This window comes from Pongo pygmaeus, chromosome 6 (assembly GCF_028885625.2).
Source record: "Pongo pygmaeus isolate AG05252 chromosome 6, NHGRI_mPonPyg2-v2.0_pri, whole genome shotgun sequence".
Lineage (NCBI taxonomy): Eukaryota > Metazoa > Chordata > Mammalia > Primates > Hominidae > Pongo > Pongo pygmaeus.
This window is the reverse complement of record NC_072379.2, coordinates 103,830,578-103,889,683: the sequence shown is the minus strand read 5'-3', so window position 1 is coordinate 103,889,683 and position 59,106 is coordinate 103,830,578. Positions and strand designations below refer to the sequence as shown.

At 42.2% G+C, this 59,106-nt stretch overlaps 2 protein-coding genes and 1 pseudogene across 6 annotated transcripts; 2 read left to right on the top strand and 1 right to left on the bottom strand.

The window, feature by feature from the left end:
- Positions 1-7,601: 7,601 nt before the first annotated feature.
- LOC129040372 (Y-box-binding protein 1-like) lies at positions 7,602-8,948 on the top strand (annotated as a pseudogene).
- A 369-nt stretch (positions 8,949-9,317) lies between these two features.
- EFCAB10 (EF-hand calcium binding domain 10) lies at positions 9,318-23,578 on the top strand. 2 transcript variants are annotated; one of them, XM_054494823.2, is made up of 4 exons: positions 9,318-9,486; positions 21,446-21,610; positions 21,725-21,812; positions 23,513-23,578. In XM_054494823.2, exons 1-4 carry the CDS (start codon positions 9,381-9,383, stop codon positions 23,547-23,549), a joined length of 396 nt encoding a protein of 131 aa, XP_054350798.1. In that variant the 5' UTR covers positions 9,318-9,380; the 3' UTR covers positions 23,550-23,578. The 2 variants fall into 2 exon arrangements, with proteins under 2 accessions (XP_054350798.1, XP_054350799.1); XM_054494824.1 differs by lacking the exon at positions 21,446-21,610 and having other exon boundaries at positions 9,351-9,486.
- On the bottom strand, positions 23,326-58,551 carry RINT1 (RAD50 interactor 1). 4 transcript variants are annotated; one of them, XM_054494817.2, is made up of 15 exons: positions 58,361-58,551; positions 57,846-57,891; positions 53,966-54,150; positions 48,056-48,297; positions 43,632-43,805; positions 43,382-43,531; positions 42,002-42,158; positions 40,555-40,665; positions 40,234-40,459; positions 38,998-39,135; positions 35,641-35,840; positions 27,065-27,279; positions 25,533-25,713; positions 25,342-25,460; positions 23,326-23,863 (listed from the first exon to the last, which is right to left on the bottom strand). In XM_054494817.2, the coding sequence occupies exons 1-15, from the start codon at positions 58,400-58,402 to the stop codon at positions 23,671-23,673; spliced, it is 2,379 nt and encodes a 792-aa protein (XP_054350792.1). In that variant the 5' UTR covers positions 58,403-58,551; the 3' UTR covers positions 23,326-23,670. The 4 variants fall into 4 exon arrangements, with proteins under 4 accessions (XP_054350792.1, XP_054350794.1, XP_054350795.1 ...); XM_054494819.2 differs by lacking the exon at positions 58,361-58,551 and adding an exon at positions 58,280-58,341 and having other exon boundaries at positions 54,103-54,150; XM_054494820.2 differs by lacking the exons at positions 43,632-43,805; positions 48,056-48,297; positions 53,966-54,150; positions 57,846-57,891; positions 58,361-58,551 and having other exon boundaries at positions 42,002-42,163; positions 43,382-43,508.
- Positions 58,552-59,106: the final 555 nt, after the last annotated feature.

Genomic DNA, 59,106 nt, shown 5'->3' with positions numbered 1-59,106 from the left:
AGTCCAGGAATTTAAGACCAGCCTGGGCAACACAGTGAGACCTAGTCTCTACCAAAAAAAAAAAAAAATTAGCTGGGCATAGTGGCACACGCCTGTAGTCCCAGTTTCTTGGTAGGCTGAGCTGGGAGGATCACTTGAGTCCAGGAGGTCCAGGCTGCAGTGAGCCTTAATTACACCACTGCACTCCAGCCTGGATGACAGAGTGAGACTGTTAAAAAAAAAAAAAAAGTATCAACCATCCAGCCATTCCACTCCTAGGTATTTCCCAGAGATAAATGAAATTGTATATCCATGTATATGAATATTCATAGTGGCTTTAGTTGCAATAGTCCAAAACTGAAAACAACCCAAATGTGCATCAACAGGTAAGGGGGTAAACAAATTCACATATATACATTCAGTGGAATCCTTCTCAGGAATAAAAATGAATGAAATATTAATACATGTAGCAACATGGATGAATCTCAAAAAATTATGTTGAGTGAAAGAAGCCAGACCAAAAAAAAAAAAAAAAAAAAAAAAGACTACATACTATGGTTCCATTTGCGAACAAATCTCTAGTTATGGGTAGTAGGTCAGTGGTTGCCTGGGGATGGGGTTGGGGAATGAATGTTCACTATCTTGCTGTAGTGATGATTTCATGGCTGTATACAAACTTACCACATAGAACATTTTAAAAATGTGCACTTTATCAAATGTTAATTATACCTCAACAAAGCTGTTAAAGCAAAAATAGCAAAACCACCAATGTCCCGGCCCCATCCCAGGAGATTGTATTTCATGGCCTGAAATGGGCACAGATATCAGTACTTTTTAAAGGCCCCCAGGTGGTTCTAAGTTGTTGCCCAGAGTGAGAACCACGGCATGAATGCCCCCTACCCGGAGCCACCCTACAACCACTAAAAGAATTAGTCATAATATTAAGAGCGATGAGGAGGTGAAGGACAAGTTGTGGAAGGAGCAGCGCTATGAGGATGCTGAAGATGATTCATTAAGCCCAGTTTGGTTTATTAACAGATGGCACCAACAAAGAATAGCTAACTCCACTAGGTGGCATCCAGACACTTCTCTTCAGCATGATTTCCAGGGCAATGGGAGATGCAGGGCACCATCTGAGTTGTGCTGAGAGAGTGCTGAGCACACAGTGTTGTTCCTCTGATGGAGAAAGGACCCAGCCTTGTTGGAAAAGAAAACAACCAGAAACTTGGCAAGAGGTCAGCAGGGCCCGCTGTGTTCTCCTCAGCCTAACTTCATAGCCAGAGAAAATCAGATTATTGCAGTTTCAGTGTCATTTGAGGTTCCAGAGTACAAAGAGCAGAGCTATTCTGGGACCAAGTAACTCCTGAAGAGTAAGTAAATATGTTCTCAGCCAGGCGCAGTGGCTCCTACCTGCAATCCCAGCACTTGGGAGGCCTAGGTGGGAGGACTGATTGAGCCCAGGAGTTTGAGACTAGCCTGGGCAACATAGTGAAACCCCAACCCTTACAAGAAAGAAAAGAAAAATTAGCTGGGCATGGTGGTGCATGTCTGTAGTCACACCTATTCTAGAGGCTGAGGTAGGAAGATTGCTTGAGTTCAAGAGGTTGAGGCTGCAGTGAGTTGTGATCATACCACTGTACTCCAACCTGGGTGACAGAGCAAGACTCTGTCTCAATAGAAATAAAAAATAGGCCAGGTGTGGTGGCTCACACCTGTAATCCCAGCACTTTGGGAGGCCAAGGCGGGCAGATCACTTGAGCTTAGGAGTTTGAGACAAGTCTAGGCAATGGGGAGAAACCCCATCTCTACAAAAAAAATACAAAAATTAGCCGGGCTTGGTGGTGTATGCCTGTAGTCCCAGCTACTCGGGAGGCTGAGGCATGAGAATCATTTGAACCTGGAAGGCGGAGGTTGCAGTGAGCCGAGATGGTACCACTGCACTCCAGCCTGGGCGACAGAGCAAGACTGTCTCAGAAAAATCATATATGATGTTCTCAAGGAGAAGACCTAATGTCTTGTGCTTTATAGCACTGAGCAGAAACCACTGTATGCAGGGGACCAGGACTTTGTCTTCTCTCCCTTATTAAGGAATGTTCCTTACATTTTTTCCACTTTGTTTTGTTGAGGCCACACTGGCCTTGGGCAAGTCGAAGGATATCATGACAGCAGACGTAAAGCAGCCCCCTCTGTCTGCTGTTACTCACATCCTCCTCCCCAGGCCTGTGGTCTCCTGCTTCTCATAGTCACTGTCACCGCTGCAGGCTCCCCCTCCATTTCTCATCCCTGTTGTCATCGCCGGGCCTCTGCTGTACTGGCCGCTAAGCAGAGCCAGAGCCACTTTCCCAAGCGATCATACAGCTTTGGTCAACCCTGCAGGATCGAGCACTTAGCCAGAATTTGAAGGAGGGGTGCATAATTTGGGTCTTCCTGTTTATGCTTTACTCTCCCTTCTACCACTGAAAGTAAAGCAAGTCCCCAGAGGAGTGGATCAAAAACAAAACAAAACAAAACAAAATACAAAAACCACTGAAGAATAACATCCACATCAGTAGTTTTCAAACTCTCCCTGGAACCCATCGGGAACCAGGCTTCAGAGAGGGCCCTGGGATCCACAGGCACCAGAGCAATGCATCAACTTTGTCAGCTGAGTTCTGTCCCTGCGTCAGAGCTCCCCAGGCTCCAGTTAACTCTGTCACTATGATCACACAGGCAGCCAGCCATGCTTCTGTAAAAAAGATACAAAGCAAGGGAGCTTAGAAAATGTGATCTTGCCGCTGGGCGTGGCGGCTCATGCCTGTAATCCCAGCACTTAGGGAGGCTGAGGCTGGCAGATCACCTGAGGTCAGGAGTTCAAGACCAGCCTGGCCAATATGGTGAAACCCCATCTCTACAAAAATACAAAAATTAGCTGGGCATGATGGCAGGTGCCTGTAATCCCAGATACTTGGGAGGCTGAGGTGGGAAAATCACTTGAAACTGGGAGGAGGAGGTTGCAGCGAGCCAAGATGCACCATTGCACTCCAGCCTGGGTGACAGAGAGACTCAGTCTCAAAAAAAAAAAAAAAAAACCAGAAAATGTGACGTTATTCTATGTGAATTCCAGTGTAGTGCTCTTTTATCTGTTGTATATGTATTTGTGGACAGGGGTAATGGGAAGAGAGTCCACATATGATTTTTTTTTAAGTATTCTGCTATTAAAAAGTTTGTAGAACAGTCTCCAACATCCTTCTGAAAAACCCTTCTTACAAACCCAAGCCAGTGGTGCAGATTTGGGCACATAGTTTTGTTTGTTTGTTTTGTTTTCTTTTCTTTCTGAGACACAGTCTTGCTCTGTTGCCCAGCCTGGAGTACAGTGGCACAATCTCAGCTCACTGCAACCTCCACCTCCCAGGTTCAAGCGATTCTCATGACTCAGCTTCCCAAGTAGCTGGGGCTACAGGTGTGTACCACCACAGCTGGCTAATTTTTGTATTTTGTATTTTTTGTATTTTTTTGTATTTTTGTATTGTATTTTTAGATGGGGTTTTGTATGTTGGCTAAGTGATAGCAACAGGAGGCAGCCAAATGCTTGGGCAGATAGGGGTAAGTCAATTGTGAAACCCCACCTCCAAGCCAAAGACAGTTTAAATCCTGAAAGCCAAGCTACAGGTTGAATCCTCAGACCAGACTGATAACTTGTCTTCCCATTTGGCATGTTTCCTCTGATTGATCCTCACCCTTCCCCTATTATACATATACCTACCCTTTCCTAATTGGTTTTCTACATTCTCATGCCCACCTTTGAGTGGTGTCTTTACTTTAACCTTTTTTGCATACTCACACACCAACTAGCACACACTCCCCATTCTGAGTCCATAAAAGGCCCCAGACCCAGCAGCACAGGGAGAAACCACCTGACCGTTGGGGTCGGGGACCGACCTCCCCTCCATGGCCTCTGAGAGCTGTTATGTCACTCATTAAAACTCCCCGCCTTGCTCTCTCTTCTATTCTCAGCGCATCCTCATTCTTCTTGGGTTAGGGATAAGAACTCCAGGACTGGAGCACAGGCCAGACTCAGCCCAGGTAGGCCGAGTGGGCAGGCTGTCTCCAGCAGCAGGAGAGTGAGGCCTGGGTAGGGCATCACAGGCTAGAGGTCCCTGGCTTGCAAAGTGACCAAGAAGAAAATCCTGCATTACAGGCTAGTCTCAAACTCTTGGGCTCAAGCAGTCCTCCTGCTTCGGCCTCCCAAAGTGCTGAGATTATAGGCATAAGCCACCTCACCTTGCCCTGGGCACACAGCTTTCAAGTCTTTTCAGAGAGTAAGTCTTTTCCCTCCTCAGAACGCCTCCTCTAGACTTGAGGACAAGAGCATTATCCCTTCTCTCTGTTCAAAGTTGCGCCAAGGACCCAAACATTAGCCCTAAAATCTCCTCTAGTCCTCCCAGATGATCAGGGCTTTTCTGGCCTGCTAGATAGCTCAGCATTCTCAAGGTAGGCCTGCCCTGTGGAGACACGGTGATCACATGTCCCCAGTACCATGGCTACTTTCTGTTTCAGACTTGGTTCAGTCTCCTAGCATTCATTTTCTATCTCCTGTTTCCACTCTATTTTTTTTAACTTTTATATTGGGTTTGGGGGTACATGTGAAGGTTTGTTACGTAGGTAAACAGATATCAAGGGTATTTGTTGTACATATTATTTCATCACCTGGGTATTAAGCCCAGTATCCTGTAGTTATTTTTTCTGCTCCTCTCCCTCCTCCCACCCTCCCCCCTCAAGTAGACCCCAGTGTCTGTTGTTTCCTTCTTTATGTCAATGTGTTCTTATCATTTAGCTCCCACTTGTGAGAACATGTGGTATTTGGTTTTCTGTTCCTGTGTTAGTTTGCTAAGGATAATAGCCTTCAGCACCACACACTCTATTTTTCAACTGCTGAAAAATTATTTTTACTAAATGCTGAACAGATCAAAAAATTTTATAAAATACATATGTAAGGTATAAAGAATCATAATTAGATGAACACCTGTGAACCTACTCCTCAGTTAAAATCATATTAGAATGAATCCTGCAGTCCCTGGACTATTCCTCCCTAAACCCATTCCCTTTTCTCCCACCTCCAAGGCAAACACTGTGCTGAATTTTGCGTTTACCATTCTCTTGTGTTTCTTGATAGATTTCCTACATATGTTTGAATCTGTAAACAATATATTCAGTTTGGTATGTTTTTAAACTTTAAATTGAGTCCTATAGTATATATTCTCTTGAAACAATGTTTTTGAAATTCGCCTATATTGTTGCAAGTAGCTACAACTGATTGTTGAAATGGTTCATAGTATTCATGTGTAATATACCATAGTTTTTAAAATACATTTTACTCTTGGTATTTGGGCCATTGTCAGTGATTTCTATTATGAATGGTGCTGCTATAAACATTCTTGTACATGTCTCCTGGTGTACATTGACAAGAGCTGCTCTTGGAGTGGAATTTCTGGGTCAGAGTGTAGAAACATGTTTAAATTACCAAGATAATTCTAAACCATTTTCCAAAGTGGATGTTCCAATTTATGCTCCCATGATCACTGACCATCTCATTAATTGTGTGACATTTTTGCCAGCACTTGATATTGTTCAACTTCATAATCTTTATCAGTCTGGTAGATGTGAAATGGTATTTTCTTGTAGTTTTGTTTACTGGATTGTCAAAGAGGCTTAGAATATTTTCACATGTTCACTGACCACTTGTCATTCCCCTTCTTGAAGTGGGGCTTCTGGGCTAACTCTTGGGTGAAGCATGTGGGCACAGGCCCTCAAGGACAGATGGCCCAGCCCAGAGTTTTAGTTTCTCAGGTCTTCCCATGACTGAGTAGAGGCCCTCCTAGCTACTTGCATCCCACCTTACTCAGTGACCGTCTGTCAAAACAACTGTCAGGGCCAGGCACGGTGGCTCACGCCTGTAATCCCAGCACTTTGGGAGGCCGAGGTGGGTGGGATCACCTGAGGACAGGTATCAGGGGAACCCGCCCCCAATAATTCAATGTTATTTCACATAGGTTCTTTTCTATTTCCCTAAGTGTCAGCCAGTCTGAGAAATAAAGGGAAAGAGTACAGCAGAGAGAAATTTTAAAGCTGGATATCCGGGGGAGACATCACATGTCGGCAGGTTCCATGATGCCCCCCAAGCCGCAAAACCAGCAAGTTTTTATCAGTGATTTTCAAAGGGGAGGGAGTGTACGAATAGGGTGTGGGTCACAGAGATCACATGCTTCACAAGGTGATAAAATATCACAAGGCAAATGGAGGCAGGGCAAGATCACAGGACCACAGGACCGGGGTGAAATTAAAATTGCTAATGAAGTTTCAGTCATGCATTGCCATTGATAACATCTTATCAGGAGATAGAGTTTGAGAGCAGACAACCAGTCTGACTAAAAATTTACTAGGTGGGAATTTCCTCGTCCTGATAGGCCTGGGAGCGCTACAGGAGACCAGGGCTTATTTCATCCCTTATCTACAACCGTAAAAGACATTCCATTTTAGAGAGACAGGCCATTTTAGAGACCAACCCCTGGGAATGCATTCTCTTTCTCAGGTCTGTTCCTTGCTGAGAAAAGGAATTCAGCGATATTTCTATTTGCTTTTGAAAGAAAAGAAATATGGCTCTGTTCTGCCTGGCTCTCAGGCAGCCAGACCTAATGGTTATCTCCCTTGTTCCCTGAACATCGCTGTTATCCTGTTCTTTTTTCAAGGTGCCCAGATTTCATATTGTTTAAACATACATGCTTACAAACAATTTGTGCAGTTAACACAATCATCACAGGATCCTGAGGCGACATACATCCTCAGCTTACAAAGACAACAGGATTGAGAGATTAAAGTAAACACAGTCATGGGAAATCACAAGAGTATTGATTGGGAAAGTGATAAATGTCCATGAAATCTTCACAGTTTATGTTCAGAGATTGCAGTAAAGACAGGCGTAAAAAATTATAAAGGTATTAATTTGAGGAACTAATAAATGTCTATGAAATCTTCACAATTTATGTTCTGCCATGGCTTCAGCCAGTCTCTCCGTTTGGGGTCCCTGACTTCCCGCAACAGACAGGAGTTCCAGACTAGCCTGGCCAAGACGGTGAAACCCCATCTCTACTAAAAAAATACAAAAAAAATTAGGGTGTAGTGGTGCATGCCTGTAATCCCAGCTACTTGGGAGGCTGAGGCAGGAGAATCTCTTGAACTTGGGAGGTGGAGGTTGCAGTGAGCCGAGGTCACGCCATTGTACCCCAGCCTGGGCGACAAGAGCGAAAATCCGTCTCTAAATAAATAAATAAATAAATAAATCTGTCAGGTGGTCTCCGTCTCATAAAACCAGCTCCAGCAAACAGGGGTTGAAGCTCAGGATCCAGGCTGCTCTGTGGCCCACAACCCAGTCAAGCCAACAGGCCAAGACCTTCCTGACTGGTGGCCAGCGCCATGCCTGCAGGCCGCTCACACCGGAGATGCCACTTAGAACTCTCCACTGGGGAGTTCGATCGGTAGCAGGAGCGGAGAGCGGACCCCAGAGAGCCCTGAGCAGCCCTGCCGCTGCCGGCCTAGTTACCGTCATACCACCGGAGGAGCCGCAGCTGCCGCAGCAGGCCCCAGTCTCCATCACCGCAACCATGAGCAGCAAGGCCGAGACCCAGCAGCCGCCCCCGCCTTTCCCCCCGCCGCCCCCGCCCTCAGCGCCACCGACACCAAGCCCGGCACCACCAGCAGCTGCGCAGGGAGCGGTGGCCTGGGCGGCCTCACATCTGCGGCGCCTGCCAGCGGGGCCAAAAGGTCATCGCAACGAAGGTTTTGGGAACAGTAAAATGGTTCAATGTAAGGAATGGATATGGTTTCATCAACAGGAATGACACCAAGGAAGATGTATTTGTACACCAGACTGCCATAAAGAAGAATAACCCCAGGAAGTACCTTCGCAGTGTAGGAGATGGAGAGACTGTGGAGTTTGATGTTGTTGAAGGAGAAAAGGGTGCGGAGGCAGCAAATGTTACAGGTCCTGGTGGTGTTCCAGTTCAAGGCAGTAAATATGTAGCAGATCTTAACCATTATAGACGCTATCCACGTCGTAGGGGTCCTCCACGCAATTACCAGCAAAATTACCAGAATAGTGAGAGTGGGGAAAAGAACGAAGGATCGGAGAGTGCTCCCGACGGCCAGGCCCAACAATGCCGGCCCTAGGGCAGGCGAAGGTTCCCACCTTACTACATGCGGAGACCCTATGGGTGTCGACCACAGTATTCCAACCCTCCTGTGCAGGGAGAAGTGATGGAGGGTGCTGACAACCAGGGTGCAGGAGAACAAGGTAGACCAGTGAGGCAGAATATGTATCGGGGATATAGACCACGATTCCGCAGGGGCCCTCCTTGCCAAAGACAGCCTAGAGAGGACGGCAATGAAGAAGATAAAATCAAGGAGATGAGAGCCAAGGTCAGCAGCCACCTCAACGTCGGTACCGCCGCAACTTCAATTACCAACGCAGATGCCCAGAAAACCCTAAACCACAAGATGGCAAAGAGACAAAATCAGCCGATCCACCAGCTGAGAATTCGTCCGCTCCCGAGGCTGAGCAGGGCGGGGCTGAGTAAATGCCGGCTTACCATCTCTACCATCGTCCAGTTTAGTCATCCAACAAGAAGAAATATGAAATTCCAGCAATAAGAAACGAACAAAAGATTGGAGCTGAAGACCTTAAGTGCTTGCTTTTTGCCCGTTGATCAGATAAATAGAACTATCTGCATTATCTATGCAGCATGGGGTTTTTATTATTTTTACCTAAAGACGTCTCTTTTTGGTAATAACAAACGTGTTTTTTAAAAAAGCCTGGTTTTTCTCAATACACCTTTAAAGGTTTTTAAATTGTTTCATATCTGGTCAAGTTGAGATTTTTAAGAACTTCATTTTTAATTTGTAATAAAAGTTTACAACTTGATTTTTTCAAAAAAGTCAAGAAACTGCAAGCACCTGTTAATAAAGGTCTTAATAATAAGAAGAAGAAGAACTCTCCACTGGGCACCCTCAAAATTGTACAAGTTCCTTCTGTTATTAGTTCATGCTGAGTTGTGATGCCAGCACTTCAAGCCTTGTTAATCATTGGATCAACAAGTACAGAGCTAGGTGCTGGAGAGAGATGGAAAAAGGCATTTGGGCCCAGCCCTTAGCCTGGATCGCGGACAGTGACGCTGGTCCACACCTCACCTGCCCTCTCTGCCCTGCTACATGTCCCAGGCTTGCCCTGAACCGTGAGCTCTAGAAATTCCAGGTCCGGGTCGCAGCCACAGGGCAGTCAGGCGTGTCACGTGACCGCGCCTGGTAGAGGGAGACAGAGTCGCACGGCTGAGACGCCAGACAGTCGCCTAGCAACAGCGGGACGCGGAGCAATGGAGACCAGCAGCAGGGAGCTTCAAGCCTCGGAGTATTTGGAAAAGCATCAGATCAAGGAGCTGGTTAGCTACCTCACCAGCGCCCTCCTTTTCTTTCGGCCGGGTAAGGGCCCCCATGCCCCGGTACAGCTATCCCTCCATGTGGGGTTCGCTTCCCTCACGAAACCCGCCTCTTACACACTCGCTTTCCACTGCCTCCCAGCCACGTGAGCCCTTCTGCTGTTGATTAACTCTGTGGCCTTCAATAAAACAGTCCCTCAGGCTGCAGTACAATGGCGTGATCTCATTTCACTGCAACCTCCACCTCCCGGGTTCAAGCGATCCTCCTGCCTCAGCCTCCTGAGTGGCTGAGATTACAGGTGCCCGCCACCACGCACGGCTAATTTTTGTAATTTTAGTAGTGACAGGGTTTCATCATGTTGGTCAGGCTGGTCTCGAACTCCTGACCTCAGGTGATCTGCACGCCTCGGCGCCTCAAAGTGCTGGGATTGTAGGCGTGAGCCACCGCGCGCGGCCAAAGTTTTTAATCTGGCAACTAAACAATTGATAGGGTAGGATAGAAGATGTTCTAGAGGGGATCGCTTTTCCTGACAATTTTTTTACACATCTGAACCCCCTACAAAATTTGAATCGTTTTGTAATTTGGGAGTGGTGTCATTTAAAAGTTATATTAAGGTGAAAATGGTTTTATGTCCTCCCCAGGGTGCAGAATTGTAATTTGCCGACCTCCATATGGAGCGTCCAAAATGCCAAAATTGTGCATTTGCTTCTGTGTAAGGAAATGGAAATACCAAACATTCCAACTTGGCCAAAAAACACCCAACCAATATCATGTATAGGAGATAAAGTTCTTGCTAGTTGTTTTAAAGTATTAAAACAAAAAAAAAAAAAAAAAAAAAAAGGCCGGGCACGAGATGGCGCTACTGCACTCCAGCCTGGGCAACAGAGCGAGATTCCATCTTAAAAATAAAAATAAAAATAAAAAATAAAAAAATAGGCCAGGAGCAGTGGCTCAGGCCTGTAATCCCAGCACTTTGGGAGGCCGAAGCGGGTGGATCACTTGAGGTCAGGAGTTTGAGACCAGCCTGGCCAACATGGTGAAACCTCGTCTCTACTAAAAATACAAAAAATTAGCCGGGTGTGGTAGTCCATGCCTGTAATTCCAGCTACTCGTGAAGCTCCTTGGGGGCGGTGACTCACACCTATAATACCAACGCTCTGGGAGGCTGTGGTGGGCAGATCACTTGACTTCAGGAGTTCATAGGCCAGCCTGGGCAACATGGCAAAACCCCACCTCTACCAAAAATACAAAAACTTAGCTGCAGGTGGGGGTGTGTGCCTATAATCCCAGCTACTCAAGAGGCTGATGTGGGAGGATCACGTGAACCTGGGAGGCGGAGGTTGCATTGAGCGTAGATTGCTACTCAAGCCAGGTGACAGAGTAAGACACCATCTCAAAAAAAAAATTTAAAAATAAAGACAAATGTTAATTTTCTTCATCATAACAAGGGATATATTATGTTATATTCATTATATAAAATATTTGTCAACATTTATTTTTAAATTTCATTTTTATTGAAGTGGATGTATGGGGTTTAAAAATTGAAAACTACTCCAAAGCTTATAATAACAGCATTCCTGTTGTTATCCCCAGCTTCTGCACAGAATAATTTCAACTCTTCTGGCAATATTCTTTGCTATTTATCTTGAGATTTCTAAATAACAGGCCTATATTGCTGCTGCTTAATGTTTTTCCCTCTAGGTTAGATACTAGCTTTATGCTGTGGAAGATGAAAATGTGCCTTTCTTAAACACACACCTCATATACCTGTTCCCACTCACACCCATCTTCCAGATAAATTTAGATCACAATTTTGATATCCTCAGTATTCAGAATTTTTAATATTGTTAGGCAAGTATCTATAATCCTTATACTATGCTGATTATATTTCCCTTGTTGTTTTCTCTGGTTAATAATATATTTACATTTTTGGCTTAAATTTGTGTGATCATCATTAATTAATCCATACCCTCTTTTGCCACAGTACAGCTCTCCTCTCATTACATTTGCATTCATTGGGTAATTACCCCCACTGTCACCACCCAACCCCCATACCCCCAGCTCTGTGTCTTCCTGCTCCAGTCTGGACTGATAGCTACACAGTGGTTATTCACGGCTTCCCCTCACTCTGATCCTAAGACGACTCCTCGCCTCTCTAGTGTTCGGAGCCTGTTTTATGGCACAGCCAGCAATCCCTCATTCTTGCTTTACCGCTTTCTTCTGGTGGAGCATATCCTTTAGTGGCTTCCTGAGAGAGTGTGCTTTGAGGGGTAAAGATTTTGGGAACACACGTATATAAAAATGTGAGTTCCTACATTCAAAACTTTAATAGAGTGGAGGCTGTGCACAGAGGCTCACACCTCCCAACACTTTGAGAGGCCAAGGCGGGTGGATCACTTGAGGTCAGGAGTTCAAGACCAGCCTGACGAACATGGTGAAACCCCGTCTCTACTAAAAATACAAAAATTAGCCAGGCATGGTGGCATGTGCCTGTAGTCCCAGCTACTTGGGAGACTGTGGCAGGAGAATCACTTGAACCTGGGAAGTGGAGGTTACAGTGAGCTGAGATTTCACTATTGCACTCCAGCCTGGGCAACAGAGTGAGTGAGACTCTGTCTCATAAAATAAGAGTGGATACAATTTTAAGTTGGAACATATTGCCCTCAGAATTTTTAAGGCATTGCCCCATTGTCTTCTAATTTCTCATGTTGCTCTGAAGAATTCTGAAGTCACATGTCATCAGATTCTTGATCTGGCTATGAAGCAAGTTTATTCTTTCTGGAAACTTTTTAAGATTGTCTTTTTATCTTATCCCTGGTGTCCTAAATATATGCCTTGGAATGGTTTCGTTGTGGTTGCCGTTAATATATTGTGCTCTAGGTACTTGATGGTCTTATTAAATTTGGAGATATTTTTCTTTCAGGTCTAGGAAGTATTTTTCTTATTTTCCTTACCTGTATCTTTCTGGAATTATTATTGGATATTGGCCATCTTGGCTTGATTCTCTAATTTTCTTTACATCTTGGTATGTTATGTAATTTTTATCAGAAGAATGCAATTTATGAATCTGCAGATTCTCTTGAGAGTTTACCAAATTGTTATTTTGATGCTCCTCACTGACTTACACTTACATTTCCTGTCTTCATTAGTGGTTCTTTATGGGTAAGATGACTGTATGAGTTATCATCCAAACCAGGGATATTTTGAGTGAAAATAGGTACTATTAATAATTATGGCACGACAACATGGTAAACTAGGACTGTCCCAGGCCAACTGGAACCTTTGATTATCCTGAATATGGGTATCTTAAACATGATATGAACAACAAAATTTGAAAAGACAGGCTGGGGAAGGTGGCTCACGCCTATAATCCCAGCACTTTGGGAGGCCAAGGTGGGTAGATCACTTGAGGTCAGGAGTTTGAGATCAGCCTGGCCAACGTGGTGAAAAACTATCTCTACTAAAAATACAAAATCACCCAGATGTGGTGGCACAGTGAAATGCTGTCTCTACTAAAAATACAAAATCAGGTGTAGTGGCACATGCTTGTAATCAGTTATTCGGGAGGCTGAGGCAGGAGAATCGCTTGAACCTGGAAGCAGAGGGTGCAGTGAGCTGAGATTGCACCACTGCACTTCCAGCCTGGGTGACAGAACGAGACTCTGCCTCAAGAAAAAAAAAAAAAAAATTGAAAAGACAAAAGCACCATGGCAGCCAATGAGTCAACTGAATGAAAACTTAATTTTTCTGAGTCACAACATGAGCCCACTTACCTGATCTGCGTGAACTTCAGGATAGTCTCTGAGAATCTCGAACAGTTATAATACACACAAACAGAGGCTTCCATTTGGCCATCTCGGTCGCAACACAGAATCACACTCAAAGCAGCACAGTCATTCCAGCAATCAAGAGTAATTTGAAAGGAATCAAAAAGACTTTAATTCATAATCCACAGTAAAACCACTCAAAAGTCCTTCCTCCTTGTTCCCAGCTGTATTCTCCACAGCAGCTGCAGATCCTCTCAGGTTCCAAATTCATGACACTCAGCCCATCCAACTCTTCTGTCTCCTCCCTATCTTGCATGTTTTTCTCAGCTCTTTATTATGTCAACCAATTTAGCATCTTGAAGATTCTTTTTTTCCTCCAGCACAAAAAGCCTTGCACCCATCTGGCAAAACCAGAATTTTCCAGTAGAAGGCATTATGGGGGGAAAAGAACCTAAGCAGATAAAGACAAAACTCTCTTTGGTGGAAGGGAAGTCTGGGAATACTCATACATTAATTATATACCTATCACATAAATAGTGTAGCTGTTTTTTAAAATTGAGACATGGGTACCACTTTTTTTTTTTTTTTTTTTTTAAGACGGAGTTTTGCCCTGTCGCCCAGCCTGGGGTACAGTGGCACATCTTGACTCACTGCAACCTCCGCCTCTGGGGTTCAAGTGATTCTCATGCCTCAGTCTCCAGAGTAGCTGGGATTACAGGTGCAAACCACCATGCCCAGCTAATTTGTGTATTTTTACTAGAGACGGGATTTTGCCATGTTGCCCAGGCTGGTCTCGAACTCCTGACCTCAAGTGATCCTCTCTCCTCAACCTCCCAAAGTGCTTGGATTACAGGTGTAAGTCACTGCACCTGGCTGGGTACCATCTTCAATAATGAGAATCCGGCTAGATGCGGTGGCTCATGCCTGTAATCCCAGCACTTTGGGAGGCCAAGGCAGGCAGATCACGAGGTCGGGATATCGAGGCCATCCTGGCTAACACAGTGAAACTCCATCTCTACTAAAAATACAAAAAAATGAGCCAAGCGTGGTGGGGAGCACCTGTAGTCCCAGCTATTCAGGAGGCTGAGGCAGAAGAATGGTGTGAGCCTGGGAGGCGGAGCTTGCAGTGAGCTGAGATTGTGCCACTGCACTCCAGCCTGGGCAACAGAGTGAGAATTTGTCTCAATAATAATAATAATAATAATAATGAGAATTCCTTAAAATATCTTTATAAACACCAAAGCTGGGGAGAGGAAACCATAGGTACGGAAACACTGAGCCAGAATAAGAAGGTAATGAAGCCAAAGAAGGGGTGGGCTGGCATGCAGAGTATGTATGCAGTGCTGTTGAAGTTTCCTACCTGAGTCCTCCTAATGGCAGAGGAGAAAGGACTTGTCCATTCAGTGTCTGGGACCTTAGCCTGATGTGGCATAAGAAGTTTCTTTGAAGTCATTTGTTTTGTCTTAAAAATTCATGAGATCTGTTCTTTCATAGATATACCTATTTCTTAATATAAATGTTTTATATTACTCACCAAGGTATGATTGATGCTTAGAAAGACACACTAGCTTTATCCTGTGTCTTTGTGAAGCCCCTGGTATTTCTTTTTTTGTTGAAACTTGTTGAGGGCAACAAGTTTCGCTCTTGTTGCCCAGGCTGGAGTGCAGTAGCGCGATCTCAGCTCACTGCAAACTCTGCCTCCCAGGTTCAAGCGATTCTCCTGCCTCAGCCTCCCTAGTAGCTGGGATTATAGGCATGTGCCACCACGCCCAGCTAATTTTGTATTTTTAGTAGAGATGGGGTTTCTCCATGTTGGTCAGGCTGGTCTTGAACTCCCAACCACAGGCGATCCTCCTGCCTTGGCCTCCCAAAGTGCTGGGATTACAGGCACAAGCCACCACGCCCGGCTGAAGCCCCCGGTATTATGACATGTGTCCCAATTTGAAAACCTTGGAATTACAGAGGAGTTGCAGAAAATAAGACTAGACAGTTTAACTGGGGAATTACTATTGAGGAAACAGGTACGCAGTCCCCCATTCTCAATTCCAAAATTATGAAAGCTCTAAAAACCAACAGTTTTATAAGTTTAAATGTAACAGCAAGACCTGACCTGACCTGAAATAATTTGGTAGGAAAAACTTGCCTCAGCTAGGGTATATTGGGAAATATAATTGCTGGCTGTTACAAAAATTAGCTGGGCATGGTGGCGGACACTTGTAATCCCAGCTACTTGGGAGGCTGAGGCAAGAGAATCACTTGAACCTGGGAGGCAAAGGTTGCAGTAAGCCAAGATTGCACCACTGCACTCCAGCCTGGGTGACAAAGTGAGACTTAATCTCAAAAATATATATATGTATGTATATATATATATATATATATATGTATATGATATGGTTTGGCTGTATCCCTGCCCAAATCTCATCTTGAATTCCCACACATTGTGCAAGGGACCCGGTGGGAGGTAATTGAATCATGGGGCCGAGTCTTTCCCATGCTGTTCTTGTGATAGTGAATAAGTCTCAAGAGATCTGATGGCCACTTTTTTTTTTTGAGACAGAGTTTCACTCTTGCTGCCCAGGCTGGAGTGCAATGGCACGATCTTGGCTCACTGCAATCCCCACCTCCTGGGTTCAAGTGATTCTCCTGCCTCAGCCTCCTGAGTAGCTGGGATTACAGGCATGCACCACTATGCCTGGCTAATTTTTTGATTTTTTTTTTTAAGTAGAGATAGAGTTTCACCCTGTTGGCCAGGCTGGTCTTGAACTCCTGACCTCAGGTGATCCACCCTCCTTGGCCTCCCAAAGTGCTGAAGCTACAGGCATGAGCCACTGCACCTGACCTGATCCAATGGTTTTGAAAACAGGAGTTTCTGGCTGGGCACAGTGGCTCACGCTTGTAAACCCAGCACTTTGGGAGGCTGAGGCAGGCAGATCACCAGGTCAGGAGATCGAGACCATCCTGGCTAATCACCAGGTCAGGAGATCGAGACCATCCTGGCTAATCACCAGGTCAGGAGATCGAGACCATCCTGGCTAACACGGTGAAACCCCTCTATTAAAAATATACAAAAAATTAGCCAGGCATGGTGGCAGGCGCCTGTAATCCCAGCTACTTGGGAGGCTGAGGCAGGAGAATGGCATGAACCTGGGAGGTAGAGCTTGCAGTGAGCCAAGATCGCGCCTCTGCACTCCAGCCTGGGCGACAGAGCGAGACTCCGTCTCAAAAAAAAAAAAAAAAAAAAAAGAGCTTCCCTGCACAAGGTCTCTCTTTGTCTGCTGCCATCCATGTAAGACATGACTTGTTCCTCTGTGCCTTCTGCCATGACTGTGAGGCCTACCCAGCCATGTGGAACTGTAAGTCTATTAAACCCTTTTTCCTGTATAAATTATTCAGTCTCAGGTATGTCTTTATCAGCAGCATGAAAACATACTAATAGAGTACATATATTTGTTTATATATACTGTGTATATGTGTATATATATATACTGTGTATATGTGTGTATATATATATACTGTGTATATGTGTGTATATATATACTGTGTATATGTGTATATATATACTGTGTATATGTGTATATATATACTGTATATATGTGTGTACATATACGGGTGTGTGTGTATATATATACACGTGTGTGTGTATATATATACATATGGGTGTGTGTGTGTATATATGTATGTGTATACACACACAGTGTCTGTGTGTGTGTGTGCATATGGTTGCTGGCTATGCTGCCATTTCCCAGTGACAATTCTATGCTGTATAAGGAGGGGGGGGGTGTGTGTGTGTGTGTGTGTGTGTGTATGGTTGCTGGCTATGCTGCCATTTCCCAGTGACAATTCTATGCTGTATAAGGAGGGAATATGAATTTTTAGGGGATGGCTTTAATAAAATTAGACAATTATATTAATAGTAACCCAAATGAGAGCGATTGCTGTGGGAGTGGTAGAGTAAAATGAATTTGAAAGCTATTGAGAAAAAACTCAATAGAGACTATCATGACTGACTAGATTTCACCATTGAAGATGCTTCCCATATTTTAGTAGAGTGTGGTAAAGTTTGCAAGCTTTAGAAGCACATTGCCTGGATTCATACTGGCTGTGTGGCCTTGAGCAAGTGACTGTTGTGAGGAGTAAATGAAATGATCCATAGAAAATACTTCACACAGTACCAGGCATATAGTAAGGGCTCAGTTAGCTATTATGATTAAGATGTTGAACCTGAACATTGTATCCCTTGAAGAATTGTTTTTTATATCAGCTGACATTGTAACATAGGTGGTTAGTAACATTTGGCTCTTCCTTCCATGTTTTAAAAAGGTTCTGTCTTTATTATATATATTTATGTTGTGATCATTTTCAAAACATTTTTAAAAGCAGGTAGAGTATAAATTGTAGTCTCCAAACATAAACATTGTAACATCCCATGCAGCCTAAAGGATACACAATAAGCCTGGTTTGGATTTTCATCAAAGTGGTACACCAAGTTCCATTAGCATTATTTACTTATTCAAGCTTTAAAATGAAATGCAGTGAGTTGAAATTCAAACTTGGCCTTTTTCCACTTTCTGCATTTGATATATGGTCCAGGAAGAAGAAACAGAAGACTTCATACAAAATGTGACTGCTTTTAGTAGCCTATTTATTGCTAGAGCCTATTTGTACAAGTAAGGCACAATATTAGATTTAAAAGTCTACTTCTGGTTTCAACACATAAATTCCCAGGGATGAAAAAGATGGAGTGAAAACCTATAAATTAAAAGATTTAAAAACATAAACTGAGTGAAGAGACAACCTATGCAATGGGAGAATATATTTGCAAACTATATGTCTGATAAGGGGTTAATATCCAAAACATGTAAGACCTCAATAGTTAAAAAAAAAAAAAAATTTTTTTAATGGGCAAAGGACATAAATAGACATTTTTCCATAGAAGATATAGAAACGGCCAACAGGTATATGAAAAAATGCTCAATATCACTAATCGGGTGAATGCAAATTAAAACCACAATGAGATATCACCTCACACCTGTTAGAAAGGCTATTATCAAAAATCAAAAGAGAGCTGAGCACGATGGCACATGCCTGTAGCCCCAGCTACTCAGGAGGCCGAGGCAGGAGGATCACTTGGGTCCAGGAGTTCAAGACCAGCCTGAGCAACATAATGAGACCCCATCTCTAAAACACTAACAAAAGATGAAAGATTTCAACTGTTGGCAAGGATGTGGAGAAAAGGGAACCCTTGTACACTACTGGTGGTTTGTGAATTAGTACAACCATTATGGAAAACAATATGGTGGCTTCTCAAAAACTTAAATATAGAACTTATCTGGCATTCCCACCACTGGGTATATATCCACAGGAAATGAAATCAGTATGTTGAAGAAATACCTGCACTTGTATTCATCGCAGCACTATTCACAATAGCCACCATACAGAATCAGCCTAAGTGTCCATGGACGAATGGATAAAGAAAATGTGATATATACACAATGAAATACTATTCAGTCTTAAAAAAAAGACGGACATCCTGTCATTTGCAACAACATGGATGAACCTAGAAAACATTAAGTGAAGTAAATCAGGCATAGAAGAATACCTCATGATCTTAATTATAGGTGGAATCTGAAAAAGTCACACTCATAAAAAGAGTAAAATGATGCTCAAGAGCTGGAGGGTGGTGGGATTGGGGAGATGTTGGCCAAAGGATACAAAATTTCAGACAAAAGAGGAATAAGTTCAAGAGATCTACTGTATATCATGATGACTACAGTTAATAATATATTTTATATTTGAAAATTGCTGACAGAGTAGATTATAAGTGTTCTCACCAAGAAAAAGTATGTATAAGGGGACTTCAAAAAGTTCATGGAAAAATGGAATTAAAAGATTAAAAATTATTTCTCAACATAAGCTCTATCAAATTCAAGATACTTTTGTAAACAACGATACCAGCCATTTAGTCCATCCCTAAAGAACTCTGAGGGCCCTGGGAATTAAACCATGTCAATGCAGTCTTGTTTATATCATTAAAGAAAAATTAAAGATTTTTTTAAGATCAGGAAATGAAAAAGTCAAAAGGAGCTAAATCAGGACTGTAAGGTGGATGCTAATGATTTCCCATTGAAACTCTTGTAAAATTGCCCTGTTCCACGAGAGGAATGAGCAGGAGCATTGTGGTGGTAGAGAAGGACTTTGTGGTGAAATTTTCCTGGGCTTTAACATTCTCATAATAAGCAGATGCTATCATTCTTTGGGACTCCAAAAATTCAACAAGCAAAATGCCTTGAGCATCCCAAAAAAGTGTTGCCATGACCTTTGCTCTTGACCGGTCGACTTGTGCTTTGACTGGACCATGTCACCTCTTGGTAGCCATTGCTTTGATTGGGTTTGTCTTTAGGATGATACTGTAGAACTACGTTTCATCTCCTGTTAACAATTCTTTGAAGAATTGCTTCAGGATCTTGATCCCACGTTTAAAATTTTCCATTGAAAGCTGTGCTTTTTTGTCTGCAGCTGATCTGGTGCAATGGTTTTGGCACTGATTGAGTGGAAAGTTTGCTTAACCTTTTCAGTCAGAATTGCGTAAAATGAACCAACTGAGATGGTTTGGGCTATTGTTTATGCTGTTAATTGTCAGTCCTCTTCAATTAGGGCACAAACAAGATTAACTTTGTTCCTCACAAATTGATGTGGATAGGGCTGTAGTGAAATTGGCCACAAATTTTAACAGTTGAAGTTGGTGATGGGTTCATTTTACTTTTCTGTCTACTTTTATAAACATGAAATTCTCAGTGATGATGTAATTTAAAATTTTTTTTTTTTTGAGACGGAGTCTTGCTCCATCGCCCAGGCTGGAGTGCAGTGGCACAATCTCAGCTCACTGCAAGCTCTGCCTCCTGGGTTCACGCCATTCTCCTGCCTCAGCCTCCCGAGTAGCTGGGACTACAGGCGCCCATCACCACACTCGGCTAAGTTTTTGTATTTTTAGTAGAGATGGGGGTTTCACCGTGTTAGCCAGGATGGTCTCGATCTCCCGACCTCATGATCCGCCCGCCTCGGCATCCCAAAGTGCTGGGATTACAGGCGTGAGCCACCGTGCCCAGCCGTAACTTAAATTTTTTAAAGAAAATATGAGTTGGCCAAGCATGGTGGCTCATGCCTATAAATCCTAGCATTTTGGGAGGCCAAGGTGGGAGGACTGCTTGAGCCCAGGAGCTCAAGACTGGTCTGGGCAACATAGCAAGATCCTGTCTCCAACTTAAAAAAAAAAATGTAAGAGTAAAGCTTAAGATTGAAATGATAAAACGGTCAAGCAGCAGGAGTGGTATATACCATCCAAACTGCTCTATCACTATTCTTTTTGGCTTCCTTTCATCAGGATTGTTCTGCATTATTTCTGAAAAGTGAGTTGATCGTGATTTTTTATTTTTAAAATTGCTTAAACTACAGAATATCCAAATTGTTTTGTTAGAAATGAGTACATATGCTTCCTAGAGGACCATATTTATCAGTCTTTGTTTTTATTTTATATATATATTTATATATGTGTGTGTGTGTGTGTGTGTGTATATATATATTTTTTGAGACAGAGTCTTGCTCTGTTGCCCAGGCTGGAGTGCAGTGGCATGATTTTGGCTCACTGCAACCTCTCCCTCCCGGGTTCAAGCAATTCTCCTGCCTCAGCCTCCCGAGTAGCTGGGATTACAGGCATGCACCACCACGCCCGGCTAACTGTGTTTTTACCAGAGATGGGATTTCTCCATGTTGGTCAGGCTGGTCTCGAAATCCCAGCCTCAGGTGATCCGCCCTCCTTGGCCTCCCAAAGTGCTGAGATTACAGGCATGAGCCACCATGCCCGGCCTATTATTTATATCTTATCAATTATTTAGGTGGCCAACTTCTTCCCTGTATTATGCTGTTCCCTCTATCTTTTTGGTTTTCAACCCTGTCTGCAACTTATAGTCACTTGGGGAGTTTTTCTAAAACATGCCCAGGTCTAGTCTCTCTAGTTTTCTATTCAATCATCTGAGATAGGGCATTTGTATATGTAATTATTTAAGTGTTCAATGTCTTACCTTCTTGCTGGACTGTTTCATGAAAAGTAAGGCCTGTGTCCCCAGTGCCTAGTACAGTGCCTTTGCTATAGCTGTTTAATAACTGTTAAATGACTACTTCTATTTGCGACATATTTTAATTTTGTATCAGGAAGAGCTGGAACTATTCTTTTGCAGAAAAACCAAGAGAATATTTAATATCTCTATTGGAACGACTGAGAATCGCAAAAGTAACAGGCGTAGCATTTCCTTTCTTTATGGATAACTCTAACATTGTGGCCATGTTTGAGATGATGGACTCCTCAGGCAGAGGCACCATATCATTTGTGCAGTATAAAGAAGGTCAGTACATTCTACAAATTGAGGTAATAGTTTGTGGTCATTCCAGTTTCTTCTAGCAGAAAATACCTCTCACTTTGTAAAATTCTCACTTCATTTCTTCTCATTATTTTACAGCCCTAAAAACCCTGGGTCTGTGCACTGAAGATGAAGATTTACAAGATGATGGACATATAATAACTTTGGATAAATTCAAGGAGGAAGTGTAAGTTTATTTTTAAGTGACAAATATTTTAATAAGGTGGCATGATTTTGAAACACAATTAATACCTTTAAAATAGGTTCCTATCTTTTGAAAGAAATATTTTGTTCCCTTGAAACTTTCAGCTGACTGGAAAGCGAGGACAGGGAAGGCTGACAGTAAAGTCCCTAAGCTCAGGAATAGCAGGGGAAAATGCTGGGGTTAGAGAGGAAGTTCCAGAGGCAGCCCCATTCCTTTTTTTTTTTTTTTTTCCTGAGATGGAGTCTTGCTCTGTTGCCCAGGCTGGAGTGCAGTGGCAATATCTCGGCTCACTGCAACCTCCACCTCCCGGGTTCAAGCGATTCTCCTGCCTCAGCTTCCCCGTAGCTGGGCTTACAGATGCGCATCACCACACCTAGCTAATTTTTATATTTTTAGTAGAGTCAGGGTTTCATCATGTTGGCCAGGCTGGTCTCAAACTCCTGATCTCAAGTGATCCACTGCCTCGGCCTCCCAAAGTGCTGGGATTTACAGGCATGTAATGGGCTGTGCCCAGCCAGCTCCATTCTAAATAGGAAGCCCCAGCAATTCTCAAAGGATGAGGTGAAGAAGCAACCAATATGCTAGGACAACTAACAAACATTTTGAGCTCAACACACTAGCTGGAAACTCTCTATAAAATACATACTAATAGAATTTATCTCAAAATATTTCCTCAAAATTATCACAAAGTAAATGTTTATCAGTAGCATAGGCTGCATGTTAGTCTGATAATTTTAGATTTTGAGATATTACAGGATTAAAAGTACTAACCCACTAAGTCAGAAAAAAACCATTGGAATAAAATTTAATAGTTATAGAAAGTTTCCAGGGAATCTAGCTCAATTTTTTAAGAAGTTTTACTCTGAGATTTTATTAGTCAAGAAACTATTATTGAATACAGCCCAAGGTCAAGGAAAAGTTACAAGGAAAAATAAACTTTTGAGATTTTTGTCTCATCAGTTACATAAATAATAAAAATGTTTAATAACATTCCCTACCACATGGGAATGTTTGAGTCAGAGTGCCATGGCCTGAAATGTTTCATCCAGAAAGAAAGGGTTGCCCACTGTCACACAGAATGAAACTAGGAAGCATTTAAAATAGGAGGACATTTGTGAGAAATGAAGAACAATCCTATCTTATTCACCATCTCACAATGTGTTTTGTTTTTTTCTTTAGCGACAGGGTCTTGTTTGCTTGCCCAGGCTGCTGTGCAGTGTCACAATCACAGCTCACTGTAGTCTTGACCTCCTGGGCTCAAGCTAGCCTCCCACCTCAGCCTCCCAAGTAGCTAGAACTACAGGCATGCATCAGGCTCTTGACATGTTGGCCAGGATGGTTTCGCACTCCTGCCTCAAGCGATCCTCCTACCTCAGCCTCCCAAAGTGCTGGGATTACAGGCATGACACACTGTGCCCTGCCAGTTTTCTTAGGGAAATATAGTGAATTCCCAAACTAGATACAGGTGCCTCAATTACAAATATGCATTCAAAGGGAGTTTTAAAAAAATTTATTGGCTATGTTTGATTATCCACAACAGAATTTCCCTTAATTAGCACAGGAAATTGAAAGTTGGTTATAATTTAATATCTCTGCTCTTGTCTTCAACAGACATACTCAGCATTTATACTTGTAAATAGAATGAGTTTTCATTGTTTCGTTTTCTGTTTTTGTTTCCTTAGGAACAAGAGGATGAAGGAAATATGGTCAGCATTTTAATAACACCATAAATCCAAGATAATAAGTAATTCTATAAAGTTTTCCAGTTTCATTAATTCAGAATTTCATCATATAACTTGAAATCCAATTGGCTTCCAAAAAAACCTTTTTCTGAAAGACATTATTTTCCAGTATTAGGCCAATTTGTCCTCAAATTAAGTAGAATCTCAACATCTTGTTGAGCCAGTTTGTAAATTCCAACTTCATTTAATGCTGCTGTGGCAGGAAGCTGCCCTGAAGCTGACTGCAGTACATCTTTCAGGAGTAGTGCAGAACCGACGTTCAAATTCAAAACAATACAGGCTTCTTTTATACTGTTTAGGGAAAACAAAGGAGGGAAATGAGATCTCCATTATCTGCATCAATCATATTATAATTTTGAGAATCCTAAACAGCTTCTCTGCACTGCTGGTCCACATGTTCTCTATAAAAATATTTATGGATTTATTATTTGGTTCTTTTAACATGGTAAGACTACACAGGTGCAGAGTTGCTATTTCTTTAGATTACTAAGGTAATAGGATCCCTATTTCAATATGTATCCATTATTTCCCTAAATACAATACTTGATATTAACACTACATTAAATATAGCTATAACTTTAGGTAGATTAGAATATGGGAAAAGACAAAGATAAGGGATAAAATGAAAGCAGCAGAAAGAACATTAAAATAAATTTTAAAAACAGTCCTATGAAACATGTAAACATAAGCTTTCATTTTACAAGTTTAAAAGGAATGCTTTATAACCTCACAAAACCCAAACATAATTTAAATTTTACTTTTTTTTTTTGAGACATGGTCTTGCTCTGTCACCTAGGCTGGAGTGCAACTGCACGATCATAGCTCACTACAGCCTCAGCCTCTCAAGTAGCTAGGACTACAGGTCCACACCCCCACACCTGGCTTTTTTTTGTTTGTTCATTTTAATACTTTTTGTAGAGATGGAGTCTTGCTATGTTGCCCAGGCTGTCTCAAACACCTGGCCTCAAGCAATTCTCCCACCTCTGCCTCCCAAAATACTGGGATAACAGATGTGGACTACTATGCCTGGCCTATAAATTTTAGATCAACAAATTCTGAAACTATAATTATATTTAGAACCAAAATTAATGTCAAATGTTTAAGGAAACAAATTTCTTTCAGGCCTGGCCTATTAGGTATTAAACATATTTGTAATTTTTTTTTTTTTTTTTTTTTTTTTGAGACAGAGTCTCGGCTCACTGCAAGCTCCGCCTCCCAGGTTCACATCATTCTCCTGCCTCAGCCTCCCGAGTAGGTGGGACTACAGGTGCCCGCCACCATGCCTGGCTAATTTTTTTTTTTGTATTTTTAGTAGAGACGGGGTATCACCATGTTAGCCAGGATGGTCTCGATCTCCTGACCTTGTGATCTGCCCACCTCAGCCTCCCAAAGTGTTGGGATTACAGGCGTGAGCCACCATGCCCGGCCATGTAATTTCTTATATTTAGTGAATAGGGCACAACTGTACTTGTTTTCATTTTCTATTTATTCCTCCAGTAACTAAGCAACTAGAAGCATTAAACCAAATACTAGAAAACAAAACCCAACATATAATTTATATCTAGTTCTGACACTTGTTGAGGTCATGGGTCACATCTATCATTTTGGTTTCCCCATTGTGCTGTGTAAGCATACAGTAGGTAGACAATGTTTTAAAATTTCAACTGATCTTATCCCACCCAAACATCTCCAGAACCCTAAAGTTAAAAGGAGTTAGCCTCCTGTAACAATTTGATACATTAATATTAATTGTTAAATGTTGAGCTTACTGTTTAAAATAATTTTCTGGTCTCTTGCAATAGTGAGAAAACAAAGGGAAAAGATTCCGAGTCATATCAAACTGCAGCTGGGCTGCTCCTCCTTCATTGAAGTGATTAGCAAGAATTATCTGAAACAAAGAATAATTCATATAACAGTTGTCTTTATTATCACAGCCCAAAAACAGTCTATTCTTACTTACTTCTTGGTAGATGTATACATCCAGCTTCTCTACAAGCATTTGCCAGAAAATTTTAAATAAGGAGAAACAAAGCTGCTGCTCCAACTGAAGTAAATGGTCTCGTAAGGTCAGCAGCAACGGGCAAGCCGAACTAGACAGGGACATCACTGCCTGCTCTGACTGAGATGGCAAGGACAACCATCTGGAAAAAACACATTTTTACCAAAAAATTTTCATCAGTTTGTATTTTTCAAGTTTTTAAATCATTTTAAATTTGAGGAAGTGTTCTGTCCTAGGGCATTTTGAATAAGAAAAAATATACAGCCTAACATTAAAAGCTCTATCAGAAAATAAATGTACCTGTATTTATATTTTCACTCTCAAATACTCTTTAATATGGGGATATATCCAAAATATCCCCAAATTTTAATATGTGAATTACTGACAAAGCAATTACAATTTAAAATGTCACTTAATTTTTGCATTTTATTTATGTCGTTTTTTTTTTTTTTTTTTTTTTGAGACAGAGTCTCACTCTGTTGGCCAGGCTAGAGCCACAGGGTTCAAGCAATTCTCGTGTCAGCCTCCCACGTAGCTGGGATTACAGGTGCCCACCACCACGCCCAGCTAATCTTTGTATTTTTAGTAGAGACAGGGTTTCACCATGTTGGCCAGGCTAGTTTCGAATTCCTGCCCTCAAGTGATCTGCCGCCTTGGCCTCCCAAAGTGCTGGGATTACAGGTGTGAGCTACTGCACCCAGCCTGATTTTAGCATTTTAATTAAGGCATCAGCTAATATTATGCTCTAATTTTCAGTAAAAACAGGACTAATAAATGAATTTTAAGCGCACTGTGTGGCAGGGACTATGCTAGGACAAAAAGATACTGCTTGCTATTAAGGATGAAAGTAACACAGGTGTTCACAGTGAATGGTAGTGGGATAAACTATAACAAAAGTATGCAGAGTACCACAGGTGCACTTTACTTTGCAAAATGGGAGACAGGTTAGGCTATTCAACCCCAGATCACACACTATCCTATTGATACATTTACAAACAACTAAATTATTATCAGTTTATTCTGATTAAGAATGTCAGCCAGGTGTGGTGGCTCACACTTGTAATCCTAGCACTTTGGGAGGCCAAGGCAAGTGGATCGCCTGAGGTCAGGAGTTGGAGATCAGCCTGCCCAAAATGTGAAACCACGTCTCTACTAAAAATACAAAAATTAGCCAGGTGTGGTGGTGCATGCCTGTAGTCCTGGCTACTTGGGAGGCTGAGATGGGAAGATAACTTGAACCTCTAAGGCAGAGGTTGCAATGAGCCAAGATCGTGCAACTGCACTCCAGCCTGGGTGACAAGAGTAGGACTGTCTCAAAAAAAAAAAAAAATGTCCAAGAGAACATACTTCAGAAATATTTCCATCAACAATAAAGTTTAAAGTACATAAGGCCAAACCAGATTCTATCTAGACACCTTGGAAATCTGACCACATATACCATCTTTAACTTTTACCAAACTGGTGTTAAGAGCTGACTTACATAGAGGACATACCTTTCTTTTTTATACAATTTTGCAGCATCTTTAACTTCTCTAAAAACGTGATCTACTTGACGGGTCAACATATCATGCTTTAAACGCTCTAAGAGGTTAATCATGTCATCAAAGACAGAGCTCTCCATAGAGGCTAGCTGTCCCAGCTGCAATTTACTCAGAGTATTATTCTCCGCAAACACCTCCAGTGCAGCCTGTTGAAGTTGTAGAAAGAACTGAAAGCAAAAACATGTTAACACATTAACATACTTTTTTTTTTTAACAGTTTGAAATAGAATTCATGTTATCATACAATTCACCCATTTAAAGTATATAATTCGGCCGGGCGCGGTGGCTTACGCCTGTAATCTTTGGGAGGCTGAGGTGGGTGGATCACCTGAGGTCAGGAATTTGAAACCATCCTGGCCAACATGGTGAAACCCCATCTCTACTAAAAAGACAAAAATAAGCCGGGCGTGGTGGAATGTGCCTGTAATCCTAGCTTGAACCTGGAAGGTGGAAGTTGCAGTGAGCTGAGATCATGCCTCTGCACTCCAGCCTGAGCGACAGAGTGAGACTCCATCTCAAAACTAATAATAGTGTATAATTCAATGATTTTTTTTTATATATTCAGTTGTATATCCATCACAATTTTAGAACATTTTCATCACTCTCCAAGAAAAGCCCTCACTCTTAGCCGTTATCCTCCAATACCATCTCCCCACTCCCTCAACTCGTAGGCAACCACTACTCGACTTTCTGTCTCAATGGATTTGCCTATTCTGGACATTTCATATAAATGAAATCATACAACGTATGGTTGGTTGTGACTGTCTTTCAGTACATTTTCAAGGTCTATCCATATTGTAACATGTATCAGCACTTCATTTTTTTACATTGCCAGATAATATTCCATTATATAGACAGACCACATTTTATTTATCCATTCATCAGCTAGTGAACATTTGGGTAGTTTCTACTTTTTGTCTATTATGAATAAATGCTGCTGTGAACATTTTTGTACAAGTTTTTTTTTTGTTTGTCTTTTTGTTTTTTGTTTTGAGACGGAATCTCGCTCTGTCACCCAGGCTGGAGTGCAGTGGGGTGATCTTGGCTGACTGCAATCTCCACCTCCCGGGTTCAAGCGATTCGCCTGCCTCAGCCTCCTGAGTACCTGGGATTACAGGCGTGTGCCAGCACACCCGGCTAATTTTTTTTTTTTTGTAATTTTCGTAGAGATGGTGTTTCACCATGTTGGTCAGACTGGTCTCAAACTCCTGACCTCATGATCCGCCCGCCTCAGCCTCCCAAAGTGCTGGGATTACAGGCGTGAGTCACCAAGCCTGGCAGTACAAGTTTTTATGTGGACATATGTTTCATTTCTCTTGGTATGTACTGAAGAGTGGAATTGCTGGATCTTATGGTAAGTCTATGTTTTAACAGTCTGAAAGGCTGGGCATGGTAGCTCATGCCTATAGTGCCAGCACTTTAAAAGGCTGAGGCCAGAGAATCATTTTATAGTGAGACCTTATCTCTAGAAAAAAATTAAAAATTAGCTGAGTGTAGTGGCCACAGACCTGTAGTCCCAGATACTCAGGAGGCTGACATGGGAAGACTGCTGGAGCCCAGGAGGCAGAGGTTGCAGTGAGCTGAGATTGTGCCACTGCACTGCAGCCTGGGCGAAAGAACGAGATCTCATCTCAGAAAACAAAAAAACAGTTTGAGGAACTGCCATACTGTTTTCCACAGCAACTGTACCATGTTACATTCCCACTAGTCAATGTTAAACTATTCTGAAATGGAACAATCTCAAGATATATTGTTAACTGGAAAAAGCAGAAGAGTTTGCATAGTATGTTACCACACGTTGACATACACACACCAGTTATTTATATAAATAGCTTTAGTAGTACACACAAGAAATTGATCAAAGTGATTGGCTTTAGGGAAGATTAGAAGTAAGACTTATTTTCACTATATATATTTTTCAATATATACAGTTTTGTGGCTTTTGAATTTTGTATCACGTGGATTACATATAGTGAAAAATATTTTTCTCTTTCAACTTCTGTGTACGGTAATCATGAACTTAAAAAAAAATGACACTATCGGCCAGGCGTGGTGGCTCATGCCTGTAACCTCAGCACTTTGGGAGGCTGACGCAGGTGGATCACCTGAGGTCAGGAGTTCGAGACCAGCCTGGCCAACATAGGGAAACACCATCTCTACTAAAAATACAAAAACTACCTGGGCATGGTGGCAGGCGCCTATAATCCCAGCTACTCAGGAGGCTGAGGCAGAAGAATTGCTTGAACCCAGGAGGCAGAGGTTGCAGTGAGCCAAGATTGTGCCACTGCACTCTAGCCTGGGCGACAAGAGCGAAACCCCGTCACAAAAAATGACAACAAAAAAATGATACTATTTACTTGTTTTTTTTATTTTTTATTTTTTGAGACGGAGTCTCACTCTGTCCCTCAGGCTGGAGTGAAACGGAGCAATCTCAGCTCACTGCCATCTCCCCTTCCTGGTTCAAGCGATTCTCCTGTGTCAGCCTCCCGAGTAGCTGGGACTATAGGCGAGCACCACCATACCTGGCTAATTTTTGTATTTTTAGTAGAGATGGGGTATCACCATGTTGGCCAGGCTGATCTTGAACTCCTGACCTCAGGTAATCCTCTCGCTTTGGCTTCCCAAAGTGCTGAGATTACAGGTGTGAGCTACCATGCCTGGCCTTGTTTTAAATAAAATTAAAAATAATTTTTAAATGACACTATCAATAAGCATGTAAGCATAAGATTATAAACGTCTGAAATTTTATTTTTCCAAAATACAATTTACAGAGGACTAAATAAATCACCTTGCCAAGGTTATTTTTTTTCTCTAAAACTCTGAATAGCATTAGGCCATGAACACATCATAAGCCATATTAAGGTCATCAAACATTTGGCTTCCCTTGATGACCTGGCACGGTGGCTCACGCCTGTAAACCCAGCACTTTGGGAGCCCAGGGCGGTGGATCACTTGAGGTCTGAGGTTCCAGATCAGCCTGACCAACATGGTGAAACCCCATCTCTACTAAAAATACAAAAGTTAGTCGGGCATGGTGGCGCACACCTGTAATCCCAGCTACTCAGTAAGCTGAGGCAGGAGAATCACTTGAACCTGGGAGGCAGAAGTTGGAGTAAGCCAAGATCACACCACTGCAATCCAGCCTGGGTGACAAAGTGAGACTCTTGTCTCAAAAAAAACCAAAATAAAAAACATTTGGCTACCCTTGAAATGTTTTCTTAAGAATTTTCAGTTGCTTTTCTTTTAAAGTTCTTGAAATGAAACTAATTAAAATTTTAAAAACCAAAAGCCATTTAGAATTCTCCCAAAGATTTCATGGATAACAAACCATAAAATCTGGTGGTTAATTTTTTTATACAGTTACTATTAAAATTCAGACTATCCAACATGAACCTAAATCATCTCTCTTTGTCTCTCCCCATCTCCCTCTCTCCTCCCGTGCCGCCGCCCCATATCTTTTTCCATGGCAATGTGTCATGGGCATCAACTACTTTTACATGGCAACTTTTCCCCTTTTAACAGTACCCCAATTTTCCTTTGGGGAACCACTTCCCCAATCTGAGACAACTTAGGTGGTGTCAGACCTATCCTTTGGTGCCAGGGATGCACACATAACTTGGTAATACCATGCCCTGGCTGCACTAGTGATTGTTCAGAGATGGACATATGAGAGGCACCTTGGTATTTCTGCTGAAACTATCAGAGAAGCAGCATCCTTCTTTTCAGATTGCAGAAGGACCATGTGAGCCTGGAACCACCTGTGGCCACACGTCCAGAGCCTGCCTCAGAACAAAACCAGAAATGGACAACTTTAGAACAGCCATGCCTAATCCTTTTAGAAAGTTAAATTCCTCACCTCCCATATCTCACCCCACACCCCAACTTAGGCCAGTTTGAATCTGATATCTGTCACCTACAATTAAAAATTCCTAATTCTGAATGGCTGCTTATTTCAGGCTTGGCACAATCTGGCAACCGGCAGACAGTTATCAGTAGAGAACCTGAAATAAATGGAAAGTTAATTCTGTCCATTCTTTTTCCTTTTTCTAATTATGTAATACAAGAGCTTTTATAATTTTTACTTACACAGTATTCACTGGCTGAAGGACTGTGAATATGATTAAAGAATGTTTGAGGTTAAGACAGAATTTGCACTATATAGTTTTTTTTTGTTTGTTTGTTTTTTTGAGACGGAGTTTTGCTCTCGTCACCCAGGCTGGAGTGCAATGGCACAATCTCAGCTCACAGCAACCTCCACCTCCCAGGTTCATGCAATTCTCCTGTCTCAGCCTCCCGAGTAGCTGGGACTACAGGCGCCCACCACCATGCCTGGCTAATTTTTGTATTTTTAGTAGAGATGGGGTTTCACCATCTTGGCCAGGCTGGTCTCGAACTCCTGACCTCAGGTGATCCACCCGGCTCGGCCTCCCAAAGTGCTGGGATTATAGGCGAGAACTACTGTGCCCAGCCACGCCTGGCTAATTTTTTGTATTTTTAGTAAAGACGGGATTCCACCATGTTGGCCAGGCTGGACTCAAACACCTGACGTCAGGTGATCCACCCACCTTTGCCTCCCAAAGTGCTGGGATTACAGGCGTGAGCCACCACAACCGGCCAGATTTGTACCATCATAACCATGCTAGGGCACAATTCATTCACAATTTGAACAATCAACTCTGAGATTTATTTCTCTGCTGACAGAGAACCTAGTTAATCCAGCATGGGATTATATGTTTTCTAAGGGTAGGGATGATGGCTAATTCATCTTTCTTTTTTTGGTGGGGGGAGTTGCCCAGGCTGGAGTGCAGTGGTGTGATGAAGGCTCACTGCAGTCTCAACCTCCCAGGCTCAAGCAATCTTCCCACCTCAGCCTCCAAGTAGCTGGGACCACAAGGCATGCCCGCCATGCCCAGTTAATTTTTTTTTTTTTAATTTTATGTAGAGACAGGGTCTCCCTATGCTGCCCAGGCTAGTCTCCAACTTCTGAGCTCAAGTGATCCTCCCACCTTAGCCTCCCAAGCAGCTAGGACTACAGGGGTACACCACCATGCTCAGCTAATTTTTTTTATTTTTTGTAGAGATGAGGTCTCGCCATTGTTGCCCAGGCTGGTCTCGAACTCCTGGGCTTAAGTGATCGGCCCACCTTGGCTTCCCAGTGTTGGGATTACAGGTGTGAGACATCGTGCCCAGCCATCTTTCTTAAACAGAATAGCACCAAGTAAAGCAGTTAATGATGTTCTACAAATAATTTCATTGAAGAAAAAATTCTGGCACAAGAATCAAGAATAATAATTTGTTTCATATTACTAAAAACGCTTAGCAGAATGTGGAGCTGTGGGGGTGCTGAGAGAATACTTACTTAAATTAGAAACACAACACATAAAAGTACAAAATGAATGCATGTATGCTAATTAGCTGACTTTATTTTTTTTTTTGAGACAGAGTTTCGCTCTTGCTGCCCAGGCTGGAGTGCAATGGCGTATTCTCGGCTCACTGCAACCTCTGCCTCCTGGGTTCAAGCGATTCTTCTGCCTCAGCCTCCTGAGTAGCTGGGATTACAGGCATGTGCTACTAAGCCAGGCTAATTTTTTTATTTTTAGTAAAGACAGGGTTTCACCATGTTGGCCAGGCTGGTCTCGAACTCCTGACCTCAGGTGATCCACCCACCTCGGCCTCCCAAAGTGTTGGGATTACAGGCATGAGCCACCACACCCAGACTGATTAGCTGACTTTATAAACAAATTGATCGTTACCCTCTATCTTGTATTATGAAATAATTGTTTTATTTTCCTTGCTCAGCAGAATGACATTATGCACATGGATTTCAGTTATTTTTATAGGAAAAAAACTTTAACTAATTACTAAGTCCCAGACAGAGTACAGATAAGCATAAACTATGATTGTGTTTATCAGATTTTTATCTTGTTTATATCTATGATTAGTATATTTATTATATTTATTTTTGCCCCCTATTTATTTGGCTTATTTAAAATTTAAATAAAAATGGTTTTTGTTTGGCTTTTTCTTTCACATTAAAATAGGTATTATGAGGAATACATTTTCTTCTATACAATGCTTTAGAAGTAACCATAAATTTTCATTCTACATATAACAAAATGTACTATATAATGCATTAATTGGTATACTATAATTTTTATTCCTAAACTCATAATTTAAAATTTAATGCTTTCTAGACCTCCTTCCTAATCCAGGCATTTAATGTTTTTACATGTCCGTGTTTGAATATATTTCATTTCTGCTTTTATTTCTTGTTTTATTGCATTAAGATAATGTACAGAAATTTTAAATTAATTTACCTTGTCCATCTTTGTGACTCATCTGGACACACTTGAAAATTGTGTTTTTCCCTATTATACTATGGAATGTACCACTAATCTTCAGTTAATCAATCTAATCATTTAACTTTACAATTTTTTAATTCTCACTCTATCACATTCTAATAGTATATTTAAGTCTTTAGTTAAAATTGTATTTGTCTTATTTACCTTCCTGTTTTCATTTTATGACACAATTATATATTTTATATTTTTAATAATTCATATGAAAACTTTGATAGTCGTCAGATTTATTCAGTACAGTTAGTTTCTTTAATATTTAATGTCTATTCTGTTTTACCATTTCATGGTCATCCTGGTTCTCTGTTTATGCGTTCTGTCACGAAATTTACTTTATAGGACACCCAAGTTGGTATAAACCTAAGTTGATTTTGTATTCTCACAGATGATCTCAGAACAGTGATTCTTAACCTAAGGGCACCCTGTTCAAGAAGGGAGTTCTGAAGGTCCTCTGAGATTATGTTAATATCTAAAACATCTAAAAGAATTCATCTGTCTATGTTGAGGTTATAAAGGCTAATTAGACTTTTGTTTGGAAGCATCTGCTGGAAAATCTGGTTGCCAAAAGTCCTGATAGCCGGGATATTCCTTGAATTAATTAAAACAGTAAAAATAAATTACTACTTAATAATTATACTTAGGCATCTCAAATCTGTCAGTAGGTTTACTTAATAATAATTAGGTAGATCAAATCTTGTCAGAATCTGCATGGAGAAGGGAAGGGTCAGTAGAATCTGGAGGGAAAAGGTCTTAGGGTATTTGTTAACTGGACCCAAGGTTTTTATTTATAGATTTATTTAAAATATACCTTCCAATAAATCAGTTAATTTTTTCAGATACAATCATAGTGTTGTTTTTTTTAAAGAGTTCTTACCTTTTAGAGAGAAATACTAATATATATCTCTCTATATAAATATTACCATGAAATATGATATCTGAGATCTGCTTCGAGATAATCAAGTATTGGGGGGCAGAAGAGAGGTTTAAATAAAACAAAATTGGTGTAAGAAGTTGAGTGAGCTGGGCATGGTGGCTCACGCCTATAATCCCAGCACTTTGGGAGGCAGAAGCAGGTGGATCACCGGAGGTCAGGAGTTTGAGACCAGCCTGGCCAACATGGTGAAACCTCATCTCTACTAAAAAAAAAAAAAAAAAAAAAAAAAATTAGCCAGGCGTGGTGGCAGGTGCCTGTAATCCCAGCTACTCAAGAGGCTGAGGCAGGATAATCCCTTGAACCCAGGAGACAGAGGTTGCAGTGAGCCAAGATCTCACCATTGCACTCCAGCCTGGGCAGCAAGAGTGAAACTCTGTCTCAGAAAAAAAAAAAAATGTTGAGTGATAGCCACACCACAGAAGTTCATTTTCCTATTCTATTTATTCTTGCATATATTTGAAAATATGATACACAAAATGTTAGTTTCTTATTTTTATTTTTTATTTTTTGTAGAGACAGGGTTCACTGTTGCACAGCTGGTCATGAATTTCTGGGCTCCAGTGATCCTCCCACCTCAGCCTCCCAAGTAGCTCGGACTACAGGCATATGCCACCACACCTGGCTAATTTTATTTTATTTTTTATTCTTTGGAGAAATGGGGTCTCCCTATGTTGCCCAGGTTGGTCTCCAACTCCTGGGCTCAAGCAATTCTCTCATCTCAGCCTCCTAAAGTGCTGGGATTAAGAGCATGAGCCACTGCACCCAGCCAAATAGATTTTTAAAGTATGAAACAATTAAAACTTTAAATGTTTCTTCCTATTTTCATGACTCTTTATAATGTCATGTTTTGAAGACATTCAAGAGGTATTAAATGTTATTCTTTTATTTTCCTTAAAGTCCTGGATTGCTTTTGACATCATTATTTAATCTTAGCTTTTCCTGTGATTGCAATTACCATACATGAATACTTCCAAGTATGGTTCACTCTATAAACAACTATTTCATGAAAGGCTTGCTTGCTTTTCCAATGATTAAATACATTAAAATATCAGGATTATTTAACTACTTGAGATTTGATTGAGAAAAATGTGTATTTTAATTACACCTTCTAATTATGGCACTATGGCTCTGTCTAGCATGTTTATTTTTGCTTGCAATAGATTCAACATTTTGAAAAGTATTAATAAAATAGTCCGAACTGGTAATATATTACTTAATATAAAAGCATATTAACTCACAATATTGTCAGCCCAATCTGCTAGTACTGTTGAGATGTAGTTCACAGCATTAAGAATTGCACAGTATCGAAAGCCAAGGGAAGCTCTAGTCTCTTCTTTCATCACCTGTGTTAATCGTATCCTGAAATCATCTACTAAGTCCTTCTGTAACTCCAGGAACTGCAGCTTTCGGGAAGCTGTGGGAAGATTTTTATACCTGTCTGTGGAAAAAGTTAGTAAGACATATGAAGGTTTTGGTACCATCTATGATATAGTTATAAGTTTTCCCTACTGTCCTGCTTCAGTGCTTTTGTCACAAATCAATTGACCAGTCAAGTGTGGATTTATTTCTGAGCTCTCTTAAGGATATGAGTTTCAAAGGTATATACGTTTGCCAAAACTCATTGAACAATACACATAAGATCTGCACATTACACTGTATGTAAACTATGCCTCAAGTTTTTAAAAAGGCAAATGAAAAAATTATATATAAAAATGACAGTTTTGGCCAGGCGCAGTGGCTTACGCCTATAAACCCAGCACTCTGTAAGGCCAAGACAGGTGGATCACCTGAGGTCAGGAGTTCAAGACTAGCCTGGCCAACATGGTGACACCTCATCTCTACCAAAACTACAAAAATTAGCCAGGCAGTAGTGGCGTGTGACTGTAATCCCAGCTACTCAGGAGTCTGAGGCTGGAGAATTGCTTGAACCCGGGATGTGGAGGTTGCAGTGAGCCAACATGGCAGCACTGCATTCCCGCCTGGGCAACAGAGTGAGACTCCGTCTAACAAAAAAAAAAAGGAAAAAAAAAAATGACAGTTTCTTCAACAAACGGCTTTTTTTAAAAAAAAGAAAGAACTTGGATAAATTAAAAGATACACATTTAAGAATTTACAGGCAGTTGGCCAGGCACGGTGGCTCACACCTGTAATCCCAGCACTTTGGGAGGCCGAGGTGGGTGGATCACGAGGTCAGGAGATCGAGACCATCCTGGCTAACACAGTGAAACCCCGTCTGTACTAAAAATACAAAAAATTAGCCGGGCACGGTGGCGGGCACCTGTACTCCCAGCTACTCAGGAGGCTGAGGCAGGAGAATGGCGTGAACCCAGGAGGCGGAGCTTGCAGTGAGCCGAGATTGCGCCACTGCACTCCAGCCTGGGCGACAGAGTGAGACTCCATCTCAAAAAAAAAAAAAAAAAAAAAAGGTTAGCTGGGTATGGTGGCGGGTGCCTGTAGTTCCAGCTACTCGAGTGGCTGAGGCAGGAGAGTGGTGTGAACCCAGGAGGTGGAGCTTGCAGTGAGCCGAGACTGCGCCACAGCACTCCAGCCTGGGCGACAGAGCGAGACTCCGTCTCAAAAAAAAAAAAAAAAACAATTTACAGGCAGGCATGGTTGCTCACACCTGTAATCCCAGCACTTTGGGAGGCCAAGGCAGGTGGATCACCTGAGGTCAGGAGTTCGAGACCCGTCTGGGCAACATGAAACCCCATCTCTAGCAGAGCCGCCACCATGCCTGGCTAATTTTTTTGTATTTTTAGTACAGATGGGGTTTCACTGTGTTAGCCAGGATGGTCTTGATCTCCTGACCTTGTGACCTGCCCACCTCGGCCTCCCAAAGGCTGGGATTATAGGCGTGAGCCACTGCCCCTGGCCAACTGCCTGTAAATTTTTGTATTTTTAGTAAAAATACAAAAAAAAATTAGCCAGGCATGGTGGCAGCCATCTGTAATTCCAGCTACTCAGGAGGCTGAGGTAAGAGAATTGCTTGAACCCAGGAGGCGGAGGCTGCAGTAAGCCGAGATCACGCTATTGCACTCCAGCCTGGGTGACAAGAGCGAAATTCTGTCTCAAAAAAAAAAAAGAATTTACAATTGACATGATGAGATGTCTGAAATTTTCTTTAAAATACTCCAGAAAAAAAAAATTGAGGAGTAAAATATAACAGAAAAGTGATAATTGCTTTAAACTTTGGTAATAGGTACCTGAGAGTTCATCGTATTATCCTACTTTTGTGTATGTTTGAAAATTTTCTGAATAAAAAGCTTTTAAGAGACACATGAATTTTCCTTAATTTTTTTGTCTTAGTGTTTTTCATATTTTTCTTAAAAATATGGAATGATGGCTGGGTGCGGTGGCTCACGCCTGTAATCCCAGCACTTTGGGAGGCCGAGGCAGGTGGATCACAAGGTCAGGAGTTCAAGACCAGCCTGGCTAAGATGGTGAAACCCCGTCTCTACTAAAAATTCAAAAATTAGCTGGGTGTGGCAGCAGGTGCCTATAATCCCAGCTACTTGGGAGGCGGAGGCAGAAGAATTGCTTGATCCCGGGCAGCAGAGGTTGCAGTAAGCCGAGATTGTGCCACTGCACTCCAGCCTAGGTGACCCAGTGAGACTCCGTCTCAAAAAAAAAAAAAAAAGGAATTATTTACTGACTGGGCTGGAATGATACTTCTTCAGGTTACCAGACGAGCCTAAGAAATGGACAGGCTAGTGGTCGACGAAGGCGAAGAGGGCCAGGGATAGTGGCAATGAGGGTCCAGTGGCACCTGGACAACAAGCAGGCCCACAATGGGGCAACGTGATTGGCTAAAGACCAACCAGGGCCAGAGGATGCTAGGCTACCCTCCAGCCAGAGAATCCCAGTACTGTAACAAAAGTTCCTATTACTACTCCAGTCCTTAAAATTACTTCATTATTTTACTCTCTCCTGCAATCTTTGATAAATCAAGATCAAGAAAATATTTAAAATATAGGCCAATCACCATTTACTGAAGACACCTAAAAAGCCCAGTAGCAAGACAGTTTGGATAATAAAATTAAATTCTTATTTAATTGTTTTTGTGTAATTACTCAGGAAGTTTTCCTTCATGTATACCAATGTTTAAATCCTTAAATTATTAAAAACCCAAAAGTCAGAATATTGTGTTAGATTTCTACCAATATAGAAACTGAATTTGAAGATAAAACCATCATATAATATTAATTTGGTGAGCCACTTATTTATTGATTACTTTATTGACAGAGTCTCACTCTGTCACCAAGGCTGGACTGCAGTGGCGCGATCACGGCTCACTGCAACCTCTACCTCCCGTGCTCAAACAATCCTCCCACCTCAGCCTCCCAAGCAGCTGGGACTATAGGCACACACCACCACACCTGGCTAATTTCTGTACTTTTTGGAAGAGAGGGGGTTTCACCATGTACCCCAGGCTGTTCTCAAACTCCTGGCTCAAGGAACCTGCCCGTCTCAGCCTCTCAAAGTGCTGGGATTACAGGCATGAGCCACTGCACCCAGCCTACTGAGCTACTTTAAAAAGTACCATGTGAAAACAGTACTTTTAAAACAAAGTCATATCTTAAAAGACTTATACTTACCAGTTATAACCAAGAGCAAAGTCATAAAAGTTTCTGCACAATCTGGAACTTTCATTTCATCCACGTCAGTGATATCCTTATATTGCGATACCCAGGCAGCTTCTGAGGAAAGCATTGAGTCCATTTTTTGAAGAGCAACTGATAAGCAGACAAAACGATTATGTCGATTAAGTAGTTACAGTCGTTCCTAATTATTCAACTTGTAATTTTTTAGGAATGATGGCTTTTCTATAAAAAAGAAACAAACCTACAATCTCCCACTAGTTGTACTAAATTTAACTTAATTAATGCTTTAAACAGGATACTTTACTCCCACCCCCAAATTCTGAAAATAGTTATGTTGACTAGATAAGCTACAGTCAAAAAGATTCTATTGGCCAGGCGCGGTGGCTCACACCAGTAATCCCAGCACTCCGGGAGACCAAGGTGGGTGGATTGCTTGAGTCTAGGAGTTCACAACCAGCGTGGGCAGAACCCCAGGGAAACCCCATCTCTACAAAAAATACAAAAAGTAGCCAGGCATGGCTTGCATACACCTATAGTCCCAGCTACTGGGGTGGCTAAGGCAGGAGGATCACCTGAGCCCCAGAGGTCGAGGCTGCAGTAAGCCATGATCGGCCCACTCCACTCTAGCCTGGGTGACAAAGTGAGACCCTATCTCAAAAATAAAAAAATAAAATATTCTGACACTTTGGGAGGCCAAGGCAGGCGGATTACTTGAAGTCAGGAGTTCCCGACCAGCCTGGCCAACATGTTGTAACCCTGTCACTCCTAAAAACAGAAAAATTAGCCAGGCATGGTAGTGCATGCCTGTAATCCCAACTACTCGGGAGGCTGAGACAGGAGAATCGCTTGAACCCAGGGGGTGGAGGTTGCAATGAACTGAGATCGAACTACTGCACTTTAGCCTGGACAACAGAGCAAGAGTCTGTCCCAAAATAAATAAATAAAAATAAAATAAATTATATGATAAAATCTATAAAACAAACACCCCACTGGCTTGACTATTCCACTCTAGAAATATGTAGAGTGTAATTCCAGGAAAAATGGAAGTTTCATGTGAAGTAAAGAAAAGATTATCTCTGAAGGAAACTCAGAAAACCCTGACAAAGAAAATTTCAAATGGCTTCTAAATAGGCTCTAGTTCCTATTTAGAACTGGAGAAGAAAAATATCAAAAATGTATATCCACAGAAACAGACATATCTCCCTACCCTCTGGCCACATCAGCACTTACATTTTCTCTCCACCGTCAACCATCTCTGAAAACAGGTTTCCTCTGATAGAATATGCATACAACTAGCAAAAGTGCCAGGATAGCCATGAACACTGTGTAGCTCCCTTTCAAACAAGAGTACTTCATCCACCAAATGACAGAAGAGATTGTCATCATACAGCAGACAAGGAATATCAGTGGCTAACTTCTCAAGAACCAGCATCATAAGGCCCCGAGAAAATTCAAGCTAAAAAAATACACAAACATGAGGTATGTAAATAAAAAGTTATCCATGCACACATACAGTTCTAAAACAGAAACACTTATGACTGAGTCTCTTACCCTTGCGTTTACCAAAGAGCCTACTTTGTCTAATATTGGCTGAATCTTCTCATCCAGAAATTCAGTATGGTTTCCAATCCACATAAGTATTTGAGCCAAGTACCATTCTGGCTAAGGAAGTAGGAAAATAGTTTGAATTCTTAAGTCATTCCAATTAGAAAGTTACAATTATATGAGTCTATTTAATTGTATATGCACAACACTTATAAAAATTAGTTGAAAATTCCTGTAGGTAAGAGCACAATTTCTACTCCGAATTTTAAACTCCTGCAAGGCTTAATAATCAAATGTTTACCAATGTACTCCCAACAAATTTCAATAATGTGACTTAAGTCAATAAACTCATAAATTTACAATGCCATATATATTTAAAACCTAGCACTTCAATAATATGTAAAATGATGAGTATTACAAAGAACTGATGGCCTATATTTTTTGAAATAGCATTTGAAAATAATTTTAATATTATTTTCTTATGGTTTTTATTTTCAAAAAGTAAGAAAAAAATTGCTGACCAGGCGTGGTGGCTCACACCTGTAATCCCAGCACTTTGGGAGGCCGAGGCTGGTGGATCAACTGAGGTCAGAAGTTCAAGACCAGACTGGTCAACATGGTGAAACCCCGTCTCAACTAAATATACAAAAATTAGCTGGGCGTGGTGGTAGGCACCTGTAATCCCAGCTACTCAAGAGGCTGAGGCAGGAAAACCGCTTGAACCCGGGAGGCAGAGGTTGCAGTGAGCCGAGATCATGCCATTGCGCTCCAGCCTGGGCAACAAGAGCGAAACTTCGTTTCAAAAAAAAAAAATTGCTAGTCTGCATTACAAAAACTACACGTCTTATACAGGTTTAAGAGCAGAAATACCAAGTGCATGCCAGGCGCGGTGGCTCACGCCTGTAATCCCAGCACTTTGGGAGGCTGAGGCAGGTGGATCACCTGAGGTCAGGAGTTCCAGACCAGCCTGACCAATATGGTGAAACCCGTCTCTACTAAAATTACAAAAATTAGTCCGGTGTGGTGGCATGTGCCCGTAGTCCCAGCTACTTGGGAGGCTGAGGCAGGAGAATCGCTTGAACCTGGGAGGTGGAGGTTGCAGTGAGCAGAGGTCGCGCCACTGCACTCCAGCCTGGGTGACAGAACGAGACTCCAACTCAAAAAAAAAAAAAAAAAAAGAAATACCAAGTGCTTACTATCTGCTTTGCTTTGTTTTGCAATGATAACTCAGCAATATCTGATGCCCAAGAGGGAAAATACCATTTTTCCTACAGTATATGAACACAAGTCCTCAATTATATGTATGAACAGCAGTGACAAAACAGGAATTTAGCCCTTTAGGAAAAAAACAGAAATGTGAAGAGAGTCAGATTTTAACTCAAACCAGCAACGGTATAGAGACTCTAACATCTGTTACTAATAAAAACCAAGGACAAGAGCTGGCAAAACACACCTTGCTTAACACATTAGTCTGCCGGTTCCCTCTGAAGTGATACCTGAACCTCTTCTGAAGAGGAGTCAGCATAATCTGGATGGGCAGGATGACAGAAGGGGAGGCAGGAAGAGAGTATTTTTCTGGGAGTTGCTTTGGCTCAGTAAGTAATTCATCTCTGACATAATCAAGTCAAGGAAAAAGAATCAAAAGCATACCTAATATACACACACACGTATGTATACACACACAATAAATTTTTCCAACAAATGTATCAGATACTCAGTAGAGTTAATTATGATGCAAATAATATGTAATCTAATTTTATATTGAATAAACATACAGTTAATTCTTTATATCGAATATACATTCAGTTAAAATGCACAAAGAGCCAGGCATGATGATGGTGAATCATGCCTGTAATCCCAGCACTTTGGGAGGTTGAAGCAGGCTAATCACTTGCGCCACTTCACAGGAATTTGAGACGTGCCTAGGCAATATGGCAAAACCCTATCTCTACAAAAAAACAACAGAAATTAGCTGGGCATGGTGGCACGTGCCTGTAGTCCCAGCTACACAGGAAGAAGAGGTGGGAGAATCAACTGAGCCTGGGTGGTCAAGGCTGCAGTGAGCCATGACTGCACCACTGCACTTCAGCCTGGGTGACAAAGTGAGACCATGTCTTTAAAAAAAGCACAAAAATAAGCCAGGTGCAGTGGCTCTCACCTGTAATCCCAGCACTTTGGGAGGCTGAGGCGGGTGGATCACCTGAGGTCAGGAATTTGAGGCCAGCCTGACCAACATGGAAAAACCCTGTCTCTACTAAAAATACAAAATTAGCTGGGCATGGTGGCGCACGCCTGTAATCCCAGCAGCTCGGGAGGCTGAGGCAGGAGAATCACTTGAACCCGGGAGGTGGAGGCTGCAGCGAGCTGAGATCACGAGATCATGCCACTTCATTCCAGCCTGGGCAACGAGAGCGAAACTCCATCTCAAAAAAAAAAAGAAAAAAAGAAACACAAAAATGGTATCAGAATTAATCTATAAATCTTTCCTAAAATAGTAACCAAAAAAATTCAAGTATCATTTGATTAAATTCACGCTATGTTACTAAAGGTTTCCTCCCAATTGCCCATTTGTTCTATTGCCCCAAAAGACCTTTTTGTGCTATGAACTTGGATCAGTCATGTATCCCGGAACTCTTCCTTATAGCCCTCACACCCACAAGCAATTCACTTTGCAAGAGTACAGTCCACCACTCAGTGGACATTTACAGACCAAGTCCAAACACAGGATTCTTATTTGGCTTTCTTGGCCACTTTGAAAAAGTTTTACTCTCTAGCCACAAACCCGTTCTAGAAAAAAGAAATTTTAGTAAGTTTTCAGCTGCAACAAAGATACGAGGTTTGTAGTTTCAAAAGCTGACAAAACAGTGTCTCCAGGTAACTGTACATCTCCGGGGCACTGGCAGGTCGACTTAAGCCAACAGTTTGTGATTGAGGGGGTGCAATGAATGGCCAATGAAACTGTGCTAAAATTTCCTCAAAATCACTGCAATAGAAAAGTAACACATACATTTCAGTACATCATCAAATGATCACCAAATACCCGTCGGAAAGCAATTACCACAAAATATGGGTAAATTCCCTACCTTGTAAGCTTGTCCTTGAGAATTTTATGCCAGAATTTAACTGTGGCTCTCATGAAACCAAGAAGGTGAGTACAGGATGATTCCTGAAGTTTGATGTCAAGTTCTGCCATAGACACTAAAGTGGAGGCTGCCTCCGGTACATTATTGGTCATCAGATATTGCTGAATGTTATCACTGTAAACAAAGTAAAACAAATTTTTTTTTCTTTTGAGACAGAATCTCACTCTGTTGCCCAGGCTGGAGTACAGTGGCATAATTTGGCTCAATGCAACTTCTGTTTCCCGGGTTCAAGTGATTCTCCTGCCTCAGCCTCCACAGTAGCTGGGATTACAGGCATGCACCCCCATGCCTGGCTAATTTTTTTTGTATTTTTAGTAGAGACAGGGTTTCACCATGTTGGCCAAGCTGGTCTTGAACTCCTGACCTCAAGTGATCCAACCGCCTCGGCCTCCCAAAGTGCTGGGATTAGAGGCGTGAGTCACCGTGCCCAGCCCAAAGCAAATTTAAAGAATGGATTGCTCAGAATAATTTCAAATTCGGAAAAAGTGCTTCTTCTTCATGTTTTATATAAAGTTACATCCAAGGAAGAATGAAGCACCACCCTGAGGTAGCCTTTGTTTTTTAACAAAGCACCACCCTGAGGCCTTTTACCAAGGCCTCTCTGGGAGCCTAGAGTCCTCTACTTCTGCATTTTTCTAAGAGCAGCAGCCTGCAGCCTATGTTCAAGACCTCTCCCAGGACCTTTCCCTTCCTACTCCTCCTGACAGACCTGTTTTGTGTCATATTCCTTTGGGCACCACTCATTTCTGATAAATCTGCCTTTTACAGAAGTCTTCAGTATCTTAATCCAAGGGAATAATGTGGTAGCATCTGGTAAAGTATGATGGTCTTCAATTGATACCTACTTTGCCCAGCTGAACTTGATTTCCCACTTCAAAGAAACATAATTCCAGGCGGGGCTTGGTGGCTCACCCCTGTAATCCCAGCACTTTGGGAGGCCAACATGGGTGGATCTCCAGAGGTCAGGAGTTCGAGACCAGCCTGGCCAACTTGGTGAAACCCCCCCCCCAACCCCGACCCCCCGTCTCTACTAAAAATATAAAAACTAGCCAGGCGTGGTGGTGGGCACCTGTAATCCCAGCTACTCAGGAGGCTGAGGCAGGAGAACTGCTTGAACCCGGGAGGCGGAGGTTGCAGTGAGCCAAGATCACGCAACAGAGTGAGACTCCATCTCAAAGAAAAAGAGGCCATGCGTGGTGGCCTCTTTGGGAGGCCAACATGGGTGGATCACTGGAGGTCAGGAGTTCGAGACCAGCCTGGCCAACTTGGTGAAACCCTCCCCATCTCTACTAAAAATATAAAAACTAGCCGGGCGTGGTGGTGGGCACCTGTAATCCCAGCTACTCAGCAGGCTGAGGCAGGAGAATTGCTTGAACCCAGAAGACAGAGGTTGCAGTGAGCTGACACGGTGCCACTGCACTCCAGCCTCAGTGACAGAGTAAGACTCCATCTCACAAAAAAAAAAAAAAAAAGAAATATATAAATATTACAGAAGAATTTCAAATGTACAAACAGAATATGAGTACTGCCTTTTTTTATTTTTTGAGAAAGTCTCACTCTGTCACCTAGGCTGCAGTGCAGTGGTGCAATCACGGCTCATTGCAACCTCAACCTCTCGGGGCTCAAGCGACCCTCCTACCTCAGCCTCCCGAGTAGCTGGGACTATGGGTGCTCACCACCAAGCCTGGCTAATTTTTTTTTTTTTTAACAGAGATGGGGTTTTGCCATGTTGCCCAGACTGGTCACAAAATTCAGAGCTCAAGCGATCTGCCCACCTCAGCCTCTCAAAGTGCTAGGACTACAGGCGTAAGCCACCATGCCTGGCAGGAGTACTGCTTTTAAGGAAGGAATGAAATACATTTCCTCACAACACTAAAGCATGAATGACATTTACAGCATAGGAAAAGCTAGAGAAACAAGGTTCACTCAGAGTGATAGTGCTATACTATAGTATCCAAGAAACAGAGCTAATATAAGGATGCTAATTCTAGCAAGAAGAAACTACTTGAAAAAAAGACAATGTACATCAGAATAAAAATAGGCCATTATAAAGAAATTTAGAGATGAAGAAAATCCTAGAAGCTCTAAAGGAAAGCTGGAAATGGAGAGATTATCATAAAAGACCTCAGGGAAATAACACATTATTAAAGACAGAAAAATAACTGTGCTCTACCTGCTTATGAATTTGATCCCTATTTCTAATATAAATCCCTTGGCATATTTCCCTTATAAACAATTCAGATACCTGAAAAGTTTATCAAAGCCAGGCGCAGTGGCTCACGCCTGTAATCCCAGCACTTTGAGAGGCCAAGGCAGGCAGATCACTTGAGGTCAGGAGTTCGAGACCAGTCTGGCCAACACAGTGAAACCCTATCTCTACTAAAACTACAAAAATTAGCCGGTGGCATACCAGCTAAAAAGTAGCGTGGTGGCATACACCTGTAGTCCCAGCTACTAGGGAGGCCAAGGCAGGAGAATTGCTTGAACCCAGGAGGTGGAGGTTGCAGTGAGCTGAGATTGTGCCACTGCACTCCAGCTTGGGCAACAGAGGAAGATTCCAACTCAAAAAAAAAAAGAAAATTAAAATAAATAAAATAAATGTTAAAAAAAGAAGAAAAAAGAAAAGGTTATCAATAACCATCGACCTAATTTAGTTAATCTATTACTCTGGCTACTACAAGAGTGAGGCTTTCAAATAACATATTTTACTTAATAAAGTTATTAACATTGCCCCTTACTGATATTTCCTTTCTGAGGGACAAGGAGAAATGCAGTAAAATAAAGTAAGGTTTAAAATTCCTTCACTGCAAATAATTTATCTAAACAAGAATAAGATGTTCTAAACCACTTTATATGTAAAACTCCTCATACATGCAAAACAAAGTTTTTTTGTGTTTGTTTTTTGTTTTGAGATGGAGTTTCGCTCTTGCTGCCTAGGCTGCAGTGCAATGGCACAATCTCAGCTCACTGCAACCTCTGCCTCCCCAATTCAAGCAATTCCCCTGCCTCAGCCTCCCGAGTAGCTGGGATTACAGGCATGCGCCACCATGCCTGGCTAATTTCTTTTTTTTTTTTTTTGTATTTTTAGTAGAGACGTAGTTTCACCATGTTGGTCAGGCTGGTCTCAAACTCCCGACCTCGTGATCTGCCCGCCTTGGCCTCCCAAAGTGCTGGGATTACAGGTGTGAGCCACTGCACCTGGCCTAAAAGCAAAGATTTCTATATTATACTGATATATGAAATTCTTTAAAATTTCGGGAAATATATGCAAGAAAAAGAAATACATAACATATCCATAACAAAAGTAATATTAGGTTTATTAACTATGATACATTTGAAACAGGACATTAAGACTCTCTAAAGACTTTTCTCCCTCAGGTTTTCCAGGCAACATTAATGGTTGCTGACAGCTCTGCAGCAAGTACTATTTAAAACAATGCAAGGATGGGGGGACCTTATCATCTACTAATCTAGGTGGAAATGTTACTTTGGGTTGTTTGAAAGGCAAAGCTAGATACAATTAACCACCAGTGATAGGTATTCAACTCAAAAAGAACTAAGGTCAAGCCTTACTTGCTTTTTTGTTTTTCCTACCCAGAGGTAGCAGAACTCTTGTTATTCATCCAAGAATACTGTGTAGCTCTTATGATTCCCACTGAAAAATATTCAAACTATAAAAAAGCAATCCATTTCATTAACTGACCAGTTCTAAAAATTAAATAGGAATAACTATTACCAAACTCTGTGTTTTATTAATTCGGCATTACAAAGAATAGTTTTTATCATGTGTTCATAATCCAACTGTAAGACTTAAAAGTTTGGCCGGACGCGATAGCTCACACCTGTAATCCCAGCACTTTGAGAGACCGAGGCTGGCGGATAGCGAGGTCAAGAGATCGAGACCATCCTGGCTAACATGGTGAAACCCCGTCTCTACTAAAAATATATAAAAAAAAAAAATTAGCCAGGCATGGTGGCGGACGCCTGTAGTCCCAGCTACTCGAGAGGCTGAAGCAGGAGAATGGCGTGAATCCGGGAGGTGGAGCTTGCAGTGAGCCAAGATGGCGCCACTGCACTCCAGCTGGGCGACAGAGCGAGACTCCATCTCAAAAAAAAAAAAGACTTAAAAGTTTAACGTACTTACATTACCTTCTTCCAAATGCTAATTAAGCTTCTTGAAAAGTTTATGTTCACTCACAATAAAGGAAAAGAATCATTATCATAATGCTATTTTCATAACAACTGGTAAAATTATATTATTATAATCTTTAATTAACTCAATTATTTAATGGCACACATGTACTCTCTAAGACAGAAGCCTCAAAGGAAAATAGTAATTGTGAGAACAAAGAGGCCTATTTTACCTTAGTTCTTCAATTTGTGAAATCCATTTAAGGTAAGCAAGATGACGTTCGATCTCTTCAATTTGGCTAATCATGGCTCCAAGATCGTCCATCCAAGGTTGCGCAGTCAGCAAATGGCTGTTAATGGCGCTGAAGAGACGAGTTTCCTGTTCCAGAAACTGATTAAGAAATTGCTTTGATTCTTCTGCATTTTTTAAGGCACTTCGAATTCTTTTAGGAATTTCTGATGAAATTGTAAGTACCTGACCATAATTTTAAAAAAGAAAGAGAGAAAGAACAGCGGCAATCAGATAAAATTTTCATCATTTTTTTTTTTTGAGAGGGGATCTCACTCTGTTGCCCAGGCTGGAGTGCGGTGGTACCATCATAGCTCACTGCAGCCTGGACTTCCTGGGCTCAAACAATCCTCCCACCTCAACCTCCCCAGTAGTTGGGACTACACGTATGCACCACTACACCTGGCTTTTCTTTTTTTTTTTTCTTTAAATAGAAACAAGGTCTCACTATGTTGCCCAGGCTGTATGTAACCTTTTTTATTAGTTCATTCCCTTCAAAATACACATTTTTTGTAACAGAACTGAAAATCATCCATCAAAACCTTCAAAAAAAGGTTTGATTTCTTCATCCTGTACCAATCAAACCCAAACATAAAATGCTGTTTTATATACACACAAATATCAGGAAGAAGTATGCCTTTGTGTTGAAAACAATAAGTGAAACAAAAAAATTAAAATAAAATAAAAAATATATGCATACATACATATACACATACATGTAGAGAAAGGGACTTAACTCACTGGCCTCCAGTAAGCATCTAGAGGTCTGCCTCCATAGGCTCAGCAGAGGATCCAGCTAGAGAAAACTTATTTTATTTTTTTGAGACAGAGTCTGGTTCTGTCACCCAGGCTGGAGTGCAGTGGCATGATCTCAGCTCACTGCAACCTCCGCCTCCCGGGGTCAAGTGATTCTCCTGCCTCAGCCTCCTAAGTAGCAGGAATTGTAGGCGTGTGCCATCACGCTCGGCTAATTTTTGTATTTTTAGTAGAGACGGGGTTTCACCACGTTGGTCAGGCTGATCTTGAACTCCTGACCTCGTGATCCGCCCACCCCAGCCTCCCAGAGTGCTGGGATTACAGGCATGAGCCACCGTGCCAGGCCGAGAAAACTTATTAATACATGCTCTACCTACTAAATATTTTCCTTCAAAGCAAAGGAAGGGCCGGGCACGGTGGCTCACGCCTATAATCCCAGCATTCTGGGAGGCCAAGATGGGCGGATCATTTGAGGTCAGGAGTTCGAGACCAGCCTGGCCAACATGATGAAACCCCATCTCTACTAAAAATACAAAAACTAGCCAGGCATGGTGGCACACACCTTGTAATCCCAGCTCTAGAGAGGCCAAGGCAAGAATCACTTGAACCGGGAGGAGGCTGCAGTGAGCCGAGACTGCACCACCGCACTCCATCCAGCCTGGGTGACAGAGCAAGACTCCTCAAAGAAAAAAAAAAAAAAAAAATGCAGGCTGGGTGCAGTGACTCACACCTGTAATCCCAGCATTTTGGGAGGCCAAGGTGGGTGGATCACGAGGTCAGGAGTTCAAGACCAGCCTGGTCAAGATGGCGAAATCTTGTCTCTACTAAAAAATACAAAAAAATTAGCTGAGCATGGTGGCACACACCTGTTAATCCCAGCTATTTGGGAGGCTGAGGCAGAGAATCTCTTAAACCCGGGAGGCAGAGGTTGCAGTGAGTGGGCCAAGACTGCACCACTGCCCTCTAGCCTGGGTGACAGAGCGAGACTCCATATCAAAAAAAAAAAAAAATGGAAACAAAGATCTCATTCTAACAGGCTGAGCATCTATATTTTGCCAACATCCCCCAGGTGATTCTGAATTAAGGCCAGGCTAAGCACTGACTTGATGAGATGATATCCAGGCAATGCCTTTAGAAATGGCATTTACTGGCCAGGTGCAGTGGCTCACGCCTGTAATCCCAGCACTTTGGGAGGCCAAGGCAGGCAGGTCACTTCAGGTCAGGAGTTCAAGACCAGCCTAGCCAACATGGTGAAACCCTGTCTCTACTAAAAATACAAAAATTCAGCTGGGCACAGTGTCTCATGCCTGTAATCCTAGCACTTTGGGAGGCAGAAGCTGGTGGATCACTTGAGGTAAGGAGTTTGAGACCAGCCTTGCCAACCTGGTGAAACCCTGTCTCTGCTAAAAATACAAAAACTAGCCGGGTGTGGTAGCATTAGCCTGTAATCCCAGCTACTCAGGAGGCTGAGGCAGGAGAATTGGTGAACCCAGGAGGCAGAGGTTACAGTGAGCCGAGATCATGCCACTGCACTCCAGCCTGGGTGACAGAGTGAGACTCTGTCTCAAAAAATAAAATAAAATAAATACAAATACAAAAATGAGCTGAGTATGGTGGCGCATGCCTGTAATCCCAGCTATTCGGGAGGCTGAGGCAGGAGAATCACTTGAAACCCGGAAGGCAGAGGTTGCAGTGAGCTGAGATCACACCACCACACTCTAGCCTGGGCGACAGAGAAAGACTCCATCTCAAAAAAAAAAAAAAAAAAAGAAAATGGCATTTATTAAATGAATTTTTCTTATAGTATCTGGGAAAACATATACAAATATTAGTCAGTAAAATACAAAGAACATTATAGAATAATTTCAATCAGCAGCGATTAGATACTTATTCTGTACCAGGCACTGCGCTAGAAATATTCAGATAAACAAGACACAGCATCCGTCCTTAAGGTCACTTTGGTATATAAGAGTGTTGTAAGCAAATAATTTCAACAGTGGGATTAATGCAATAAAATAGACAGGCTATATTTAATGAATGGGCACATTAATCACCTAAAGATCTTGTTATAATACAGATTCTGATACAGTAAGTCTGAAGTAAGACCGAGATTCTGCATTTCTACAAAGCTCCCAATCTGCCTAAACTAAGATGGTATCAGCAAGAGTGGGAAAGATGGGCCAGGAACAGTGACTCATGCCTGTAATCCCAGCACTTTGGAAGGCCAAGATCCACTTTCGGGCAGATCACTTGAGGTTGGGAGTTTGAGAACAACCTGACCAACATGGAGAAACCCCATCTCTACTAAAAATACAAAATTAGCCGAGCGTGGTGGCACATGCTTATAATTCCAGCTACTTGGGAGCCTGAGGCAGGAGAATCACTTGAACCCGGGAGGTGGAGGTTGCAATGAGCCGAGATTGTGCCATTGCACTCCAGCCTGGACAAGAGTGAAACTCCAACTCAAAAAAAAAAAAAAAAAAGAGTGGGAAAGATGGGATGGATACCAGAGATGCTGAGGCAGAACTCAGATGACTTGGTGATGGGATAGAGGATGAGAGGATGATAAGAAGGAATCTAGGACTCCTAGGCTTCAGGTCTGGGTGACAGGCAGATAGTGGTGCCATTATCTAACCAAGACAGACAAGCCTCTAAAAAATGGATCAGTATAGTTTTGGACATGCTGAATTTAAGGTTCAATAAGGAACTTCAGTAAAAGTTTCTGTGGTCATTAGGGAAACAAACCTGATTACAGTGGGTAAAAGATGAATGACAAATTAAAAAGTAGAGATAGATAACAAAGGTTACTTTCTGAAGCCTGACAATCAAAGGAAAGAACTAATACCTGCTAAAAGATCAAGGGTTTTTTTGTTTCTTTGTTAAGGTTTTATGGAAAAGACCTGTCTATGTGCACATGCTAAAGGGATAGGACTGGTTGACGAACACAAGGTAAAATTATAAGAGTGACACAAGTTCACTGAGGTGGCAGATAGAACCTGGGGTATAAGGTCTGACTTCAACTGATCCTTTGCTGAATGAAGAGGTTAAAAATGACTGCACATAAATTTGTGGATTGTGGGATAGACTATTCAACAGACTGAATTCAATGCTACTAAATTCACGCTAGGCCTCTATTTTTTTCTGCTAGGGAAAAGGAAAGGGCAGAATGGACAGGTTGGGTAGATGTTTCAAAGAGAATCTGAAAGAACAGTTGAGGGGAGTAGCAGAGGAGCTGACCTTCCCATGGAAGGACTGCTGGTGGGGCTGAAGACTCAGCCAGGGTGGCAGACCACACACATAGATTGGCATCAATCTACTCAGCTGTATGACTTCCTCCAACTGGGCCCACAACAACCTGCCTGCAGGAATGAAAAGGCAGACAAAGCCAGGCTAAACTTGAAGACTAGCAGTAGTTGTGGTGGGAAGACAGGAAGGTGTGAAGGCCTAAGGTAATGGGGACAGGAGAACATAAGATGACCAAAAAGCTGGAAATAACCCACACAGAATTTACTTAACCTAATTTAGTAGCTATATGATAAAAATGTTTTATCTTGGCCAGGTGTGGTGGCTCACGCCTGTAATCCTAGCACTTTGGGAGGCCAAGGCGGGCAGATCACGAGGTCAAGGAATCAAAACCATCTTGGCCAAAATGGTGAAACCCTGTCTCTACTAAAAATACAAAAATTAGCTGGGCGTGGTGGCGCCCATCTGTAGTCCCAGCTACTCGGGAGGCTGAGGCAGGAGAATCACTTGAACCCAGGAGGCAGAGGTTGCAGTGAGCCAAGATCACGCCATTGCACTCCAGTCTGGGCAACAGAGTCAGACTCCGTCTCAAAAAAAAAAGAAAAAAATGTTTTATCTTTGACAAACACACCATTGCAAGTAGAGGGGCCTACTTATTTTTTTGTTTAAGCTTATACTCATTGGGTATTTAAAAAATTATTTTAAGTGATATGTTCATTGTAAAAGAAAAAAAACCTATAAATACATAGAAATGTGTATTTTTGAGACGGAGTGTCGCTTTTGTTGCCCTGGCTGGAGTGCGATGGCGTGATCTTAGCTCACAGCAAACTCCGCCTCCTGGGTTCAAGCGATTCTCCTGCCTCAGCCTCCCGAGTAGCTGGGATTACAGGTGCCCACCACCACACCTGGCTAATTTTTTTTGTTGTATTTTTAGTAGAGTCAGGATTTCACCATGTGGGTCAGGCTGGTCTCAAACTCCTGACCTCAGGTGATCCACCTGCCTTGGCCTCCCAAAGTGCTGGGATTACAGGTGTGAGCCACCGTGCCAGGCCTAAAAATATTTTTTAAATACATCATTTGTCAACCAACCACACAGAATAACCGTTATGTTATACTTCTTTTCACTTTATACTTCTCTTCACTTTATACTTCTCCCTATGGATACATTTATTAAAATCTGAAATGTGGCCGGGTACAGCAGCTCACATCTGTAATCCCAGAACTATGGGAGGCCAAGGCAGATGGATCACCTGCGGTCAGGAGTTCAAGATCAGCCTCGTCAACATGATGAAACACCATCTCTACCTAAAATACAAAATTAGCTAGGCAGGGTGACACATGCCTGTAATCCCAGCTACATGGGAGGCTAAGGCAGGAGAATCACTTGAACCCGGGAGGTGGAGGTTGCAGTGAGCCGAGATGGTGCCATTGTACTCCAGCCTGGGCAACAAGAGCAAAACTCCGTCTCAAAAAAAGCAAATTGAAATGATGGTGTTTACACCATGGTATATATTTTTGTATGCCATGAAATTATTTGCTTGTAAAAGCAATTTAAAAGTCACTGTATGTTCACTAGAAACAGATTGAAAGGAAAAAAAAGTCACTCTATGAAAATCTATGTAAAATGTTAGGCTCACTATGTTTTCAAGACAAACCATATCATTAGGGACTTTGTCTTTTACCTAATTTGTAAAATAGGTAATACAATGTACGTTCTTAAATCCTCTTAAATAGTTTACAATAGACTATTTGTCACGTTCTATATCTTTAAAATTCTATATATAATAGATGATGTTTATATTATATTGTTAAAAGTATACCACTGATAATTATTTCAGTGAGTTTCAATACTTACCTGTTCTTCTAACTGCATTTTACTTACTGTCCTCTGTTCTATGAGTTTACCAAGTTTCTTTAAAGATTTAAGGTCATTTCCAACTTCCTTTTCTATGAATGCAGACACATAAGAAGGGAGATCACCATTATCTGTACCTTCGCTGACTTGTTTACTTCCAATAAGAACTGTAACATTTATGTCACCTAAAACAAAAGAATAACAATTACTCAACGCCACTAAGTACTATGGAGTTAAAGAAAATATAAAACATGTAAAAGCAGTTTATCTATCTTCAAAAGTTAATAATTTTGCCAGGCACGGTGGCTCACACCTGTGATCCCAGCACTTTGGGAGGCTGAGGCAGGTGCATCACCTGAGGCCAGGAGTTTGAGACTAGCCTGGCAAACATGGCGAAATCCCGTCTCTACTAAAAATACAAAAATTTGCCAGGCGTGGGGGCACAGGCCTGTAGTCCCAGCTATTCGGGAGGCTGAGGCACGAGAATCCCTTGAACCCAAGAGGCAGAGGTTGCAGGGAGCCAAGATCAGCCACTGCACTCCAGCCTGGGCGACAGAGAGCCTCTGTATCAAAAAACAAAACCAAAACAAAGCGCCACTGCACTCCAGCCTGGGTGACAGAGAGAGACTCTGTATCAAAAAACAAAACCAAAACAAAACAAAGTTAATAATTTAAAGAACAACACACACAGACAAATGCCCAGAAGAATAGCTCTAAAGCACTCTATCAACCAACTACTGCAAAATGCTTAAGAGGTGAGGGAAGTATTAAAGGAGAAATTCCTAAAGTGTGACCCAGTAACCACAGGTTTCAACAGACAAGGAATAATACCTTTTCAAAATGTGTAAGGAACCAGTAGTATGGTCTAGAACAACACCAAAAGAAGACTCTTGTTTTAAAATGTTTTTAAAAAGACCGGGCGCAGTGGCTCACACCTGTAATCCCAGCACTGTGGGAGGCCAAGGCAGGAGGATCACTTGAGCCCAGGAGTTCTAGACCAGCCTGGGCAACAAAGCAAGACTTCGTCTAACAAAATTAGCCAGGAATGGTGGCACACACCTGTAGTCTCAGGTGGGCTGAGGTGGGAGGATTGCTTGAGCAGCCTGGGAGATCGAGGCTGCAGTGAGCCATGATCACACTACTGCACTCCAGCCTGGACAGCAGAGCAAGACCTCATCTCTTAAAAACAAACAAAAAAAAAGTAAAAAATTTTGGCTGGGCGAGGTGGCTCAGGCCTGTAATCTCAGCACTTTGGAAAGTTGAGGCAGGCAGATCACAAGGTCAGGAGTTCGAGACCAGTCTGGCCAATATGGTGAAAACCTGTCTCTACTAAAAATACAAAAATTAGCTGGGCATGGCGGTGCACGCTTATAGTCCCAGCTACTCAGGAGGCTGAGGCAGAAGAATCGCTTGAACCCGGGAGGCGGAGGTTGCAGTGAGCCAAGCTCACGCCACTGCACTCCAGCCTGGGCAACAGAGTGAGACTCTGCCTCAAAAAAAAAAAAAAAAAAAAAAGGTTTTTAAGCTTCAAATGTCATTGATGTCATTGTACAAAGACATCTTTGTCAGAAACAGAAAAAAGAAAATATGAGAGAACAAATTACTAGGAAAAAATCAAAATGACAAATGCAACCACTAAGTAGTATAAAGTGAGATTCTTTCCATGGCAAATAAACTCCCTGTTTTGTGACATTTAATAAGTCCAATACACTTTAGACTTATTAATATCTAAATAATGATATGCCTAAGTGCAAAATGTAAATGTCAGATATTGTTCAACTATTTATGTAAAGATTAACAGAATATATACCAATGTGTTTTATACAGAGTATGTTTCTCTCTCCACCCCTACACTCCAACAAACAAAATTTCCTTTGTTCTACTTAACTTATATGAATTAAAAGATTTTTCACATGCTGTGAGAATCAGAAGGTGGTACTGACCTTTTCCCCCTTTCCTGTTCAGTCCAAGATCCAGAACCCAAGCTATCCGTTGTGCTCTTCCCAGAGCAATTTTAAATTGACAATTTAGAGGGTAGGAGAGGCAATATTAACATAACACTATGCCTCAATTTTCCAACTAGAAAACAAATTGTAACATTTGCTCCAGCCTATATCTCAAGGTTATAAATGGGACTATATAATACAAATTATATATTAATTATACTATATAATTATATATAATATTAACATATAATAATCTACTATTATGTACAGAACTCACAATGCCTTTTTTTAATCTTAAATAAAACAAGTGAGTTGTGTGGTGTATCTGCAGACAAATGGAAGCAGGAAATGTTTTGTGAATGCTAAAGTTGCTGTATCTTAGGGAGGAAATTCTACCTTCACTTTTTAAAAAAAATTACACCCGCCGGGCACAGTGGCTCATGCCTATAATCCCAGCACTTTGGAAGGCCAAGGACGGTGGATTACCTGAGGTCAGGAGTTCAAGACCAGCCTAACCAACATGGTAAAACCCTGCCTCCACTAAAAATACAAAAATTAGCCGGGTGTGGTGGTGGGCACCAGTAATCCCAGCTACTGAGGAGGCTGAGGCAGGGGAATTACTTGAACTCAGAGGCGGAGCTTGCAGTGAGCCGAGATCGTGCTACTGCACTCCAGCCTGAGAGACAGAGTGAGACTAAGTCTCAAAAAAAAAAAAAAAATTACACCCTTGATGTGTAACCATTCAAATGTGGCATAGTACATTCTTAGTGAAATGACATTCTTCAAAATGACACACCGGTGGTTTGGGAGGTTTTTATGTGTCTCCTTTTCTATTTTTTGTAAAGAGCACTCCTAACTGCAAAGCAGTTTGACTGAGCTGTGGAAAGAGAAACAAGGTCAAAGTCCTTGATATGATCGTCTACATCTATTATTTTATTAAAATGACAGCTCAGTAGGCATCAGACTACTTTCCAGGCATCTGAATGAGGCAAAGGTGGAAAGTGGAAAGGGAAGGGTTTAACTGAGAGATACAGGGCACTCTCAAATCCTTCAAGAAAAAGGAGCTGAGATGTGGCAGTTACGACAGTCATGTGCTATGGACTGCTCAGAGCCTTCTTTCTGAGGCAGAGTCTATCAGTTGCTAATGTTAAGGGCAAATCTCACTCCTAAGAGCCATGTGGTAATGTGGGTACCGTTTTTCTTACTGCTACACATTCCCAACTGTTTGCCACAGTCAAAAGAACCAAAAATCCCAACAGCAGAGCTATCACATGCTTTTCCCCTTCCTCTCCCAAAAAATGTCACTTCAAAGGTCCCTAAAGAGCCCTTGATTTGCAATAACCTGCCATTAAAGTAAAATGGCAAAAGTCCACATCCCTGACATATACTCCCGTACTAGGGAGGAAATGTTGGTACTAACCTTTTCCCCCTTTCCTGTCCAGTTCAAGATCCAGAACCCAAGTTATCCGTTGTGCTCTTGCCAGAGCAATTTTAAATTGCCAATTTACTGAAGGTGAACTAAACTGTCATTTGCCTCCTTTGAACCCAATTAGGGTGGTGGTCGTCTGTCCTAGATCATGGGCCCCTCCAAATTCCTGATGCTTAATAAGTTGATGTTTCATTAAAATGACAGGCAGGCCCCAATTATTCTGAGTACTGTATGATAGGCAGACTTCCAGCGAAAACACTCCAGTCCCTGTACTAGGTATGGATCGGGAAGTGCTCCTCTCTAAAGCATCCCATATTTTACAATTTTAGAAAGACAAAAATATGTGCATCATGGTCATCAGTATTACCATATAAGCATATTGTGCAGAAAACGATACTGCATCTAAAAGATAGGCTAAGAACCTTTCTCTATTGCAGACCCTGGAAGGCTGAGTTTGGGCGTGATAGCTGGGAAGAAAAAGCTAAGGTGTTTGGAGCTGGCTTACTTTTCTCCTCGAGGTTCTTCCTTTCGTCACCACTTTGAGAGCAGCACTAGAAGAAGAACAGATGTGACAAGCACATTAAGATTAAAGTCATGGATGGAAAGCATACGGGACTCCCAAAGGGCACCCACTGGAGGCCAGAGAGGTTCCAGACGCTCTCCCCCTTTCTGAGTGGCCAGGGCCGTCCGAATCAGGTACCTCAAAGTGCCACTTCCCTGCTGCCACCACTGCCACCTTCCCAGGAGGTCTGTGTCACCTCCACAGGACCTGGAGTTACCTTGCCTGCCCACTAGGGCCACCTCCCTAGAGAAATCTGTCATCTCACCAGAGCCGCCAAAGCCACCTCACGGGGACTACCGCCTCCTCTAGGAGGTCTTACAAGGGCCTCTAATCTAAGGCGCGGGAAGCACCTACACAAGCTTACATGGCCACCATACCGGGACTATCTCCCCCGGGAGGTCTGTGCCACTTCAATGGGCCACCAATGTCCCCTCTCAGGGACGCCAGGGCCGTCTCACCGGGGCTGCAGGAGAGGCGCCGATCTCGCCGGCTGGTAGCATCTCGCCTCCGCGCGAGTCCTCGGCTCCATTCGCAGCCAGCGTGGCCTGTGGAGTCTGGCTAACGCCAGCGACACACCGACCTACCCAGCCTCGGAGGCCGTAGGACTGAGTGCCACAGCGACTTCCTCTCGATGTCTCGCTGGTTTCTTCCTCTCAGCCCAGAGAGGCCCTGCCCGTGCAGCCGCCGGCCGTGCTCTGTTCCTCCCCCTCCTGACCGGAGGTCGGAACGGCCACTCAGGAAGCGGGCACTCGCCCCCAAGGAGCTCCAGAGAAGGGATTCGCTCACTCAACCGCAGTAAAAGTCCCCTCCACTTTATTGAAGCTCTTAATGATGGAACTTTAAGATATCCCTCTCCCAACGCCTTAAATTCAATATGAATAATTTAAATTTGTATTTTAGGCAATATCCAGATGTTCCGAGAGTGTGGGGGGCTTGTTGACTAGGAGCTTCGGTGCAGGGTTATTTGGTTCGAATATTTAGTTAGGGGTTTCCAATGAATGTCAATATCTTTAGATATTTCTTTTAAGGTTGGTCAGAGTCCATAGAGATGAGCTTCTAATTTCCTGCCTAGAGGGTGTAGAGGTGGTTATAAGCGTTCTGGGAGCTGAATGAAGAGAACAGAGCATCTAACAAGTGTTTTGCCCAAAACCCTGTCTTTTACCAGGGAGGAGGAAAAGGAGCTACCTAGCAGCAACGGTTGTGT

What these genes read in the sequence shown, in the direction of transcription:
- EFCAB10 (XM_054494823.2), top strand. Translation starts at nt 9,381, where the DNA reads ATGGAGACCAGCAGCAGGGAGCTTCAAGCCTCGGAGTATTTGGAAAAG. An exon ending in ATTTGTGCAGTATAAAGAAG is followed by an intron (nt 21,611 to 21,724) that starts GTCAGTACATTC and finishes ATTATTTTACAG; the next exon opens with CCCTAAAAACCCTGGGTCTG. An exon ending in GATAAATTCAAGGAGGAAGT is followed by an intron (nt 21,813 to 23,512) that starts GTAAGTTTATTT and finishes TTGTTTCCTTAG; the next exon opens with GAACAAGAGGATGAAGGAAA.
- RINT1 (XM_054494817.2), bottom strand. Translation starts at nt 58,402, where the DNA reads ATGCTACCAGCCGGCGAGATCGGCGCCTCTCCTGCAGCCCCG. An exon ending in CTTTTGAAACTACAAACCTC is followed by an intron (nt 42,159 to 43,381) that starts GTATCTTTGTTG and finishes TGATTATGTCAG; the next exon opens with AGATGAATTACTTACTGAGC. An exon ending in TTTGCTCTTGGTTATAACTG is followed by an intron (nt 35,841 to 38,997) that starts GTAAGTATAAGT and finishes CTTTTTCCACAG; the next exon opens with ACAGGTATAAAAATCTTCCC.